Source organism: Amborella trichopoda, chromosome 10 (assembly GCF_054954075.1).
Source record: "Amborella trichopoda isolate Santa Cruz 75 chromosome 10, AtrichopodaSantaCruz75HAP2 v2.0, whole genome shotgun sequence".
NCBI lineage: Eukaryota > Viridiplantae > Streptophyta > Magnoliopsida > Amborellales > Amborellaceae > Amborella > Amborella trichopoda.
In genome coordinates, this window is record NC_142345.1 from 24,042,552 (window position 1) to 24,111,870 (window position 69,319).

The 69,319-nt window shown below is 38.2% G+C and overlaps 2 protein-coding genes across 13 annotated transcripts; both read left to right on the top strand.

Annotated features, from left to right (window-relative positions):
* The first annotated feature begins 17,982 nt into the window (after positions 1–17,982).
* On the top strand, positions 17,983–37,566 carry LOC18423441 (zinc finger protein VAR3, chloroplastic). 12 transcript variants are annotated; one of them, XM_088849625.1, is made up of 6 exons: positions 18,346–18,759; positions 31,347–31,386; positions 35,618–35,735; positions 35,830–36,140; positions 36,223–36,328; positions 37,102–37,566. In XM_088849625.1, exons 3-6 carry the CDS (start codon positions 35,646–35,648, stop codon positions 37,114–37,116), a joined length of 522 nt encoding a protein of 173 aa, XP_088705751.1. In that variant the 5' UTR covers positions 18,346–18,759; positions 31,347–31,386; positions 35,618–35,645; the 3' UTR covers positions 37,117–37,566. The 12 variants fall into 12 exon arrangements, with proteins under 12 accessions (XP_011626914.1, XP_011626910.1, XP_011626920.1 ...); XM_088849623.1 differs by having other exon boundaries at positions 36,223–36,321; XM_088849629.1 differs by having other exon boundaries at positions 35,973–36,140.
* Positions 37,567–56,446: 18,880 nt separating this feature from the next.
* LOC148780085 (uncharacterized) lies at positions 56,447–59,459 on the top strand. Its single transcript, XM_088850544.1, has 6 exons — positions 56,447–56,678; positions 56,796–56,870; positions 57,238–57,358; positions 58,703–58,794; positions 58,945–59,060; positions 59,373–59,459. Exons 1-6 carry the CDS (start codon positions 56,447–56,449, stop codon positions 59,457–59,459), a joined length of 723 nt encoding a protein of 240 aa, XP_088706670.1.
* Positions 59,460–69,319: the final 9,860 nt, after the last annotated feature.

Sequence of the window (69,319 nt, forward strand, 5' to 3'; positions counted from 1 at the left end):
ACTAGATATGCAAGACCTCGGGAATTTGCAAGACCTTGAGATGGTCATGTCAGAAAGAGGTTGGGGATATGAGGTGAGCATCATCTTCCTCGATGTGCAAAACCTCTTGTATCTACAATACCTTGGGCTGATTTGGTGTGTAGCTGACTTGGGGAGTAAGGTAAGTATCATTCTCCTCCCTTAAAGAAACTGGAATGTGCAAAACCTTTTGGTCAGCGATATGTTCAGTCTCAACTTGATGAGTAACCTCAGCTTCTAGAAAGGGAATGGGGATACGTAACACCTTCATGTCACATTGAGAATAAATGATTGTCGACGTTAGAGTAGTCAAGTCGGTGGTTTCTTCTTCATGACTTGTTCTGTTTGAGCCACCACTAGAATGGGTTCTTAAGAATGTGGGGTAGAGGATGAAGCTTGCTCTTTATGACTTTGAGGCATCAGTTTCACTGGAGAACTTGGTAATTTCCATCAAGGGAATCACTTTTCCACACCTCTTATCTTCTTGAAACATATGATTAAGTGATATGTCCATATCCTCAACATCTTCATGAGAGGTCTCAGTAGTTTCTCTCATGTTAGGGCTAGTAATGGCTTTCGTAGGTAACACTAGCTCTTGAGATCGCATAGGATCCACGATATAGTACTTTGCATCAGCATAGTGTGACTCAGCAACAGTCTTTTATTAGCATAAACTGTGTGTTGCCTTCCATAACGGTTATATTTGAAGCATTGATGGAGTGTGGATGGAACCACCCCGTGATCATGTATCTAGGGACGACCTAGAAGGATATTATAAAGGTATTTGTTTCAATCACATGAAAAAGTGTGGAAGCATTCAAATCTCCAATTTTGAGCTCGAGACAGATAACATGATCACGGGGTCGTTCCATCCACACTCCAAGTAAGTATTCTCATGGGCATAAGTTTCTTGATGCCTATCCCTATCCAAGTAAGTATTCTCATGGGCATAAGGTTCACTGTTGATCCCCCATCTAACATGATCCAATTGATTGGGCAAGCATGTAGTTCACCAGTTACGAAGAGACCGATTGTGAAACCTCTCATCAAACTGGAGGTCTTCATTGAAGAAAGTGATAGTTATGCAAATGTTAATAATTGCATGGTCTACCTCAGTTCACTCAATCTCAGCCTCATACACTTCAAGCTGGGAGAGAGCTTGTACTAACGCCATATGAAAGTATTTTGATAACATGAGAGCAGCATAGACACTTAACAGAGCTGGGAGTCTCCTCAAGTGCCCAATCACATCATATTTGACTTTGTCCACTTCAGAAAGATGACTCTTTGATTCACCATTGGTTTCGAAGGGACAGGCGGTAATGGAGTGGTTTTTGGAGGGGAAGGGTTTGCTACAGCTGCCAAGGAAGGGTCGGTTGTAGTTGTGAGAGGAGGCATAGAGGGTTGGCTAGATTGCACAACTAGAGTAGGTGTTGATACGAAAGGGCAATATGAAGGTTGTGATGGTTCGGGATTTTTGAGGAAGGAGGGTGAAGGATTTGGGTAAGGGACTGGTGGCGGTCCCACGTATTTTAGAAGAGGGGGTGGTTCCTGAGTGGGAAAAGGTGAGTTTGAATATAGAACCAGTAGTAGTTCAGGGTATTTTAGGAGTTTAGGTGGAGCTAGTCTTTGAATTGGCTTAAGCCTCTTTTCTGATCTCAATCGCATCTGGTCAACTACAGCCACTGTTCTTCCCTCATGAAAGACCAACATGTGGAATGCTTCATAATTGGAATAACTTTCTCCCTTCGATTTCTTCCATAATTCTCCCAAGTCGGGCTCTACTGGTCATTGAGACTTCTTAGGCTTTGTATTTAGAAGTTGTTTGAACACTTCTTATGGAGAAGGACAAGGCTTGTCCTTTTTTGCAGCAAAAGCCAGGGCATCCCCAACTCTCAAGAATCCATCCTTTTGAGCCGTCATTGTCCTTAGCTGCTTGCAATGTCATTTGCTGATACTACAAAGTTTGAGCTCTTTATCAAGAGCCTCAAAATCAAGGCATTCAAGTGTAAGCTCAAAGGGAGGTTTTGAGATAGAAGGAGGGTTTGAAGAATCAAGGATAGAAGAAGGGATAGAGCTTTTAGGGTCACCACTTAAATTGGACCGAAGCCAGTAGCTTTTGGGGTCATCACTTGAATTGGACTCAAAGAGGCTTTTAACGTATTCATTATCATTAGACGTAATCGAGGATCTTTTAGCGTCATAACCCTTGTTGGACGAGTGCAGCGGATCTTTAAGGTCTTTACCCTGCATGGACTGTTGACGGGTGCTTTTAGAGTCTTCACCTTTGTTAGACTATTCTGGGGTGCTTTTAACGTCCTCACCCATATTTGATGGGTTTTGGATTGCTTTCATAGTTATGTATTGACCACCGTCAGCAAAAAGGACTTACCTTGGGATGAAGTCATACAAGGTGGGAAGGCAGGGAATCGGGGGAAGGAATGTTGTTTCAACCGATAACTGTGGCAATTTTGCTTTTCAGCGTTGAGCCTTTGAAGACCGCTTACTTTTCTTCTTTTTATTAATTGGTGCGATCTTGTGAGTTTGTGGCATAGATACCATATTTTCTTGCCGAATTGCCTCTCTCCTGAGGCTTTTCAATTTACCACACCCATGATGTTCTTGCGATGACCCGAGTATTTTGAGAGATGCTTTACAAACAGAAGATTTTGGAGTTACAGGACCAGGAGCAAGAACCTCTTCAACCAACTTATGGAACAAGGCTTGGGTAACCTTTTGACATGGGTGTGGTGTGTTATCGATGACCACTTCACCATTTCTTATGAACTCATGTAAGGTGGCTCGGAATCCTCAACCGTGAAACAGGTCATGTCCCTTCAGCTAATGATATGGGAACCACAAATCTTTACACTCCTTCTTCAGGTGCTTTGCCTTCTTAGACGAGTAAGGCTGAATCATCACTTATTGTATAAGCATGTCAAAGATGATAGGAAACATGTTGCGGGACACTTCATCCATAGAGATATCCCTAGGCTGTTCCTCTTGAATTGTAATCATGTGCAACTCAATTGTTTCACCTGTCTTCTTAGAGTCATATGCGTGAAATTTATCTTCTTCCATTTAACAGTGAGAAGTAGAAGGTGCCTTGGTAGCATTTTCAGGAGCTACTGAATTAGGTGGTTCACGAATTTGGACTGGTACATTGACAATAATTCATCCTTCAGCAATGGACTCTTGCACGAATGTCCTGAAACTCAAATACTGAGATATCTCATGGCCTCACACTTGGTGGAATGGGCACCAAAGATTTTTAGTTCCCCAAATCAAACGCCTGGGTTGTCTTGATGAGAGCGGGGTAATCAACCCTTGCAAGGCCATCATTGCGAAGAGGTCTGGAAGAAGGTTAGATGGTACTTCTTCTGGTTGTAAAGTCTGCACTCGTTCTTCTCTTACTATGACCACATGTGATGCCTTTACAGTCTCGAAAGCTTTCTTGAGATTGTTTAACTGAATCAATTTCTGAATCAAGGCTTCGAAGCAATCTTGAAGAGGATGACTCATCATTCGATGATAAGCACAATAATTCTTGTTATTGGTGAGCCCCAGCTGATCTGGTCTCTTAGGCTTTGGAAGAACTATCATGCCTTGTTCCAATAGCATTTTCAAAAGGACTGGTACTCAAGCTTTGTTAAACTCTACTATTTATTCACCCTCTGCTCAAAGTAATTGGGCTGGTAAAGATTTGGTGGTGGAGGCACCCTGTTATAAGCATGAGGTTGTTGTTGCCGTTATTGGGGTTCCCCTTGACCCCTGAATTGTGCTATTCCCCATGAAGTATACAATGTCCTAAGAGGTGCATTGGCAGTAGGAGGTTTGGGAAGAATGGGTGTGATGGTAATCGATGCACTGAATGTATCTCTTTGCAGTCCAATGCGAGGGTTAAATCTGTTATTAGTGAAGGTCCGACCTTGACCCACTCCTGAGGTCTGAGCTTGAGTCCCACCATGATGCTTAAGTAGACTTTCGATCTTTACTGCCTTGGAGATTATATCTGAGAAAGTGGTAGGATTAAAAGCTTCGACATGAAGGGATATTTCCTTCTTCATGTTTCTGATACACATTTGCACAACATCGATCTCGAGCATGGGGTTGCTTGGGGATACTGCGAGGTCCCTCCATTTCTAAATGTATTCGCTCACCGGTTCATTCATCCCTTGAGTTATGGTGAGGAGTTCTATAGCTTGAACTTCTCGCTCAACTTCATAAAAGCATTTTTAGAACAGCTACTCCATCTCTTCCCAGGAGTGGTTAGAATTCGGGGGCAGATGCGCATACCATTTAAAGGCAAGTCTAGCTAGTGTTTCCACAAACTATCGAAGAAATAGTCTGGGATCAGATATTGATTCCTGACATGCTGACACAAAGTGTGCCACATGCTGTTGAGGTGAGCTGGTGATATCAAAGATAGGCAACCCTCCCTTTTGGTTACCCAAGGGAAAAGGAACTTGATCAATGAAGGGCGGGTAAGGCTTCTTGTAATGGACGTTTTCATGAGCCTTTGGGATTTGTAAGCCCTGAATGCTTATATTGATCATGTTTTGAATATCTTCTGGGTGACTTCTGGGAAAATAGCTTGGGACACTACATTGGCTTAGATATCAAGAAAAATTGGAGCTGGAGGTTGTGAAGGTTAAGCTATGGGAGGAGGTGGAGGTTTTGGCTCTTCTTCTTCAAACTGAGTTGCAAGAGGGGAATTTGCTCCATGGTGATAAGATGCCCTGATTGGTCTAGAATTTTCTAACTCTTTAAGCATGTCCAAGATATGGTTCAAGGTTTCATTAAAGTGTGCCATCATATCTTCAGGACCATTACTATCTTGACTGATCACCATTACTTCAGCTCGTTCTTCAAGGCCAAGTGGCTCCTAGTTAGGACTAGTCCTAATCCGCTTTGTGCCCCGATCTGGCAATCTGGGCAAAAAAGGCTCAAATTGCCCCTAATGAATCAGAGACTGTCTTGATGATCGAGTGATCACCGGCTCTTGATAGTATTGGGGCCATAACTCAGGCAGATATGGCGTGAGATGGCCTTGGGGCCGTGGCTTGAACCGACTGGGCACATGACAGCCTTAGGGCCATACTTCTATAGGTTGTGGCTCAAGATGACCTTGGGGCCATCATTCAAATGAGTTGGGTTCACTTCCTGCACCTCGACAACTGTGCATTAAACAATACCGCTCATATCTGGTTCTACCGTAGTTCGCAATGAGTAGAATGGATTTTTCTTTAATAAGTCTTCTAAGGTTGAAGACTCTGATTTCTTTCTTATGAGCAGCACCTTCATGTCTTTTTGCTGCTTGATTCTCAAACTCCAATAAATGCGCTCCCAAAATTGGAATTGGGAGTGTGACCCTGCATGGTTGGCCTACCTAAAAGGGATTAAGGCAAAGTCAATCAGTTCAAAAGTAGGGAGCTCGGGGTTGCCTTTGGAAGCTAGGTTTTGTTTGAAGAAGGGAGGAGCTATTCTATCGGCATTGGGGGCATGATTTTGCCCTAAGCCCAGCCTCGAGGGCTAGCAAGTACATGGGATGTAGAAGGGGTTGACAAGAGTGTACTCGAAAGGAATTTCTTCGAGTATCATGTCGTCATATTTTTTGGGGTAGAAGAGGGCATATACTGCTGGCCCTTCCCCTTAAAGCCAGAGACAACATTGTACCTGCATGTGTGTATGCGATCCACAAAAGTGTTGGGGTTAGCTTGGGAGCCAACCCTTAGTGAAGTGAGAGGTCCGACATTTGGAATGCCAACCTTTGCAGTGGGAGTGGTCTTCAGAACACTTTGGTTTGCAAGCATGTGCATATTTGTTTGGGACCTACGACTAAGTCACCGATTGTGTGCTCTTTGAGGTGCAATATTTGTATTGCCCAGAGCTAGATGAGTATTATGCAATGCAATGTGAGTGGCTTGAGAACCACTTTTGTAGTGGGTCCAGGTCCCAAGACCCAAAGCATATGAGGTGGTCGAGGTTAGCTTTTGCTGACCCCGATTTATTACTACAATGGCTGAGCCAGTCATAGTGATGTGAGTGTGTCGAATGACTTTGGAGCCCTTCGAGTTAGATGGTCTAGCAATCGATTCGCCAGCATGAAGTGTGTGGGGGTGTCATACCAAGATGAGCAGTGCCGGTGTGGAGTGGATATGGGGTGACCTTGGGGTTACCCACTGAAGTGGCAGCCTTAGAAGAGCCAACCATAAGAGAAGGGGGAGTGGTCTTAGAACCACTCTTGAGCTTAAGACTAGTGGAGAGTCCACCAATAACAATGTGGGCATGAGGTGCAGTGGTTTGAGAACCGTTCATGCAGTTGACGACAATGGACTTGCCATTGATGCCGGTAGAGAGGGAGCAAAGGATTTGGGGTCCCTTTCCTAAATTTTCCTAGGCATGAGCCCTGGTGTGAAGGTCTAAGTGACCTCGAAAAAGATAAGCGGGGAAAATTGAGTTGAAGAACCTTGCTTCCCATGGGTAAGTTCATGAATGTGGGGATGACAAAATCCCCAATTCGGTTGAGAGAGGAGTAAGCAGACTTCATAGCAGTTTTTAGATGAGAGTGAAGTGAGATGTTGATTTGAGAGCGGACCGAACCAACTCTAGGGTGGCGTGTCCCTAGTGGAATCTCCAGTTGGTCAGGCCTGGATTTACCGTCACTCGAGCTTCCTCGAGGACCCGGGCTCGATGAACCCACTCTCGGACAACCGCTTGATCCACGAGCACATGTGCCCTCGCGTGCCTCATGCGAACAAGTATTCCAACAGTGAGAGGATTTTAAAGCAGTAAAGAGGTGGACTCGAACACCTACCTCACCTGCGATGGCGTTCGTGGGACGCGTCCGGGTCGTAGCCCTCTTAGATTAATTATCAATTCCCTTCAGTTGTCCAGCACCGCAGTTTGAATTTTCCTCCTCAAAAATCAATATCTCACTTGAAGTCTCACTAAAAGGACTACTGGTAGAATCCTCTTATGGTAACTTCCTCTTAATGCACGTATGAGATAGTGGTTCTAATCTTAAAGGCTAGAGTGACAAGAACGATAGATAAGAAAGAGAAGAAGGATAAGAAAAATAAGAGTAAGAGTGGGTTGATGAGGACTTAGTTTAGAGATAAGAATAAGATGAAATAGAAGAAGAAAGGGCGACTCAGGAATTGGGCAGCCTCCAAACATAACGTCTCCTAAGAGGTGTTACCGGAGGCGAGAAAGTACCAGGTTCAAAGCCTTGGTACCCGGAGGGTTCGGGAGGTCCCAAAGAGCCTTCTAAAGTGATGCAGGGAGAGTAAAGAAAAGAGATAAAAGAGAGGGAAAAGAGATAGAAATCTCTTACTACTTGAATACTATGTAACCCGATGGTCAGACTATTTCAAGGGTTAAAATTCTAAGGAAGCTGTCTCAGGAGGACCCCAACCCAAGTGATCGAGAGCAAGAGAATCTAAGTCTCTTACAACCCAAAACACTATCTGAACTAATGGTTGACCCTGGATTGAATGATCAAGGGTGAGAGAAGATTTGAGTGAAGAAGTAATGAAATGAGTATGGGTGATTGAGAGGTGATAAAAAGATAGAATGGATGAGAGAGAGTAGATAAGGATGGATGAGTAAGGGATGGGAGATACAGAGAGAGTAGAGGAGAGAATGAGAGGAGAGAATTAGAGGGATGAAGAGAGAAGGTGCACACGCTTATGGCGCGGGTCCATGTCTAGGGGGTAGGTAGAGGACGAGAGACGGAGAAAAGGATAAAGAGGGAAGACAGACCTGCCTATGGTGCGCGTCTGTAGCTTGGGAGGGAGAGTGAGGACGAGAGAGGGAGAGAAGAATAAAGGGAGAGGACGAACCGGCTTATGGTGCAGTTCAGTGACTTGGTAGGGAGAGAGAGCGTGAAAGAGGGAGAGAAGAATACAGAGGGAGGATGGGCCCGCTTATGGCAAGAACAAATGAAGCTTTAGCAACGACAAATCATCAAGCCTTAGAAATAGATAACTTGGACAGAGCAGGCTCAAGCAACAACATATCAACAGGATTCATAAACAGATGGCCAGAATAGAGTAGACTCGAGCAACAAATAAAAACTTCAGATCTTCGCTTGAGAGAGAAAAACAATCGAGATAGGCGAGAAAAAAAATAGCACTTGGAAGAGCCAACAGAACTCAGTGTGAACCCGAAACTGATTCAGCAGCTCACATATAAACAAACATGATCGACTAACAAAACAACAGACTCGATCATATAAAAAACAACAAACAGTGAAGATGATCTTAGGAACGTGAGATGATTTTTCCTTCCTTTTATTTAACAAAGACTTGGGCGAGAGAGAGAGAGAGAAAGACAAAAAGCGAGAGAGAGAGGACAGACCCACCTATGGTGTAGGTCCGTGACTTAGGTGAGAGAGGGAGAGAGAGTAAGAGAAAGAGAGGGAGAGAGAGTAAGAGAAAGAGAGGGAGAGGGAGACGGTCCCACCCTAGGTACGGATTTGAAACTTAGGTGGGAGAGGGAGAGAGAGTGTGAGCAAAGAGAGAGAGCAAAGAGAGTGTGTGTGTGAGAGCAAAGAGAGAGGGAGCATGAGAGCAAAAAGAGAGAAAAAGAGGGTGGGACTCAAACCCGCTGGGTCCCAATGAAGAGAGAGAGAGTGAGAGACCAAAAAGAGAAAGAGAAGGTGGGAGCTCGGACCCACCCTGTGTTTGAGTGGAGAGAGAAAGAGAAAGAGAAGATAGAGTAGATAGGAGAGAGAGAGTGGACCTAAAGAGGACTCAGGCCTAGGTTCACCTTCTAGGGTCCCTTTGCATCCACCTTAGAGAGAGGTCTTGGCCTTTGTAGGCTAAGACTAGGGTCTAGGCTTTACGTGTATGGACTTAGATAGTTTGGAGTAAGGTAAGATGTAGGCTAGGCGTGTGGCATAGGCTAGGGTATATGGATGCTAGGGTGTATGAAAGTTAGGATGTATAGAGTAGGGTAGGGTATAAGCAAGCTAAGGTGTATGGAGTAGGGTGTATGGAGTAGGATTGGGAGTAGGGAATCCTAAGAAATGGGAAGTTTGGAGTTCTAGGGGAGTGAGTGGTACCAAGGATAGTTTATCTCTCTAACAATTATTTCTCTCTCATCTCTCCTTGAGTTTGGAATTGGGATCAAAGCAAAAGAAGAAGCCTAAGCTCTTTGAATTCTCAAGCTCTTTCAATTGATTTCCAAAACTCATTTACAAATGACTTCACTTTGCTTATATAGAGCATCCGCTAAACATAGGTGGATGCTCAAAAACCACTAGAATTGCTAGAAATTACACATTTAATGAAATAAATGATAATCCCGTTTTTAGAAATAATGATCAAAATACCCTTAAGAACTTTTCATGAAATGATAAAACCATCTCTCCTTGAGGGGCCTTTTTCCATTGCGAGGCCTCGGGAACTTTTTTGGACGTTTTTAGTGGCCATTCGAGCGATTAAATGTCGTAGAATCATTGCTTATTACACACGTTTTGGTACCCATTGATTGTCTTGAAACGAAGTTTTAAGAAAGAACCCAAAATCTGACAAAGTCTATAAAATTTTGATTCTTCGACTACCAATTTGGCATGATCCGTGATATTTTGAAACTTCATTTTGATCACAAATTGAATATGATACTTTCACGATCATTTTAGGAAAAAATTCGTCTGTTTTGGTCTCCGTTTGAGCGAGTTCAAAATTTAGGAGGTTGCCGAAAAATGGGATTCAGGCAACTGGAAAATATGTCTTCTTCAACCTCAAAATTTGATGTCATACATCCTCGGATCAGTCTAAAAAAATATATCAAACTGAAGCTCTTCGAAGCACGGTCACAACAGACTAGTACTTGCGACAATCCGACATCAGGATCTCGAGCTATAGCCTCTCAAAGAATGAGATATTTCTCTTTTTAAAATATGAAATTTTAAGTTTGGAGCCCATATTCTTTCTAAAAATTTTCTTGTTTTGGGCCACGTCATAATGCATGCCATATGTCAAAACGAGCATATCGATGAGATCTAGCTCGTGTCCGAATTTGAGCATAATTGGACACAAAATGAGCGAATTATGAGCATTTGAAATTCATCTCGAAATAAAAAAACATAGTTTCCATAATAGAAACTGATTCACATAGTTTCCATAATAGAAACTGATTCACTGAGGCTACACCACAATAGTGTAAAACCCACCCTTTTTGGTAAGTTAGACCCAAAGTGGTGTCGAAGGGTCTGTTTGAGCCAAATTTTGGTATTTAGGGGCTCTTTGACAATCCAAATCTAATGGTGGTGGTATGATACTCTTTTGAGACTCAAAAAAAGGGATTGTAGTTATATGGTTCATTTTCTGCATGATAGGAACTGAATTTGAAAACCAAGTTTCATCTTGATTGGCTCAAAACTTGTCAAAACGCGATGAACATGACGAAACTTTACAGGTATCCTTAGGGCAACCAAAACTACCCTCTATGCATTTGTGGCCATTCTGACACTTCCTCTGAGGTCACCCAATATCAGGCTTATTTCTACAGTGTTCCAATTGTCTGACGCCGTTTTTGACATCGACGGGACCAGGTTACTACCGGCTCTCCCCCTATGCGTCCTGAGAATACAAGTACGTCAGAAATGATGTATAAAACCTACGTTATTGCCAAGTTCATAAAGGAGAAACACAAATCTGTTATCCCTAGTAATTTCAAGAAAATGCTTGCCCTTCAGCTCAAGAACTATACTGCAATGGGGAGCTCGTTAAGGTAAAAAACCTCTTACAAACTCATCGAAGAGGTTAAGAAAGAAGCTACTGCAAAGAAACCTACAAAGAAGCCTACAACTACTGCTTCAAAGAAGCCCAAGCCCCCTAAGGTTTTTGAGATGGTGCGAAACCAGAGACACAAATTTCTAAGGATTTTCCTTGGGGACACAATATAGAGCAAGATCAACCAGGCCTTTGCATAAAGAAGAGTAAGATTAGTGTTTTACAAAGGGGAGCACAGGATAAGGTTTTCGAATGAAATAGATAATTTTTATTTTTTATTGACAAATTTTTAGAGGAGGGTTAATCTTAGATCTGGTTGTTTTTTAGTGTTCTAGACTTGTTTTTTTGGGGGCAAAGGATGATTTTTTTGCTAATTTTTGGTGCTTGTTTTCAGGTAGATCTCTAGCCAAACTGGTCAAATTTCAGATGGATCTTGATATCAGGGTCCGGATCCATAGGGGCTAAATAGGCAAAGGGGTAGCATGACCATTTTTCAGATGGGGCAAATCGGGACAGGAACAATAATAACATATTGATAGACTCGACCATAGGAATGGACACAACGAAGATGAATCTTCCTGTAATACCATGTGAAGAGTCTCAGGTTTCTCTAAAGAGACTCAATGTCCAGTGATTAATCTGAATATATAAGCTTGTCTTATATAGACAAATACAGATGGTATGAATAGAAATAAATCATATACTATATCCAAACTTACCATAAATACAAGATATTGTATCTACATGTCCTAAATATACAGATTATCATATACACCTTCTATGTTAACTTGATAGACAATACATAATTTCCTTTCACACTTGAAAGCTTTGAAAACAAGAAAACTAATATGTTAAAAGAAAATAAAGAAAATATTGCCTCACTTGAGCCAAGCCACTGGGCCCATAGGCCCATCACCCGTAGTTGAGGCCTGGATCAGATAGAGAATGTGGCAGTCTCCTCCTTTATCTTTGAAATTTGATTGAATCTAGGAAACTAAAACTTCAACTTGGAGGCCTTTTCGAGACCTAGAATGACCTAGGGTTTAGACTGAAGTTTGGAATTGGCTTAGGGATTAGGGCTGGACTCTTCTATGGTTTCAGAGGGTGGTCTGGAGATTATTGCATCTATGGGGAAGAGAAGGAAAGTCCTGGTTTTTCTAGGGTTTAAGGTTGGCCAGTAGAAAAGTGAAAAATATTATTTTGACCATTACCATTCTTGGCCTTTTGACTTCTAAATTTAGTCATTAAGGCCTAAATAGGATTTAATTCAAGGTAATTGAAGTGTTAATCAAGCTCAACCTAGATTTGGCAAGCTGATTTGGGTGGTTTAAGATCTGTTTAGGATAAAGACAGTGAAGTTAAGCTAATTAGGCATCCCAATTACACAGGTTTGGCGAATATAGGGTTTCTCTAATGATGGATTCCTGTGCTAATCCAAAGATATTTCCTAATTTGAAAGGATCATCCTGCATGTGGCAAAAGCATTTCCTACTTGAGCGGGAAGTACTTATATGGCAAGCTTTCTATGTTTCCCTTATAGCATCAAACTTACATGTTCGTCTTTATTCAACTGTTCATTTTGAACGGATGGTAAATATGGCTCCAATCACAATGTCACGTCTCTACACTATTTCATTTTTTATTCTTTTTAATAAATTATTTTGACACCAAATTTTGGGCGTCCAATTCTTTTATAAACTTGCATTTAAATATATATATATATATATATATATATATATATATATATATATATATATATATATATATATTATCAATAAAATATAATGATCAAAATACCTCTTGAAAGTAAATAAAATACCTCTAAAACTTTCAAGAGGTATTTTGATCATTATATTTTATCGAAAAAATAATTTAATATATTTTTAGTTGTGCCCCAATGAAAAGATGGCACGTACCAAATTTTATATTCATTCAATTTGTATAAAAAACACTAAAAATAAAATACTCTGTAGCCTCAGATCTAGATCAAACGGTGATTAGTTCACTTGATCAAAATCAGACGGCTGGATAAGAAGGGAAACATATATCTTCTATATTGTAAGGGAAGTATAGAAACCTTTCCCATACTTATAATGCCTATATCTTCATATAAGTCCTGATGTGGGACAATTCTTTTCCCTTTTCTACCGCTCTTCTTCTCAACCTTACACTCAATGGCTAATAAATGGTCATAAGTTCAACTACTGTAAATAAATTAATTTTTATGACAAAATTAACCTACTTTCTCCTTGCATTTCTCTCTCCTCCTAATAATCTATTTCACTAAAATTCTCTCTAACTCACGTACTTATTCTCTCTCTCTCTACTAACAACTTTTCTACTAAACTTATTTTCATATAGCTTCTTTCAAAAACAAAAACTCCTATAATAATAAAAAAATAAAAAATAAATTCAGTTAAATAATTTACTACACTTCATTTTAACTATAAATCAAATTTACTATACAACAAATGCTCAAACATGAGACATGTTCTTAGAATTTCCATATTTTTTATATAATATGGAAAAATCATATTGCAATTGTCACTTATTTTTTAGGAACCTAAAAGCTTAGATTTTTGAGAAATTAGAGTAACTTTTTAATTTTCTCTTTTAGATTGAGACCAGTCGATTTTCTGATCCAAATCACCGATCAATCAATTTGACAAAGTTTTTGGAGTGGCCGATTCGAGTCATACGGTTTTTTAAACCTTGATCTCAGTAGCTTGTTTCTTAAATTTGCCGTATTTTTGTGGTTGAGAGATTGGGCTGCTTGGAACGTGAAGTTCCAAACACGTCCTCGAAAAAAAATATGGTGAGAGAGCAATTGGGAGCGTCGAGTTCTGAACCACTGGCCCTTAAAAAGAATGTGCATTGTCCTTTTTGCAAGAGCAGATCGTACACTTAGTCTCTCATAAATTTTACGTTGAAAATTTAGATATTGTTTTTGTTAATCTAATGGTTCAAAAGTGGACACCACAATTTCATGTAAAAAATGTAGTCTCTCATGAATTTTACGTTGAAAATTTAGATATTGTTTTTGTTAATCTAATGGTTCAAAAGTGGACACCACAATTTCATGTAAAAAATGTATTTTACCTAAGAGGGGCAACTTCACAGTATGTGCCCATAGGATCACTTGTAACAAAGAAAACACCATGGCGAATAAGTGCATTTCATGCAAACTGCACCATATCTTTTTCAAGATTTTCTTTGTTAAGGTGATCCTCTAGGAGCATGCTATTCACATGCTCTCTCAGGTAAGATAAACTTTTTTAAAAAAAATTATTAGTTTCTAGTTTAAAATCACTCAATAATTATTTTTCTATCATTTTTTAATTTAAAATATCTTTTTTAAGGGCAGAAGGACCGATTCCTCAAGTTTTGAAGCTGTTAAGTGCCGGTTTGGATGTATTCAAAATTAGAATATTTTTTAATTGTAATCCAAAAATCTTGTGAAACTAATTTTGAATCATTTGGATAACCACATGATTTTGCAAGATTTTTAGATTGAAAAAAAAATATTGCCTTGTCAAGACAAAAATTATTCAAAAAAATTCAAGTTAGACTTGAATTTTTTTGGATAAAAGTGCGGCCTTCTCTCACCCCGTGTAAACCCCACACCCAGCTTTCTCGCTATTTACCAATTACATAACTCTCTTTCTCTCTCTCTAAACTTCTCAAGGAGTTGGAGCCAAGGTTACCATATCTGATCCCCAATTACAAGTCCTCTCTCTCTTGTCTCCTGTGAAAGGAAGGAGAGGAAGGTGGTCATGGTGAGGCCTAGTTCCATCTTTGATTTGAGCCCAATACTTTCTCTCTCTAGGATCCACTTTCTCTCAAAGTTGTAGTGAGAGATAATAGGGATTTGGGATGAGATTTGTGGGTCATGGCTGCATAAAAGCAAGGGAAATGCTTCATCAAAGGTGAAGCTCATAAATCCAGTAAAAGATGGTTCTTTTTCTACCAATAAATTAAAGGGAAAGGTTTCCATACTTCCCTAACAACATATAAGTTCTATCTTTCTCCTACCATCCAGCCGTCCAATTTTGATCAAGAGATCTACTCACCATTTGATCTTAGATCCGACGTCTTAAAGTATTTTATTTTATTTTTTTTTATACAAATTGTATGAATATGAAATTTGTATATGTCATCTTCTCATTGGGGCGCACCTATAAAAAATATTAAAAATAATTTTTCAATAAAATATAATGACCAAAATACCCCTTGAAAATTTTAGGGGTATTTTGGTCATTTTATTTTATTGAAACTATATTTTTTTATATTTTTCACTAGTGCAAGTTTAATAGAGGAATGGATGTTCAAAATTTAGTGTCAAAATAGTTCATTAAAAAAAATAAAAAATAAAAAATAAAATGTTGTAGAGACATGACATTGTGATTGGGGCAATCTTAGCCCTTCATTCAGAATATTCGGTTGGATAAGGGGAAGTATATAAGTTTTATATTGTACAGGAAGTATAGAAAGCTTGCCCTAAATTGAATAAGGGAAATTTGACTGTGAATAAGAAGAAAATTGAGAGTTCAAATAATGGGGTTGGAGATTTGAAGCAAAAATCTGTAGTCACCGTAACAAAACAAGAGGTACCCATTTTGGATTTGGATTTATCTCTATTTCTTGCTTGATTTGATGGCTTTTTTTTTGTGGAGAAAGAGAGAGAGTGAGAGAACCCCAATGTTCATAAAAAATAACACAAACCCCAAATTTACAGAGATGGACAAGTTCTCACAGAAGTAGGGTTCATAAGAATCAACGGAAACCTTACATTTGGAGTGAGGGTAAGCTTAATACACCAAACCAAAATGTGCAGAGAGAGAAAAGAGATTAGGAGAGGTAAAAGGGGAGGAGGGAGGAGGGAGAGACCATTCGGTGAGACGAGGGATTTGTGACAGAGTAATACAAATCCATAGTGGGGGCTAAAATAAAATAATTGTGTAACACCCAAAAGACTTGATAAGAATAGAAAAAAAACTTTGTATTGTTTTTAATTGCCATTTAAAAAACTTGCAATTTCTATGAACAACAAATTCTTTTTTTTAGAGCTTCACAATCTTTCAACTAAAACCAAAAATAAATAAATACCCGGGTTCTAAACTTGGAATTTCACACTAGAGGTATTAAGGACATAGTTTTTATGAGTTCTAGGACTCATATGCAGCTAGTCCACTATTCATGACCTATTTTTTAGATAGATTTTGGACCTAACGTTTTATGTATATACAATCTCTAAAATGGACATTATGTATATACAATCTCTAAAATGAACATATTATATATATATATATATATAAAAACAAAAAGTTAAAACTAAAACGATGATTTTTTTAAAAAAAATTTTAACTATTGATTTTTTCCTTTCTCTTAAGATAGACCTCAACTGCAGACTATCTTTAAGATGGATTTACAATGATTGGATATATACCACGTCTCGAATGCTTAAGGTTCTAAAAAAAAAAAAAATACAAAAAAATGTATATGCATAAAAGACATAAAATATGTAGGGCTTAAGATTTATCTCAAAAAATATTTTGAAGGTAAGGTTTTGATATTATAAGAGTCATTATTACTATCCAAATCTTATTCCAATTATTTGTGGTCGGCTACAGCAATCATTGTCCTCTATTTTTCTCTATTAAGTTTGTTTTCTTTTTTTTTTAGTTTATTCAGTGGGGAAGACGTGCCTTACCTAGGGGTTAATAGTGGGAATGGAAACCATAACATGGTGACGAAGGTGTAGGGTACTACCACCACGACTCCAACCCCTCTCCCAAAATAATAAATAGTAAAAAACGTTAGCGTGAAGCACTTCCCACTCCTAGACTTGTTTCAACACTAGTGACAATGAGGCCTGCACATGTATCAAAAAGGTAAGTAAGTGGGAATTTGGGCTCCTTTGGTGGGAATGAAGTCCGAAATTTCATCATAAAGCTCGCCAGTACTACTGTCAAAGCCCATTCTAAAAATAGGCTTGAGAAAATGGTATAAAATTTTGTTTGAGCTTAGGTTCGAATCAGGGCTATACCTTTAGTAAGATCAAAAATTACTATATTTTTTTCTCACTACTCCTATCTTTATCTTCTGATATTATAAGAGATCATCATCATCATAGACTTTCTCAATTATTTGGAGTCAACTACATGAATCCTAATTCATCATTCTACTCTTTTAAGAGATATACTCTCAAATGAGACCATAAGTCTTCAAATCTTTTCTCAATAGTTTCAATCATGTCCTTTTGGGCATACTTCTTATCTTTTTGAGTTATTCTACTTGAACCAACTCACACATCCTAATATGTATTATACTGAGTCTGCACTATACATACCTAGCCCTCTTAAGTCTAATTTCTCTCATCTTATTACCTATTAGAGCCATACTTAAGTTCTCATGGATGTAATCATTTTGATTTTTATCCCTTGTTGTCTTGTCACTCATTAATCTCAACATCGTCATCTCAACTACACTTATCCCATAGAATTCTTATTTCTTGACCACCCAACATTTCGCCCTATAAAATAATGATGATTTCACAACTGTCTTATAGAACTTCCCATTCAACTCCATTAGTATGCAACGATCACATAAAACTCTAGTTGTACTGCTCCACTCCGCCCAACTAGTTGTAATTCTATATGGGACATCTTCTTCGATCTCTCCATTTTCATGGACTATCAACCCAAGAGAAAGTGCTAATTTTTTGGCTCTCAATATTATAAGAGATATTAGAACAAATTTCTCTAAGTTTTTTAAATTTTGGTGTGGTTTCGCTAAGGTTGCAACCTTAGGCAATCCAATTAAGGTGTACCTCCAAATTGTATCATAACATGTAATTTTGGTGAAAAATATTACTAGGATTATCTCAAAATCTATTTTTATATTTAATTATAAAATTTAAAACTCTAAAAATTGTTAAAATCAAGTATATCTATAAATATATAAAAATCTTGAAAATGGATAGTCTAGATAATGTATTGTAAGATGCACTATTTTCGGATTCAAAATCTTTTTTTATATATATTCATTAATGGTGATGTTGAGATGATCAATTAGAGGTTTTTTCAATATTAAAATAACCATTTGTGATGGATTTTTGAAGTGCATCTGTAATTCTATATTTTAAAGATGAAACCTTATATAAACTTTTTCCTTTAAATTTATTCTCTCGATTTTCTATTTTTGTTTTGTTGGTGAAGTGAACTTTGTTTTTTAGTTTTTTTTCCTTCCATTTTTTAACAATCTTGTTGCCCGGAAACTAATAGTTGCCCCTTCAGGAGAGGTATGGAACTATGGATGGCCGCCTTTTAATGAGGCCTCTCTCTATCTCTCTTGTATTCTCACTCTCTGATTCTTACCCCTCTCTGTAACCTAGTTGCCGAGGGACTGGTAGGCTGCCATGACTGCGCCTACGCTGACCAGAAGCTCCACATTCACCTTCTCCCATGTCCTTATTCGGCTCTCTACTCAAAATGCTCTCTCTCTCCCTCTCTCTTCCCGAAAGAAGCAAATCCATATTTTTCAGACTGAAATCCCCTTCCTTTTCTTCTCTCTCATTTCCTACAATTGTTAACGACACCAAAGAAGCAGATAAAACTATCGCACGCTTAGGTGTTCTTGGTAGCAGGCTTGGCAACATAGTGAAAGAGCTTGACGATGCCCTAATCAAGAGAACAAGGAATGCAAACCCACCAAAAACCCTGATTAAAAGAGACCCAAATCACACTTTCACTTCCTCTAAAGAAGAAGAAGAGAATTCGACGAGTGGAGAGGTAATTGAGGTATCGCATCCATGGCCAGAGTGGATTGCTTTCGTAGACTCTCTGGTTCAAGGGAATTACTTTTGCGACAGTGGGTTCGCGAGCGAGATGTGTTTCTCGCCTAATTCGTCCAATGGGGATTCCCCTTGTGATGAGAAGAGTCTCACAGTGTTGGCTAAGGGGTTCTCGAATTTTGGCAGAGATCGGTCTGACTTGATAAGGTTGGTTTCTCTCTCTCTCTAATATCGAAAAGTAGTTTAATCAAATAATTGTGGCTGGTGTTTTATTTACTATGCTTATGTGAATGCATGGAAACTGGTTCTTTTTTATGATTGATTGGATATGAGATATATTATCTTATGCTTATAGTGAAGATCTTTTATATATATAATCAAAGATTTGAAGGTACATATCTATGATTTCTCTGTCTCTAAATGGAGCAAATGAACTTAAAAAGCTAGTGGCATGTCTTATGGGACAAAAAAAATGTGATTCTAGGCCTACTTGTTACACTGTGTGTTGTATGCAATGAATTATGTGGTGACTTTTGCTCCAATGAAAGTGGTCTAATGTTAGATAGACATTAAGACAAGTTCCTTTGAGGTGATCCTCACAGAGCCCTTTACATGCAGCTTCCTCCTAATCTTTTATTAGCTTTCTTCTTTGTATTGTTATATTAAGATGTTAATATACATCATTTGAAGTCTACTCATGTCTAGGCTGAGAAGTTTCATGATGCAGTTATTACAGCCAGATTTGTGTAACACCTTGTTGACCCATCGTCTTCCACTTATTCATTGGCAGTAACACACCTGTCACTTCGATATACATAGGTCATATTCTTGTTCTCCAGATATGATTCAGTTTGTAACTTTGTATTATACATATGGAACCTAAATGTCGCTGTTTTTTCTTTGACTGTTACCTAAACATCATTCTCCAATGAATGAATGTGGGTAGATTTCTTAATCTCTTACAATGGATCTCAGCGATTTGCTTTGGTACAACGCAAGCATGGGTTTTATCTGCTGTTGCTAAAATCAAACTACTGTGCTAGTTTTTTGAGTAAATTGTGAAATATTGTTTCCACAGTAGGTATATATATTTTCTAATCAAAGATCAATAAGCAATACAATACATCAATTCCCTTGAGCATGAATCCTAGACTCTTATGTCTACTCTGCATATTTCAAGTAACCACAATAGGTTCTGCCTGGGTGTGTAAAAATGAGTTTTGATAATTTTCAAGCTAAAAAATTTACGCTCGGCTGGAGATTCAAGTTGAGTCGACCCTTTGAAGTCTAGCAATGCCGTGGGGAGTCTTTGAAAAAAGGAAGTTCATTGAGGAAAAAAAACAAAACTAAACTAAGTTTTAACTTGGTTTAAAGCTCAGCTGATTGATCTGTGATCTGCCTCAAGATCCTACTCAGGTCAACCAGTCAGAAACCTTCACCAATCTGACCTTTGGGACTAAACATGGTTCATCACATACACACCTGCGTATACAAGGGAGAACAAATAGGAGTGCCACTTTTGAATTCCTTTTCGTGACTTTTTTCCCTCTTATATTCCTAAAATCTCTCTCTCTCCTTCTCTAAACTCTCACATAATCAATTTCCCCAAAAAATCTCTTCCTTTGTTATTTAAATCTAACGACACAGTTTACCCAAAAATTCATATCCATTCCTCCTTAAAAGTTTCACTCTTTGTTATCCAATTTTGTTTCGGGAAAATATCAAAATATAATAAATAGGAGTATAAAGAAATCTGTAATAATAAGGGGAGAAATCTTTAATAATAAGGATATAAGAAACATAATTAAATTTTAAAATAAATAAACATAAATAGAAATAAAAATAGATGTAGAAACAATATTGAATGACTTAAAACTTATTAAAAAGAAATGCATTAATTTTAGTTAATCTAATTATCTAAAAACCATTTTTCATTTGATTTCTCAGTTGGAACATCATGCAAGGCATGTGCCATTAGCTAGTTATCATATAAACCTGAACTATGAGATACACACTTAGGGAGTAGCTGTTGCTTGTTGTTTTTCATGCTTCACCCTGAGCCCTATGTTAATGATGAAGAACACATTTTCAAGGAAAGTAGTGCCATGCGAGGCAACTGCCGGTCCAAGGGAACGGTACTGCAGTCTTGCAAGGACTGGTATGAGAATGGAACAAACTCAAGAGTGGATAATCTGGATAAAATTGAATCAAAGATGGCTAAGATATAACTCTAATGATGTTTTTGCACTTTCAATTTCCTATGGTGCTTATAACAACAAAAACAATTCAAGAATAAGTTTGGAAATACAAGAATTGAGATATTTTTGGAAATTCTGTGACTGGGAGCACTTTATTGATCTTTGGCTTTGAGGCATTGGCGATTTCTTTTTCAGTTCATTCAAATCATGACTATATATTTTAGCATGGACGTATTAAATTATAATTGGCTAAATTGCTGGAGCTTGAATGTTTATGTTAATTGCCATATTTGGAAATCTGTTAACCCGGCAGAAAATAAAACCCTGTAGTTGGTGCACTGAAGTTCACCCCACTAAAATGTATCCTTTCACCCTCCTTAGTAAGAATATGTTGGCATATCTCCATATAGTATTTTAAATATAAATATCTTCCTTAGGTATTTATTTGTGATAAGACTTTTTTTATCGTATCTAATGACCTAATACCCTAAGAAAGTCTATATGAAAAATGCCTTGGAATAACTAGGGCCCTACGTGATTGGACATACCTGAGATCAGGGCTTGCACTAGCCGTCTCCATAAAATTGATTTTCCAGCCAATAGTATGCGGTTGAAAACTATTTCCTTAATGAATTTCTTAGGCTGGCTTAAGGACTATCAGTCCTCAGTCCTCATGCCTTTAAACATCAGAAGGCATTCACCTATAGCCAAGGGGAGGATGGTCATAAGACCTTAATTGTTAGGCACGCACGTGAGAGGCCTTGCTAAGCTCCGGAGATCTCTTGGCCGAAACAAGATATGTGCAAGGCAATGGTGAAAGGCTGGGTAACTAAGACTTGAGATCCATAAAAGCACACCGTTTTCCTTATATAAAAAGACAAATTTCATTTGACATGGTTCACGAGTAATTGTGAAGTTGTACGGACCGGCTGCCACCTTAAAAATGTTAGATTTTGTGTGTTATTTAGGTTTGTATCTTACTTTGAAACCTTTAACGGACTTCATAGGTCTTTATTCTACTTTTTTTGTTTTTTGATGAAGTTAACAATAGGTCTCTATTCTACTTTATAGGTTTTTATTCTACTTTATAGGTCCTTAACAAACCTAATTTATATTTAAGAAAGCCAAATTAACTAACTTAATTCATTTTTTAGTTTATCATCATCATCTGAGCCTTATCCCAATTATTGGGGGTTTGCTACTCTCCTTGTCCGCCATTCTACTCTATCAAGGGCCATACCCTCAGTCAGGCCATAAGTCCCCATATTTTTTCTCATGACTTCTATCCACGTTATTTTGTCCCTTACCTTTGCCCTTAAGAGCCTTCTGCTTGAACCAAATCGGTATTGTATTAGGTCATATGCTGCAAACGGCCTTAAGTTTATCTTTCCTCATCTTATCGCCTATTGGAGCCACCCTATTGCAGTGAGAAAAATAGTAAATCAAAAAAATAGTTGAGAGAATATACCCCCTCTCAGGGTCTGCAAGGGAGTTCACCCTAGAAGATCCAGAAACAAACTCTTTTCTCTTCTTTCTTCTTTTCTGATCTAACAATTAGATATTTATAGAAGAAAAAAACCTAAAACCTAACTTGCTCCTCATGAAGTCCTAATTGATATCAAATCTTCCAATTTTTCCCCCCAAATCTCTACAACAAAAAAAAAAGACAATACCCTACAGAAGATTAAAAACCCAATATAACCCAAACTTAAAAATCTAGAAAATAGTAGAATAAAATAATTAAAAAAAGCTATTAAATCATTCTCCTTGGGTTGAGAAAAACTCGACCTCAAGCTTCAAGAATTCCTCATATCCTTCAAAGGCTAGTCAAGTAATTAGTGATGTAGTCCCACCATTCGCCTTGGTTTTTTGTTTTCAATAAACCAATTCATCAAATTCTTTGTGTGCAACTTGAAGTAGAACACTAGGATCTTGACCTTAATCTTCATTTCGTTTTCAAGTTCCTCATAAAACTTGGGGAGATCAACCTTAATACAAAGATCATGTTGAGGTTCCTGAAATTTGGTTCTTGCATCATAATTTGATCATTACATTCAGGATCGACACCTCGAGTCGGTTGTTAGACTCAATTCGTCTTTATAGTGAAATATGGTGTAGGATCTTCATGGTTATGAGCATCCTCTTCTCGAAGAATGTTGTTTTCCAATCGCTGCATTCACTGATTCATTTCGCCGATCTCTACTTGAATTCCTTCCATGGCTCGATTTATGATGTTCATGTTCTCCATGGCTTTATTTATACATTACATAATATGTGGCATATAAAGGGTTGAAAGACTATACCCTGTCTCTGGGTAATAGATTTTTTTAATTATTCTAGTTTACTATTTTCTAGATTTTTGAGTGGGATTATATTGGGCTTTTAACCTTCTTTAGGGGTGTTTATATCTTTTTTTATTAATATTAATTGGGGTTTTATAGGGAAAAGTTTCTTTCTTCTATAAATATGTAATTGTTAGATCAGGAAAAAATGGGGATGAGAAAAGAGTTTGTTTTTGAATCTTGTAAAGGGATCTTTTGGTGTGGACTCCTTTGCTGACCCTAAGAAATGGTGTAATTTGGCAACGCTGTATTTTTACTTTTATTTTTTCTGATTTTTTATTTTTCTCCTTACATCAAGTGGTATCAGAGCAAGAAGATCCAACCATCACAATGCCACCAAAACCTGCTCCTACGATCAATGGTTTAATACCTTACATCATGGAATATGTAAACAAAGCCATAGAGGAGAACATGAGGAGCATAAATTGAGCCATAGAAGGAATTTGAGGAGATATTGGAATCATATAGATCTGGCTCCAACTTTCACCTGAGAGACAAAGTTACCTTTGCAATTGATTCTAGATGTTGATACTAAATGAGCAATTTTTATTACAAGAACCACGATATAAGGAACATCCGCAAATGTTGATATCAAAATTGATCTTCCAGTGTTGCATGAGGAGATTAAAAAATAAATCAAGATTGTGATTGGCATCTTATAGTTCCCTTATAGGCTGCGCATCAAGTATTTGATTTATGGGTTCATTGAAGAAGAAAATGTACCCAGACGAATGGTAGGACTGGATGACCAACTATTAGAAAAACTATTAAAGGATATGATGAAATCAACAAGCTCGAGATCAAGATTTTTCCAACCTTAGGAGAATAATGTAATAGCTTTTCTTTTTAATTATTATTTTCAATTTTTCTAAGTTTGGGGTTATATTAAGTTTTTAATCTTCTTTGGGGGTGTTTTTGTCTTTTTCGTGGTGGTAGAAATTTGTGGGGGAAAAATTGAAAGATTTAGTATCAATTGGATTCTTAGGGAGCAAGTTAGGTTTTAGGTTTCTTTCTTTTATAAATATGTAACTGTTGGATTATGAAAGAAAAAGGGAGCAGAAAAGGTCTTTTTTAGATCTTGTGAAGAGATCTTTTTTGGGTGGACACTCTTTCAGACCCTAAGAGAGGGTATAATCTCTCAACTCTTTATTTTTATTTTTCTTGTTTGTTATTTTCTCCTTGCATCACACCCTAATTTTCCTTGTATATATTCATTACAAATTCTATTATTTCTTATCGTGCCACTCATCTATCTCAGCATCTTCATCTCAGTTATACTCATCTTATGAATATGTTGTTTCTTAACTGCCCACATTCTGTCTCATACAGCGTGGTTTGTCTTACAGCCGTCCTATAAAGCTTCCCCTTCGGTTTTATTGGTATGCAACGATCATATAAAACTCTGAATGCAGGTCTCCATTTTGCCACCCAACTTTAATTCTATGCATGATGTCTTCTTCAATCTCTTCATTCTCTTGGATTATCGACCACATATCTCGAAAGTAATCTCTTTTAGGTATTTCTTGGCCATCAATCTTAACTACTTCCTCTTTTCAACTCCTATTATTACTAAGCTTATATTCCATATATTTTGTCTTAGGCCGGCTAATTTTTTAAAACCTTTAGATTTTAGAGCATTCTTTTAAAGGTTTAACTTTGCCTTGACGCCTCCTATGGTCTCATCAATCGAAGCTATGTGCGAACAACACACGTCACAGTACTTCATCCTGTAGATGCCTAGTTAACTAGTCCATATCCAAAACAAAGAGATATAGGCTCAACACTTACCTCTGATGTGGGCCTATTGTTTCAAAAAACTCACTTGTCTATAGAGACTTTTTTCTTTTGCAACGCCCACTAAATTAATTCTCTAAGTACCCTATTGTATGCCTTCTCTAAATTAACAAAGACTATGTGGAGGTCTCTTGCCTCCTCTGAAACTTCTCAATAAGTTGCTTAAGTAGGAAAATAGCCTCAATTGTTGACCTCCCTGGCATAAAACCGAATTGATTTTTTGATACACTCATTTCATCTCCTAAGCATTGCTCAATTACTCTCCTGCAACTCCAATGTGTGGCTCATAATTTTGATCTCACGATAGTTCATACAGTTATGTACGTCTCCTTTGTTCTTGTAATAGGTATCACAATACTTTTGTTCATTCGTCTGGTATTTTTTTTTATTCTTAGCATCTTGTGGAACAACTTTATCGGCCAGAATATGCCAATCTCTCCTATGAATTTTCAAACCTCTTTTAGGACACCTATTAATTTCATGCATCTGTCATCTTTTTTCTCGCTTTTTAAATACCCCACCAAGTTCTTGGACACCTATTAATTTCATGCATCTTTCATCTTTTTATGCAGACATCCATCACCATGAGCCTATGTCGTATGGTCAAAGTCTTTCTTGGGATAGCCTTATAGGTCAAATTTCAATTCAAACTAAAAGGGAAAGAAAACAAATTTCCCCAAAAAACTAAAAAATTAACTCAACGCCATTACAAGCGAATTCAAAAGTCCGCCTCTCTAAGCCCTCTTTCTTCAACTAAAAACGTCTTTCACCACACCCCGTCCCCCTATCTCTCTCTCTCTCTACAAAAAATATTAATTCCCTATTTCCTTTGCCCTCTCTCTCTCTCTCTCTCTACCATGTACTTTTTTCTTCTTTTTTCACCAAATCACAGGCATGGACACTGACTGATAGTCTTTGAAGTCTTCTTCTTCAATTTTTGTGTATTTTAAATTTGGTTATTTGCCTATTTTCATTTGAAGTTTAAAAAATGCTCAAACGTAATATATCATTTTCTTTTTTCTCTACTATTTGTTGTTTCGTTTTTCTATGGAAGAAAAAACCAAGTTGCTTGAAAAGGAATTTGATTCTGATGTGTTTTTATCTCAAGAAATTGGTAAAGAAACCTCAGTCTCTCGGCTAAATAGCTTTCTAAAAGAAGAAGGTTCTAAGCAAAATGAGCTTCCCAAATATTCATATCATCCCATTTCTCAGATAGAAATGTTAAGGTCCAGACCTTCCTCAACCTCTTCATCAAAAACCTAGACAATGACCTTGAAAAATCCGAAATTCTTAACCAGGTTAACCTCCTCTATTTCCTTGCATTCTTTTGTGTTAGAAAAGGGAGGTGTTTTAGATAGTCAAGGTAATGTTAGCTTCCTTGAAGTCAATAAACAAAATTTGTATAATCTTTCTTTGTTTGAGTCTAGACTTTTCAAGCCAATTCGTCAATCTGAAGTAAATCTTCATGTCAAAGGTACAGGAATCTGTCATGTATTTTTACCTTTCTTTAAAAAATCAGATATTGAAAGGTAAAAATGTAAGAAATATCAATATGTCCATATCGGGCAAATAGGTATTCTTGTTCATCCACACTTCAATTATGATTTAGGAGCAGAATATTTAGTTTCCCTTTTGGATATCAGACATTTAGAATGGGAGAAAGCCTTGGTATGTCAATCTAAAGGATGTTTGGACTAAGATTATATTTGCACAGTTTTTTTAAACTTTTCTTTGAGCCTAAATGATGTGTTTATTACCAAAGCATTTATGGTCTGTATAGAAGTCAAATGAGTAAATCTTTAACCAGGGTCTGTGTATTCTACTATAGCATCTAGGTGTGCTTTTAATTTAACAAGTTCAGCAGTCACCTGTTCCAAATTAGATTAAGCTGTCAAATTCCCCCAAATTTCAATTTTCGTTTCTGAAGTTGGTCCTTGTATAAACTCTGAAAGTTTCATAACCGGTTTCCCTGCTATTTCTAAGTATTTAGAGTCTCATAAATTTCAGAAGAAAAAGCCAGATTTCAAAATGCTGTCCAAAAGTCCATATAGAACACCTGTAAAATATTCCAACATTACTCCCAAACCTACAAATGCTTTACCCCCTATTCTCCCATTGGTAGATACTGACCCCCCTAACGAAGAAGTCACAGATTCAGCCAACAGAGAAGTTGCTCAAATTGCTCAGAGCTATAGGGTGAATACAATAAAAGGAGAATCCAGCCAGCCATTAGTCATTGGAGGAGACTGGACTCCTAAAATAGCTTATGCTATAGCCACTCCAGAGCAATTGAAGATCCTGAAGGTCCTAAATCAAGGGCTGATGCTAGCTACCTCTTGGTACATAACATCATCTAAAAAAGTTCAAAAGGATGAGGTACGCCAATTAAATTATTTTATTCATTGGACCTCATATGCTGACAAGCATATATCAGCTATAGAATCTCAAATTCAAGAAATAAAGAACTATTTAGAAATATTGGCTGATAAGAGAGCAAAAGAAAAGAAAGAAAAGAAGAAGGAAGAAAAAAAATTGTTCAAATCCATGAAAATCATTTGCAAATATTTGAGAATAAAAAAAAAAAAAAAAAGAAAAAAAAAAGACAAATATATATATATATATATATATATTTAAGAATAAAGAAAGCTACTAAAAGAAGAAAGAGAATGAAGCTGCAAAAGCCTTTAAATTCAAGCCTCCTAGTTTTTCTAGCTTTCCTTCTTTTCTTCAAAACTCTGAGAGTATAGAGGAATCATTCTCAGTTTCTCAAATGAATGTGATGAGAATTGCTACTGTAGAGGAATATGGTCTCAGAAATATAAGAGAAAACATTCTAATTTTAAACATTGATGAATTAATTCATTCTCCTTCCAAAACAAAACAAGAGATCATAGCTTGGGTACACAATATGATATCTGTCACCAGCATAAGAAGATGGCTACTAATGCCATTATATATGCAACTTGGTTTTTAATAGGAAGAGCTGGCTACTAATGGAGTCATCTTGATGATGCCAGGCAGAATGCCATTACTGTAGTAGGATTTACAGAATTGGGATCCAAATTAATCTCATAATTTGTCTCGGAATCACCAATGCAGTATGCCATAGTTATTATTTTACTGGGAAAAAGAAAACTCCAAAGTATTGATGATTTTGAAGAATATTAAAAGAGCTACAGTAATGAATGCAACAGGATGGGATTACATAATAATGCACCTTGCAATGCATACTATCTTGCATCCCTTCCAGTTAATATTCCAAAACTTGTTCTTGAAACACTTTCAATGAAGAACATAGCAGTACAAGACTTAGTAAAGGCTGATGTAGTGGAATATGCCAGAGGAGAAATTAAAAAGTTGTGTTACAAAATTGACACTAAAACATACATAGAAGCAGGATCTAAGGTATGCAACACCATTGAAGGAGTTGAAGAGTACAACATCCCTAAATTTAGGAAAATCTATAAAAGAAGAAATTTCAAACCCTACAAGTTTTACACAAAAAACAAAGCGATAAAGCCGAGAGCCAGATGACCTTGCTATGCTTGTCAACAAGAAGGACACCTTGCCGCACAATATCCGCATTATTCACAAAATCTGAGATTCAAGAGAACTGGTTCATGATAGAGACAGCTGAGCAACTTGAAGAAGCATTTAATGAAGAAAATGTTTTTATCCTAGAAAAAATTGTTCAGCTGTAACTCGAGCCCATGGTCTTTGCAAGTTGATTAACTTTTTTCGAGTGGGTTTGCTTTTTATAAGTGGTTTTGCTATGTTTGAGAGAATAAGAGAATGAGTGACCATTTTATGTAATAATGGCTTTGTACTTGGCTTAGTACTTGTTGCTTTTAAGTGGATGTATCAATAAGTGACATGTGGATGTACTTGATGTATTAGGGTACTGTATGATGCACGAAGGTATTGTATGGTTTTGCTTTTCATCCATGGTTTTTAGCCCACTGTTGTAAACCACTGTGGTAATTCGAGCTACTTTTCATTATAAATATGTAATCCCTTTATATGAAATGAATCAGAAGTGAAGTTGAGTTTGTTTTTACAAAAAATTAGGTAACTAAGCCCAGTAGAATCTTTGTGCTCTAATAGTTCTTTGGTGAACTCGTCCAACCCCGTTTCTGAACGAAACTCAGGATAGCGAAGCTCTGTTTTACTATGAGCATAATACCAGTTTGGGATACCGTGAGGTGTTGTTAATTGTTCCGATTGCTAATATGATCGAGAGGGTCAGCAAGTTACAGCCCTTAAAACGATATCTTGACGGACTGTTGGCAGTTGATCACAGTACTCACCCTTCTTCGTTTATCTTCTCATCTATTTTCTTTTTACCTCCCTGTTCGCTATTGTATTCACAAAAAAAAGAGAGAGAGAAAAGCAAGGCTCTGTCTCTCTCTCTCTCTCTCTCTTTGAGGGTTTATCTTTATAATCCTATTTTCCTTATTACCCAAAAATCCCAAAAATAAAGTCAGTAGTTGGTGTCTTTATTTCTTAATATTAAAAATTCCAAAGTGCCTTTAATATCAGAAATTTCTAAAAATAGAGTTAGTATTTTCAGCCTTTTTGAACCCCCTCTTCAAGCCTTTCTCTTTACTTCTCAACCTCTTTGTGGTACTCTTCTTTACTTTCATTAAACCCTTCTTTAACTTCTCAACTCTTTCTAATACACTGTTTTACTTCTCTTAAATCCCTCGTTACTTCCCTCTTTACTTCCCTTTTTAAGTCTTCACTTCCACTCTAAACCCCTTTTTTGAGCTCTACAATCCCTCTTTACTGAGAGGGTTTTTAATAAGAGGGAGAGAAGTGAAGAGGGTTTTAAAGGGGGCCTGAAAGAGGTGAAGATGTAAAGAGGGAAGTAAAGAGGGTTTTAAGAGAAGTAAAGAAGTGTACTAGAAAGAGTTTGAGAAGTAAAAAAATGTTAAATAAAAATAAAGAAAGGTACCACAAAGAGGTTGAGAATTAAAGAGAAGGGCTAGAAGAGAGGATTTGAAAGGTCGGAAACACCAATAATTGGCTTTAGTTTTGGGAATTTTTTATGTTAAAGGCACTTTGGAATTTTTGATAGTAAGAAATAAAGACACACCAACAATTGACTATTTTTTGGGATTTTTGGGTAGTAAGGAAAATAAATAGGGTTACCTGGCACAACAGGCAACAAAGAGGTAGAAAGCAAATAGATGGGAAGCTAGACGAAGGGGGGTGAGTACTGTACTCAGCTGCCAACAGTCCGCTGAGATATTTTTTTAAGGGCTATGACTTGCTGGCCCTCTCCATCAGATCAGCTACTGGAATAGTTAACAACACCTCACGGTGGGTTAAAAACCATGGACAAAAAATGAATACCGCTCTAAAAAAACAAAACCATACAGTACCTTAGTACATCATACAATACTCTAGTACATCCACATGTCACTTATTTGTACTTCCACTTAAAAGCAACAAGTATTAAGCAAATTACAAAGCCATTACTACAAACAGTCGTCACTCATTCTTTCACTCTCTCAAAAAACAAATAGCATAACCTCTTATAAAAAGCAAATCCACTCTTCATAAAGTAATATCACTTCAGGAAAACCATGTGTTTCTCCATTACGAGATATCTTGGGATGATTCTAGAGAGTCATCTTCGAGCATGATGCTACAGTATTCTTTGAAATGTGATATGAAAAAATGTTATGTGATTTGGCGACTATAGTATTTTTAAACATTTAATTAGAGGCAGTCTAATAGCTGCACTGATGTTGGTGGCTTTATGCTGGATGCTTCATGGTTATAAAACATTTCATCTTTATATCTCCGGATAAACCCTTACTTAGTAAAATTGATCCTTTGAAAATATTTGCATAAATCCTTTTCCTAATTTGTATATCTTAATAATTTTTTCATAAAATCTTTGATAGTATGATTAAAATATAGTTGTATTCTAAAGATTATCAAATCATTCAAGACTTCCTTTTTATAATCCAGGCAATTAATTTAGGTTCTAAGGGTGTCCATCTGAAATTATTTATCATTATACTGATTCTTCTGGCAGAGGTGAGAAAACAATCAATATTAAGGTAATTTCCTGTAGCCGAATCAGTATATTTTGGTTCAGGAGAAAAATAACTCCTCATTTTTTGACAAAAAATTTGTCTTTCTCCTAGGGTTTTTAGAGACCATGTTAGCCACTCATTTTTCTAGACTGTTCTTATCATTTTCATTTCTTTGGTGAAGCCATCTAGACGATGATGTTCTGTACCTGGAAATTTTTCAACTGAAAATTTAGATTGGAAAAGGATGAACTTCCACTATGCATACGTCTGTAATTTTGGACTGTTGGTAATTTTCTTTTTCATTATACTTGCCAGATTTGACGAGTCTGTTCGGTGGATAAATGTCTTTTCAATTAAACCGGTGTGAAACTTTTCGACTCCTCTGACTGCAACCAATATTTATTTTTCTGCAGGATAATAATTCGGTTCATGCGTCTTGAACTGATCGCTAGTGTAAGCACATATTTTTTCTTTTTTGTTATCCTTTTTTAACAATACTGCCGCCCAAGTGTCAGATGAGGCATCTATAGAGAGAATAAATGGACCGCCATATACAGGTGTAAGAGGAGGCAGAGATTGTGCTTTTGTTTTGAGTTGTCTCACTTTTTGAGCAGCTGCTTCAGTCCATCGGACTGGTTCTTCTTTCATAGCTTTTCTAATTTTCTTGGTTTTCTCAGAAAGCTTGGGAATAAGGTCTTGAACAAAATTGGGACAACCAAGAAATTTTTGGCATTGTAACATATCTTATAGCTTGTCTGGAAATTTTTCAATTTTCTGAATAATATGGGGCTGTATTTATATTTGGTCTTTGGAGATATGTACACCAAGAAAATCAATTGATTCTTTGGCAATTTGAAATTTGTCTTTTGAAGAAGAGGGGCCTATTCCGTGTTTTTGCACAATTTCTACAAATGTTTTGAGATGCTCCAGATGTTCCTGCATGTTGTCTGAAAAGACAACAAAATCGTTTATATAGTTAGCATTAAAATCAGAGAATGGTTTGACGATTAAATCCATCCTCCCCTGAAACTGTGATGGATCATTTTTTAGTTTGAAGGGCATCACTAGCCATTCGTATAAACCTTCAGCTGTGAAAAAGGCAGCTTTGTGAATGTATTCTTTTTCGATTTTCACTCGATGGTACTCTGACTTGCAATCAAATTTTGAGAAAATCCTTCTCTCTGCAGATCTTTGTATCAAATCTTCCTTATTGGGTAATGGCCATTTAAGATCTATTGTTACCTGATTTAGAGGAATATAATTAATTATCATTTTGGTTTTTCCTCCTCTTTTGATTGATTCCTCACAATAAAAGCTGCACAAGAATAATTTGACTGGGATGGCCTAATTAACCCTTTCTCTGTCAATTCCATTATCTAAGTTTTTAGCTCTTCTTCATCGTCTTTATTGCATCTTATGGGCTTACTTTGAACTTGAATATTATGGAGAGTTGGTATATGGGCTTTAGGTGAATCTTTATCCCAATTTCTAGTGGATGGTCAACACAACATTTTCAGATGATTTCTATGATTTCTCTTATTATCAAGTAATTTTGAACTGGCTTTCTAGGCTCATCCTTTTATTTGTCTGATGATTTCATATTTTTCATGTTCCTTTTCTAGCTTTTAAACATCTTTCATAATTTTTATTATAGAATGATTTGTTTGTCCTCATTTTGAAAGCTGGAGGAATTCAAGGTACAATTTCTTTTTTTCCTTCCATAGTAAAAATTATCAAATCTCTCGACACTGTGTAAGGGCTTATTTCATCTAGAGTTACAATGCCTATTCCTGCTTGATATCCTCCATCATCAATATTAACAAAATTTGGTAAATTATGTTAATTTTTTTCTACCATTCATGGTATCAACTTCTTGCCCTTGTGAATATTTCACCTAATTTTCCCATAATTCTTTGGTGCAAAAATTTATATTAGCGCCAAAATCGAGAAAGAAATCTATCTTTTTCCAATTTTCACCTCCATCTATTGCAATTTTTGCTGGCACTAGTAATAGATTTTGAGAATGCACCATTTTCCGAATTTGATGCATATTTTCTTTTGAAATTTTTTTCTCTTTAAATGGTTTTTCAAACAGTTTCCTGTAATCACCTTATAATCACTTTGAAAGCTTTGTTTCAATTGTTGAATATGAGCATCTACATCAAAAAAACTAATGAATCATTAGATTCGTCATCACTGGATAGAGAACTTATAGAGTCTTCTTCGATTATTTGGTAGGGACAAGATTTTGAGCAATCTTCCTGTTGTTTGTTCTTTTCTCTTGAGACTGCATCTTTCCAAGTCGTCATCTTACTTTCTCCCACAATTTCTTCTTTTTCATCATCTATGCTTGCATCATTTGGAGCAAGAGCAGATGAAGAGGCAGAGTCTAAAACCTTTTGAGATCTCCATTGCACAACAAACTTGTTTTTGATGACTCTGAAATCAACTCCTAAAAGTTCTTTTCTTGAAATTTCAAAAGACACATGGCAGACAACCATTTTTTGGGGCTAAATATAAGTGTGAGAGAGAATAACATTTTTTTTTAAAAAGGAATTTCTGCTTCCAACCAGTGCTACATTGTCTTGTAGAGGCTCCAACTTTCTACTTCTAAGAAAGATTATTAACTTACTTTTTTGATGCACAGATAAGTGCAGTTTTGCACATATGTTTACTCCCATCTCTAAAGAATCGTATTCTTGAAACCTAAAGGAAGTTTCAGACACCCAATACACAAGTACTTGAGTTCCTTCACCCTTTGGTCATCATCATCATCATCGTCAAAGCCTTTTACCAACTATATGGGTCAGCTAACCTTTTGGTCCTCAAAAGAAGAAAATATCTCTATTAAAGTGGCTGGTCCAAAACCGGTTAAGTTTGGCCCAATGTCACTTGTATGAAGCAAGGTGGGCCCACATGTCTCTTAGAGGAAGCAAGGAGAACCAAGTGTCTGTGGCATTCATGACTAACAAGGAAGGAAAGGAACCTCCTGGCAGTTAATATTGTGGTTTGGTGTGGTGAACCCACTTTATGAGCCTAAGGACTCAGGCCAAGGAGGGTTGTATCTTGGGATCTTCTCTAGGAACTCTCGTTCGCCATGCTCTGTTAACTACTGGATAGATAAGAGAGTATTGACCTCAAGTTCAGATAGACTCTTCCTTGAACCTCCCTCTGTGTGGGCTTCCTCAGAAGGAATCCGAGCTGTCCAATGTCACACAATACCAGTTTCTCTAAACTTGTGCTATTGTCGGTGTTTCTGTTTTGCAGGCAGCAGAAAATAGGAAACCCAGGAAGCTAGTTCTTGACGATAGTACATCTCAATTTGGTGAAATTTTGAACACTGAAAAGTGCTTTGAGTCTAGTCTATGTGCACAAAATTTCAGCTGAAAACAATTTGTATTTTGTAAGATATTAATGAATAAGTGAGTGCTGCCACTGTGTAATTTAATTTTCAACATCGCCCATTCTCTCTAAATCCCACTGACCCAAGAAAAAAGTGTACAGTTAAAGAAAATTCCAAAAAACACTTCTCTTGTAGTCTACCCTCTCCTGTATTTTCGAAGTTTGATGCCGATTCAACATACAATAGCTATTCTTAAGAATAATAACTCTTTCAAGATTGTCCTGCCTCAAAATTTTCATGGCCAAGGGATGCAAGACCATTGATGCCTACAAAAGTAGTATGCTAGAACATACGTAAAAGATTATCCAAATAAAACCCACTTATGAGATGGTTGTTCAGTCTCATTCAAGCAAAAGTGATGCGATGAATAAATGGAAAAGATGGCAGATTAAAGAGATGGTGAAGGCCCCAATACTAAAATTAGGAGGAAGATTGGTATACACATGTTCTTCTTCAGTGTCAGTGCTTCTCAGTGTACAAAACCCCCTGAAAGGGGATAAATCTTTGAATTATAGTGTGGGGACCAGAGAGATACGAGAAATCTCGTATCTCAGACAAAATCTTTTGAAATAAAGGAGATCATGTTATTTCCTTCTTTCTGCAAATAAGTGCCAGTCCTTATTAGCTAGTAGCCCATTTGAAAATCATAATTATGCTCCCAATAAAAACTTGTGATTTTCCCCGTGCTACTTTTGAAGGGATGAATCTTGAACCACTGAAGACATGGCCATTAAAGAGGCTATATTTCCAAATCTTATTTGTCCATGATTCGTTAAACATTGAAGCAGCAGCTGTCATTGAGAACCACTGGGAGAAAAATTAACTGAGTCTGATGCCGTTGAAGAAGTACAGTTAAAAGGAAAAACAAAAGGTACCTTGTACGGTATTCACTTGAATATTGTTAGCCTATGGGTTGGCACTCCTTGTGGGGATAGACTTCCTGGGTTCCTCATAAAGCTACATCTTCAGCTCCCTAAACTTCTTTAAATATCAAAACTTTTTTATCACCCATGGGAAGGCATTAGTCTAAATTAATTTTGCCTCCTTGCTGGCAAACTGGTTAAATGTATGTTTATCGAAATTCACTATGTCCCATCCAAAAGTGCTACTTATTGATTCAGAAACATGAAAATACATTCTCCTACTACTATAAGCAATGCTAGGTATCTGGACATTGTATGTGCCAGACCTGCTTTAGGTTGTTGGAAGCCTGTTCATCATTCGGTTATCACTTCATAAATGTATTTTCATTTGTTAACCTCTGTAGCACTTAATTTTCAGATATTTATCTAAAAGAGATATTCAGATTATGGTGGAACCCGGCTGCCTCAGTCTGAATCCTAAGGTTATCACTTCAAGCAAGCGTCTGAGGGCTTATGTCCATCTTAATGAAGGAGACGTAAGACCATCTTAACCATCCTCCTAACGTGTACAAAAATGCATTATTTTTCATCTATGTATTTCTTTCACACTTTATACTTCATTGCTGCTAGGTTTGTTGCAAATGCCATTTAAGGGGCTCGTGCACCAAGTCCTTTGTTATTCCTAAACAAAAGGAATCAGCTCGAACCATCGATGTGCTAAGACTTTTGTTTCTGTATGGTTCTGATCTTCATAGTCTATTAACTAATGGCAGTCTTGAAACGAGGAAGAATATCAAGGAATCTATCCGTAAACTGCTGCATCAAATAGTCGATTTGAGTAAGCTTCCCCTTGAGAAGGATGAAAAAGGTTATCAGCATCCAACTGGAAAGGTTGGCCGTGATGAAATTGAAATGAGGAAGGGAGATTGGCTTTGTGAGAAGTTAGTTAGCTGCCCAGCTCATATTCATAGTTTTTCGCTTTTTTTTTAAACTTTTTTCAATGACATGGATTGGTTGTTGCAGGTGTGAGTTCATGAACTTTGCAAAGAACAAGAAATGTTTGCAGTGTGGTGAGCACCATCCAAAGAGAAAGCTGAAACCAGGAGAGTGGGAGTGCGTGGGGTATGAAGTAATGACAACTATATCCATTTTCTGAGATTCCTTTTGAAGATTGTTAATATTTCCCCCTTTCTTTCATTTTTTGTATTATGTTTTGCAAAAAAATCATATTTAAAAAATCGATAAGTTGCAAGGAAATTTGTCCAGCCGCAGATTTATAATATTTTCATGTACAAAACATGTAATCATCATACAGATATAAAATCGTGAAAATGTTTGAATATTTTTCATTTTGTTTCTCACTTTTTTGTAATATTCAGTATTGAATTTTAATGTTTTCGGCTTTTCCTATATTTGCTTGAGAAACCCAAAGCGTACATTTCTGTGGTGAAACGTTGCTCTTGTGGAATGGTCTCCTAGTTAACCCATGTTTATTTATTGGGTGCGGTTTGTATAGAGCCTAGGCTCTAAACAATCAAATTAGAGCTTACTCTCAAACAGTGTTGAGAAATGTGGTTTCAGCACTGGAAATCTTTGTGATAGCCGTAAAATATATTTTCATATTTATTCATAAAGTTTAAAGCTTGGTGTAGTTCGACATATCTATGAAAACTTCAAAATCTTGAAAATTGATGGTTCAAAAGTGCATTACAAAATACACTATTTCCAAAACTTGAAATCCATTTCTTTTCATGTCCATGCATCTTGATGTCGAGATGATCAATTTGAGGATATTTAGGCATCAAAACGATCTCTTCTAGTGAAATTTTTGAGGTAAGTTCTAATTTGATTGTTTAGAGTCTCGGCTCTATATAAACTTTTTCCTTATTTTATTACATGCAGATGTGGCTACATTAATTACAGAAGAAACTTGTTTTGCCACAAGTGTGAATGCAACAGGCCAAAGGAATCGGATCGTTATGTCAATGCAGATTCGATCGACGATAGCATACAGTATAGGGAGTGGAAGTGGAAGTGGAAGAAAGTGAGTGAAGAAGATGAGGCCTTAGCAGTCCAATCAGAAGGGCAGAGAGCTCCACTGTCTGAGTCCTTACCATATTGAAGCGGTGAAGGATCGGGTATATCTAGATGCTGATGATGATGAAATCAATACAAAAATTAGGACGAGGTTGGCATCATATAATGAAGAGGACATGGATTTTAATGAGTTCGCAGTTGCCAATCTCTCCCGTTTTGCACCAAGCTGCATACTTGTAATATTGATGTGGTTGGATTACTAGTGAGATTATGAGCTCATGCCATCTTCCATTCTTTAATGTTTGAATGTGGAAAGCGTGTTTTAGAAAATGCCAATTTAGATGGGAATCACCCGATTTGCGTCCAGGCGAGTCGGTCCAGCTGGCAACCCCAGTTCCCATATCTTTTATTATTATTATTATTATTATTTTATTTGTTTTTAATTTCTGTATGAAAATTTTTTATTTGGAAGAGTGGTTGCAGAGTGGCTCACCCCTCTCCATGTGGGCAGCCACAAGCCTTTTATTTTAATTTTTAATTTTTTGAATTCTTTACTTGAGATATTTTTAATTGGAAGAGGGACGACAGAGTGGTCCACCCCATAGCTAGCAAGCCTCTGTTTAAAACATGATTTTTCAAAAAATCTTTGGTTTTTTTAAATTTGTTGAGTCAAAAGATCTTTAAAAAATTGCTTGTTTTGAATGGAATTGACATAAATTTGTATTTTATCTTTTTTCATTAAAACTTTTCAAAAAAAATTCTTCCCTATAATTTTATTTTTTTTATGAAGTTAATGTTATTGAATTTTGGTTTAAATATAAGGAAAATTTAACCGTACCTTTAATTTTGGAACTCATTTGACCATATATTAGTGACCCAAACAAATCATAAAATGGCATTTTTTTTTGTCATCTTAAAATCTCTCTATAACCCCTCTCTCTTTAGAATCGTAGCCCCCTCTCTCTTTAGGATCATAAGCTTCGACCTCCACCACCACTAACCACTACCCAAATGAGGAGTAGAAGCGCTGGTCCCCTTCGGTCAAGTGCTTTGTGCCTGCTGTTACATACTGTAGGACCTCCGTCCCCGAAGCGAAGACAGAGGACCAGGAACAACTGGTTCTCCTCTCCTGGCCCAGTAGTTTCGCAACTACTACCATGGTTGTTGCCAATGGGGATCCCCCATTTTGAAAGGTCGTGGTAGGGCCAATAATCTTGAGCCCCTCCTTCCAACATTGTTTCCGGAAGAGAGGAGTGGCGGCATTGGAGGAGGAATGGAAAGATCAGCCAGGCCAACCATGCCCGAAAAAACTGAACCATAAGCCATGAATCAAAGAAGGTATTCTCGACTGATAGTAACCTCCAAGCTCTGTCACCACCAACAAACTCCACACTTGTATTCAATTTTCCAGCCACCCCACTCCTGAAATCAGTCCAATTACCTTGTTTTGGCCACTGGTTCTCTATCGTAAACCAGTTTTTTTTGCTATTTTGCGGCCATGCAATATGAGTCTCTCTCTATCTCTTTGGTTCTCTATATTTCCCTCTCCAACCATAAATTGTTGCTCTTGTCTGCTTGCCCCATTCTTTATATTTCACTATAAACCACCAGTTTTTGCTATTTTCGGGTCACCTCACTGCTCTTTTTCTCTCTCTAGAACTCTCATCCCCCACCCAACTGGATTTTAATGGAAATTTCAGGCTTCTCTGGTTTATAATCCATTGTGTTTCCACTATGACCAACTCCTCTATTATTGGAATCTAGCTCCAAAATCTTTTGATTCAAAATTCCGGCCAATTTCTAGCAATGGAGACCTCTCCCTTTGTTTTTATTGTCTTGCTCGGTGCGCAGTCTTCTGAAGTGCATACACGGCGACACTAAATAATTACCCGGACAGAGTACGAGAGGAAAATTCTCTGAACCAAATGGAAATGGACTTAAGCGGAAGAAGAGACTTTCAAACCATCAGCTTAATCACATAAAAACAAACCATCAGTTTAGAACCAGGAACAAAAATTTCCAGAAGAGAGAGAGAGAGAGAGAGAGAGAGAGAGAGACGAATTTCGTGAAACAAGATACCAGGGGTTTCATATATGACCAACAAGAGATGTGCCTCAGAGTGCTCAAATTATCATTGAACTTCCAATTTTGTTCCTCCACTACGATTCTTTTGAAGTTCAAATAGTCGAGCCTCTTCAAGTTTTACTTGTATTGATGCCTTCTTTTGCTTTCTGACAACATTCAGACTTGAAAAGAGAATAATTTCTTGAGATTTTTTAGAAGAGACGAAAAGATAAAGAAGTTCTACTTTTCTATCACCCCGGGGTCCTTTTCCGGTGTTCAGCCCAGTAGCTTTTTTTCTAACGCTAGGGGTTCCTTTCTGATTTTCAGCTTGACGGATTTTTTTTTTTTCCTTTTTTTCTCTTTTATTCTTTTTTATTATTATTTTTTTCTTTTTTTCTTTTTTCCTCTACTGTTGGGGTCCCTTATGGGTGTTCAGCCCAGTGGCCTTTTTTCCAACGCTCGAGATTCTTTTCGATTTCATCTCAGCGGATTTTTTCTTTTCTTTTTTTTTGAAGAAGATGGAAACAGAAGAGGAGGAGGAGAGTTGGTGGCGTTTTTTTTTATTATTGTGGTACTTCGTTCTAAAAAAAGCAGATGAAAACTCGATCATCCTTCCTTCTTCCAAGTAGCAGGGAGGTCCCAGTCTTGGTTATCTTAAGATTTTCCTTGTCCCTAGTTGGTATCTGATACTTCCTTGACAAAGGTTGTCGAAGTCTTATAGAATTTTTCCGCCTTGGATTGCTTCACTCGAGCTTTGATCTTCAGACTCGGAGTCACTTTCAGCATCCTAGTCCTGCAATCTCTTGTTGGGTAAGCTAAGCTCATTTTCTCCATTTTTTTTTTTTTTTTTTTTTCAGGAGTAGTATTTCTTGAGGTACATAGCATTGATAGGATCATTCAATTCTTGTCCTTCAAGGTTTCTGAGTTTGTAGGAATTGCCTGAATGGGTTTGGGTTATGACATATGGTCCTTCCCAATTAGGCTTGAATTTTCCTAATGGGTTAGGATTCACCATCGAATGGAAAATTTTCTTTAGAACAAGATCCCCAACTCTGAATTCTCGGATTATCACCTTCTTTCGATATGCTCGCTCAATTCTGTAATGATAGAATATCATTTTGTCAGCCGCTCGTAGTTGTCTCTCATCCAGGGTTTCGAGAGTGGCTAGTCGGGCTTCAGCCTGATGCTTATAGTCTGATTCTTTATGAGCAAATACCCTAAGAGAGGGTATTTCCACTTCGATTAGAAGTACTGCCTCCACACCATAGACAAATTAGTAGGAAGTCATCCCTGAGGCTGTGTTCTTAGTGGTCCTATAAGCCCACAGTGTAGCTTGTAATTTCTCATGCCAATCATTGACACCTTCTATGGTTCGATTGATGATCTTCAGGAGGGCTTTGTTGGTCGCTTGTGCTTGACCATTGCCTTGAGGGTAATAGGGCGAAGAGAACTTATGCTCGATTCCAAATATTTTATACATCTTTTCTACCTTTTCATTTTTGAAGTTAATCTCATTATCAGTGATGATCATTTCAGGGACTCCAAATCTATGGATGATGTTGTTTGTAATAAATCTAGTTACATGTTGTCCTTCTATTTTGGTGAATGAAGCATCCTCGGCCCACTTTGTGAAATATTCAGTAGCAGTGAGGATAAACCTATGTCCATTAGAAGCTCTTTGTGTTATCATTCCGATTATGTCCAAAGCCCACATGGAAAATGGCCAGACAGGAGGTGTTGAATTGAGTGGCATTGAAGAAGCATGTATGAGATCCCCATAAACTTGACACGTAGGACATCTCATCACATATTTCCAACAGTCTTCAGCCATAGTAGTCCAGTAGTATCCTTGTCTTCTGACTTTCTGAGCTAGGAGTGTTGCCTTGTGTGTCCTCCTTCGTTGTGCAGTTCTTTGAGCACCGTGTTGACTTCTGGTTGGTCAATACACCTTAGGAGGATTCCTTCAAAGGATTTCTTGTTGAAGATGTCATCTTTGATCAAGAAGTTGATTGAGAATCTTCTTAAGGCATCCATATCTCTCTTTGAGGTTCCTTCGGGATACGTTCCATCATTGAGTAAGACTGATACATCATGATACCAAGGTTTAGCTTTGACTATCTGGTTGGCCCCGAGGGTGAACACTTCTTCTGCCCTCTTTGATTCTTAGTCTTGCTCTTTCAACTCCATCTTGGGAGGAGAATGATCACTCTTGTGTCTAATGTAGAATGGTTGGACACTCATTTGGGGAGGAATGTCCACCATTGATGCGAGAGTGGCCAAGGTATCGGTGAACCGGTTGTTTTCCCGAGTCACATGTTGAAAGGTTACTTTTTTTAAGCATTTTGACAACTTTACAACTGAGTCCTAGTAGAGCTGGAGTCTCCATTCTTGGTTAATTTGATTTATTACAAGCAAAGAATCATTCATGACCCGTAATTGTTCAATTTGGAGTTCACGGGCATTCTCGAGGCCAGCTATTTTACGCTTTATATTCTACAACGTTGCTTGTGCAAGGAAAATTGAGCCTTATAGTGGTTGGAAACATTATTTTCTCTAGAGAGCATAGGATGACTCCGACACCTATGCCGTATTCATTCCTAGCCCCGTCAAAGTATAACTCCCAATGGGATCCTCAATGACAAAGAGGTCCTCATCAGGGAGATTTGTTTTGATGGGGATACAGTCAGGTAAGACATGTCCGGCTAAATGACCGGGAAGCGCTTGCCCCTTGACTGATTTCTGAGTAACATATTCGATGTCAAATTCACTTAGGAACATTCTCCATTTTGCTAATCGTCCATTTAAAACATGTCTTTCTAACAGGTACTTGAGTGGATCCATCTTGGATATTTGCTTGATGGTATGAGAAAGCACATAATGCCTCAACTTTTGAGTTGCCCACACTAAAGTTAGACAATGTTTTTCCACATCTGAGTATTGTATTTCATAGTCAACCATTGTCTTACTGATGTAGTAGATGATCTTCTCTTTTCTTTGGTCATTATATTGCCCCAACATTGCCCCCATTGTCTTACCTGTCATAACAAGGTAAGGAATAGAAGTTTGTTGGGTTCAGGTGGACTCAAGATCGGTGGGTTAGAAATGTACTTCCTGATACAGTCAAAGGCTTTTTGACATGTCTCATCCCAGATAAACGGGGTGTCCTTCTTTAATAGATGATTGAATGACCCATATTTCTCAGCTAATTGAGATATAAATCTTCGAATAGCCTGTATTCTACCTTGCAAACCTACGAATTTCGCGAATATTCTTTGGACGTGGCATTTCTGAGATAACCTTAATTTTCATTGGGTCCATTTATATTCCTCTTTGGCTCACAATGAAGCCAAGTAGCTTGCCAGACTCAACACCGAAGGCGCACTGCTGAGGATTTAGCTTTAATTGATAGTCTCAAAGTCGGTCAAATACTCTTTTCAAATTGAGAAGATAGGCATCTCGAGTTTTGGATTTGATGAGGATGTCATCCACATAGTCTTCCATAATGTCATGCATCAAGTCATGAAATATAGCAGTCATGGCCCTTTGGTAGGTTGCCCCAATATTTTTAAGACCGAAAGGAATGACTCTATAGCAGTATGTCCCCATTACGTGATGAATGAAGTCTTTTTTTTGTCTTCTTTCGCCATGAGGATCTGATTGTAGCCAGAGAAACTATCCATGAAGGATAGCATTTGGTGTTCAGCAGTGTTGTCAACTAGGGCATGTATATTTGGAAGAGGAAAGTCATCCTTAAGACATGCTTTGTTCAGGTCCCTATAATCGATACAAACTCTGATTCTTCCTTCTTTCTTAGGTACTACTATGATATTGGCTAACCAATCCGGATAGTCCACAGGTAAGATGAACTTTGCCTTTAAAAGTTTGTTAACCTCTTCTTTTATCTTCAACTCCAAGTGAGGATTTTGTCGATGTAGTTTCTGTTGGATGACTCTTGTCCTTCATGGAGTGTAAGATGGTGTCGTACCAATTCGGGAGTTAAGCCAGGCATATCTTCATAGGACCGGACAAATATGTCAATGTATTCTTTTAAGAGGGAGATCTTCTTGTCTTGCTCTTCTGGTGACAGAGAGCTTCCAATTCTTGTGATCTTTCAATCTTTCTCAGTTCCTAGATTAATGTCTAAGGTCTCCTCGACAATAGCAGTAGGACTACCATCGAATCTTTGTCTTAAACTGCTCAGCTTGGAACATGAGTTCCTCAGTGGGAGGTGGCATCTCTTAAATTGCCTTAATCTTGACAGGTTCGATCTCCAAACCTCGACACCTAACAATGAATCCCAAGAATTTCCCCGGTCGCACGCCAAAGGTACACTTTAGGGGGTTCATCTTGAATTGGTGAAGATGGAGTCATTCAAAGACTTGTTCAAGATTCTGGATGTGGGCGTTCCACTCACCCGACTTTATTACGAGATCATCCAAGTAGCACTCCACTTCTTCGTGCAACATGCCTTTGAAGACAATGGTCAAAACCCTTTGATAAGTAGCACCTGCATTTTTTAGGCCAAATGGCATCACAGTATAACAGAAGACTCCCTTGAGCATATAGAAGGTTGTAGCTTCTTCATCTTCAGGGGCAATCCCTATCTGGTTATACCCCAAATAATCATCCATAAAGGAGAAGGTCTGGCAATTGGTTGTTGAATCAATGAGCATCTCTTTAATGGGGAGCGGGAAGTCATCTTTCGGACATTCTGCATTCAAGTCATGGAAGTCGATGCATACCCGAATTTGCCTATTCTTCTTTTTTACTAATAGAACATTAGCCGACCATTTCGGGTATTTGAATTCTCTGATGAAACTTGCTGCCATGAGCTTGTTCACCTCAGCATCAATCTAGATCTCTAGGTCAGCTCAGAATCTTCTCGACTTTTGTTTCACTGATTTGAAAGACGGGTCAATTATAACTCGATGGACTACAACCTGGGGGTCAAATCTAGGCATCTCATGATAATGCCAAGCGAAGACATCTCCATTGGCTCGAACAAATGTGGTGTCCTCCTTTTTCTCTTCAGGGGGCATGATGGCTGAGATGAAGATTGGTCTCAGGTCAGTTTCATCACCCAAATTTATCTCCTCCAATTCATAGTTGTGGCTTGTCCACCATCTTTCAATACTTCAAGTGCTTCTTCCATCTCCTCCTCATTAGAGGATTGGGCATTAGAAGATTCTTCTTCGACTTCAAATACTTCCATCTTTTGATCAGTGGACAGTAGCTCTTTTACTTCCAAAGTTTCAGGCTCTAGAGGGCTATGATAGAATTATTCTTCCTTCTCCATTTCATCAGGGGATAAAGGATCATAAATCTCTTCCTTAGCTACGAGCACTTCCATCTCCTGCTCAACGATCAATAGCTCTTCCACTTTTGAGGTTTCAGGTTCTCGAGGTTCATGGGGGACTTCTACTTCATCCTCTTGAGAACCTGAAGGGACAACTTCTTCAGGGTTGACGAGTTCAGGGGAGTGCTATGGCCGTTCTTGGGAGGTGAATAGGCATGCCCCATATATTTACGGCCTTGTTTGCTCATATGTTGAGATGTTGTGGCCTCGATGACTGCAAAGGGTGGCAACATCCCTTTACCGTCTTTCAATTCCTAGTTAGTAGACGGCTCATAGTCCATCTTCTTTACGATTTGATGGGCTTGGGTCTATAAAGATCTCATTTTTTCGAGGCCATGGTGCTCGCAGAGGTAGGGCCTTGGGAGGGTCCCATTGTACTGACATTTTGGGATTCCGAAACAAAACCATGCAATAGGGAAAAAAGTGGGGGTGGAGGTGGCATTTCTTTCACCTTTTCTTTCCCTTTTCTCATAGCCTATATTTGACTTAACAAGTCTTTTGCATGGATTCTCAGTTCAGCAATAATGGCTTTCTTGTCAACCGTAGTCAAGGAGGAGGGAATGTCAGTGAAGACGTTGGTGAGAGGCAACACATTAACTGCTGCAACTTGACGAGCTAAGTCCACTCTAGACAAAGAGGTCTGAATTTGCAAGACTTTCTTATGGTCATACGCATCTACTCTGAGTAAAGAGGCAGGGATTTGCAAGACCTTTTGGTAGTCATGCGTATCTATGTTTGGCAAAGAGGCAGGGATTTGCAAGACCTTTTGATAGTCCTATGTATCTATCTTTGGCAAAGAGGCATGGATTTGCAAGACCTTTTGATAGTCTATGTGTGGACTCATCAACACGGCTAGCGGTTTCTGCTTGCAACATGGGAATAAGAATATGAAGCACCTTCTCATTATCAGGGGTATAAGTGACCATTGGGTCCAAGGAGGCGAGATCAATGGTCTCCTCTTCTCTCATGACTTGCTCTGTTTGAGCTACAACAAGAGATGGCTCTTGGAGATTGGGGTGAGAGGACGAGGTTTGTCTGTCATTATAATGGGGCATTATCTCCAAAAGGGGAGTAAGGCAGGTTTACATCAATTGGGGTCAACGGAATTATCTTTTCATATCACCTTTCTTCTCCAAACATATACTCCACTGTTCTAGCCACATATTCAACATCCTCATGAGAGGTATCAGCAGTTTCTCTCATGGAACGGCTCGTATTGGCATCCATAGGCAACTCTTACTCTTGAATTCTCACTGGCTTCATATAGTAGTACTTTGCATCAGCATAGCACACCTCAGCAACTGGAAAAGGTCTTTTATAAGCATAGACCATGTCATTCCTTCCATCTCGATTGTACTTGAAGCATTGGTAGAGTTTGGATGGAACCACCCCATGGTCATGGACCCAAGGATGATCAAGACGTATGTTGTAATAGGTGTCAGTTTCTATCACATGGAACTGTGCATAGGCATTGAAGTTATCAATTTTAAGGCGGAGACAAATGGTATCAGCTGGCTTTTCCCATGATTGATTAAACCCTTGAACTGTGAGGTTTCTAGGCTCTAATCACTCGACCCCCACCCCTATACGAGTGAGGATTCTCTTTGGAATAAGATTTACCGCAGATCCCCCATCAAGCATGATCTGGTTTATCAGATGAGCATGTAACTCGCCGGTTACAAACAAAGGCCGATTATGAAACCTTTCCCTTGATTAGATATTATCATCTGAAAAGGTAACGACCAAGAAATTGTTAAGAATTGCGGGGTCTACCTCTGTTCAACCTCAGTTTGATACACTTTGGTTTGGGAAAGTGCTTGTACTAAGGCCATACGAATGTCTTTCGACAACATGAGAGCATCATAGATGCTCAACAGGGCTGGGAGTTTTCTCAAATGCCCAATCACATTGTACTTGACCTTGCCATCTTCCGGGAAGTTAGGTCCTTGGGGTACCACTGGTCTTGGAGGCACAAGGGGTAATGGAGCGGGTTTTGATGGTGAAGAGTTTGTTGCAGCTATGAGAGGAGGAGGAGAGGATGCATTTATGGGAGGAGATGGAGAGAGTTGGCTAGAATGCACAGCCGAGGTAAGTATAGGAAAAATAGGGGGGGATGCAGGTTGAAGAGTTGCATCAATAGGAGGAGGAGGAGAGCGCTAGCTAGATTGCGCAGTCGAGTTAGGCGTAGGTAAAATAGGGGAAGATGTTGACTAAGAGGATTCATAGTTTTGAAGAAAGAAGGTGATGGGCTTGTAAAAGGGACCAATGGTGGCCCGAGATATTTTAGAAGAGGTTGGTGTTTTGAAGGTACGGTTGGGGGATTTGGGTAGGGACCAGTGATGGACCCAGATATTTTAGGAGCTTTGGTCATTTTGGTGTTAGGAGTGGTTGGAGCTTCTTTCCTGACCTCAATTGAAGTTGGCCACCTTCTGCTATCATGCTACTCATAGTGACAGACACCATGTGGCATGTTTCGTGAGAAGAGGACGGGGTTTGTCGCTCGCCTTTCCATTGCTGCTCGAAGTCTGGTTCTGGAGGTCGGAGAGACTTTTTGGGCTTCGGGTTTTGGAAGTGCTCAATTAGTTCCTCTAGAGTGGGGGGAGGTTTTTCTTTCTTAGTGACGAAGGCCATAGCATCACCAACGCTTAAGAAACCAGCCCCTTGAGCCACCATCTATTTCAATTTCTTACGATGTCTTTTATTGGTATTGCAAAGTTTGAGCTCTTCATCAAGAGCCTCAAAGTCTGTGCATTCGAGTCTGACCTCTGACATAAAGGTACTGAGAAGAGAGTGTGAGCTTTTAGGGTCATTGCTCAAATTGGACCGAACCATGCAGCTTTTGGGGTCCTCACCTGTATTGGACTCAAAGAAGCTTTTAATGTCTTCTTTCTCATTGGACATAATCGAGGATCTTTAACATTAGAACCCTTGTTGGACGGAGTGGGGGATGTTTAAGGTATTTACCCTGAATGAACCTCTGACTGGTGCTTTTAGAGTCATCTCCTTCATTTGACTGGTTTGGGGTGCTTTTAAAGTCCTCACCCATGTCAGATGTGCTTGGGGTGCTTTAGAGTCGTCTCTTAGATGGGACTTGCTTGGGGTACGTTTAGAGTCGTCACCCAGATCAGACATGCTTGGAGTGCTTTTAGACTCGTCACCCAGATCAGACTTGGTTGGGGTGCTTTTAGAGTCGTCACCCAGATCAGACATTTGGTGAATGGCATGGCTGGACTTTCCACCAAAAGAAATTTCTTGGGTCACTCCCTCATTTTCGGGTTGATCACCCTCATATAAGAGAACTTGTTAGGGAATGAAGTCATAGAGTATCGGGAGTGGGGCAACTGGTGGTAAGATTATCGCCTCAATGGGGGGAGGAAATATCCTTCTCTTTCGGTTCTGTGCTTTTGAAGGGCGTTTACCTTTTCCCTTTTCTTAGTGGGTGTGGGCATGCACCGATAGTATGGCTCAGGTGTCATATTTGCCTGTCGAATTGCCTCTCTCCTGAGGCTTTTCATCTTGCCACGCTCATGATGGACTTGCCTTGGATCGGGTGGCTTAGGGGGCTCCTCAAAGGCAATGGATTCCAATGGCATGCACTCAAGAAAGTGGTTTTCTTCAATTAGTTGATGGGGCCCTGGTTCAACTTATTGAATGGGGACCTCATACAAGGGCTTTGGGTTAGTGATGATTACGTGGCCGCTTGCCATTAACTTCCTTAAGATGAACTTGAATTCCCAACACTGAGATATGTCGTGTCCCCTCATCTGATGGTGACCACACCACAACTCTTTACATGCTCCAATCCGATGTCTCGCCCTTTTGGGTGGGCGTGGACGGATCATTTCTTGCTAGATGAGCATGGTGAATAATGCCGGGTAGAAGTCGAGTGATAATCCGTTCCAGGGGATGCCTTGGGAGTGCCCTTCTTCGTACAAAACCATATAAGAGGCCCCAATTGCCCCGAGTGCTTTCTTAGAGTCATGTAGATGAACATGCCCCTTTTGAATCGGGGTTTCAGTGCAGGAAGTAGAAGGTTCTTCTGGGTCAGGGGATTCGAGGGGCACACTCTTGTCTGGTGCTATAGTGGAGGCTTCAGGGATTGCCGGGTTGGAAGTTTGATCCGTCTCTCCCTGAGTATGAACTGGGATGTTCACAATTATTCGTCCTTCAGCTATAGATTCCATTATAAATGCACAAAAAATCGAACATTGAGATATCTCATGGCCCCATACCAGGTGGAATGGACACTAGAGATTTTTGGTTCCCTAAGCCAGATGCCTAGCTTGTCTTGATGAGAGAGGAGTAATTAGCCCTTGTAGGGCCATCATTGCAAAAAGTGACGGGGGAAGGTTTGATGACACTCCTTCCGGTTGTAAGGCCTGTACCTGCTCTTCCTCACCTTTAACCACATGGGAGGCTTTAGCTGCCTCAAATGCTTTCTTGAGATCACCCAACTGGATTTGCCCCTTTTGAATTAGGGCTTCAATGTGGGTCTTTAAGGTGAAAACAATCTTGGACTGGGTGGCTCACCATCCAATGGTAAACACAATACCTCTTATGGTTAGTGAAGCCTACCTCTTCTAGCCTTTTGGGTTTCGAAAGGGCTATCATCCCCTGCTCCAATAGCATTTGCAAGATGGTCGGAACCCACTCTTTATCAAAACTATATTTCTTGTTCGTTTTCTCTTCCACATAGCTCGATCAAGAAAGACCTGGGGTGGAGGTACCTGATTGTATGCCAGAGACTGTTGTTTTCTATGTTGAGATTCACCTTGTGTTTTCATGGGCAGAATTCCCTTAAAGGTATCTAGGGTCTTGAGTGGCACGGACCAACTAGGTGGCTTGGTAAGAATAGGAGTGGAATTGATTGTCACACTGACCACGTTTCTTCATTGGTTATTATGGGCATTGTCCCGATTAGGGGCTTGGTTTTGTCCCCTACCCGGGGTTTGTGCTAGATTGCACCCATGATGTTCGAAGATGCTCTCAATCTTTACAGCCTTGGAGATCATGTCAGTAAAAGTAGGAGGATTAGATGCTAGTGAGATCTCTGACTTCATGTTTTAGATACAAGTCTGGACTGCATCAATCTCAGGCATGCAGATGCTTTGATAAGTAGCCATATCCTTCCACCTATTTATGAACTCATCGACCAATTCTATAGTCAGATCTTCTCTTTTGACTGCATAGAAGTGCTTATAGGACTATTGCTCCATTTCATCCCAAGATTGGATGGAGTTTAGCAAGAGACGAGAATACCATCAGAAAGATGGCCCATCGAGAGTCTCGACAAACTGGCGAAGGAGGAAACTGTCATTAAATGCCGATTCTTGACGTGCTGACACGAACTATGCCACATGTTGTTGAGGTGAACCAATGCCATTGAAGATCGGCAATCTCCCCTTTTGGTAACCCCGGGGAAATGGGAGTTGATCGATGAAGGTTGGGTACGACTTTTTCTATGAAGCCATTTGGTGGGACTCAGAGGCTTGTATGCCTTGGATGCTTCTATCGATCATGGTTTGGACATCCTCTTGAGTAACCACAGGGGAAGCAGCTTAAGGAGCTGGGGTCGCTTGGGGGCTTAGATGAGAAGGGGTTTAGGAACCATGAGGAGGTGGTTGCATATGTAACTCGTCCACATATGGTGGTATGAGGGGTGAATTACCCCCTTGGTGTGAAGATGATGCAGGTGGCCTAACATTCTCCACCTCCTTTAACCGTTCTTGAATCTGGTTAAGGGTTTCAGTGAAACGGCCATCGAGTCCTGACTGAGCATCATGATATTGGTCATCTCTCCAAAGATTAGGTACCCCAAGTTCAATATCAGTCTTGTGGCTCTTTGGACCCTGATTCGGGAGTCCAGGCAAGAGTGGTTCTGGTTGTCCCGGCTGAACTTGGGTTTGCCTGAATGATCGGGTTACCACCAGCTCTCGACAGCCTTGGGGTTGTAACTCGGACTGAGTCGGTATTCGATGGTCTTGGGATTGTGGTTTAGTGGCTAGGCCCATCTTCTCGAACCTCAATAGCTAAGCACTATGCATTGCCTTTTTCCTACGGTTCTCTTGCAGCTCGCAAGAGATAGAACGGATTCTTCTTCAACAGACACTTTGATTCAGGCCATGTCGACACTCTTTTTTATGAGAGGGACCTCCATACCCTTTTGGTGCTTGATGTGCAGGTTTCAGTACACGCATTCCAAAAATTGAAACTGGGAACATGCCTCAGCACAACTGGCTCGTCTGAGAGAGATCAAGGCAAAGCTCTAGATAGCTTGCATTTGGATGGAGGGGGAGATTGACTTGATGGTTTTGAAAGGGGAGCTTTTCCCAAGCCCGTCCTTGGGAGCCAACATGTGTTTGGGGTGTTGAAGGGAACGACAATATGGTAATCTGAGGGAAGCCCTTTGAATACCAAGTCGTAAGAGGCTTAGGTGAGGGGTTATCGAAAGCAAGGAGTGGGTGTTGTTGGCTCTTCCCCATGTGTTTCAAGGGAATGGTAGACTCGCTCGTGTGCACATAGTCTGAAGACGGTTTTAAGGTGGCTTTAGAGTCTACCTGAGTTTGAGTAAAGGGTCCAACCTTGGAAATGGCAACCATGCTATGTTGTGTGTATGAGGAGGCAACCTTATGATCGCCATTCACATGGTGAGCATGCATGTGCAATTCCGCCCCACGGCTAAGCCGTTGACTGTGTGGTTGTTTTGGAAGAACTTTATGGTTGCCCCGAATAGAATGTGCACTATGCAACATGAACAGAGTGGCGCCACTCTTGGTTGTGGGTTCGGATCCCCGAAGATCCGGAGTGCATGAGTGAGTCGAGGTGACCTCTTAAGTGCCCCGAAGGGTTGGGCCAGTCGCAAGGCTGCCATCCCTTGTGGTAGTGGGTGAAAGGGTGGCCTTTGGATGTCCTTTATGCGACAAGCCAGCAGCTAGGTCGCTGAGACAATGAGTGGTTGTGCGTTGAGTGGTCTTGTTTCTCAACCGAGGTGTGTCAATGGGTAAGCCACCAGTTTGTGGTGTGTGTGCTTTTGGTGGTATCGGTTTTATGAGGGCTGGCACACGTGTGGAGTAAAGTTGGGGTAACCTTTTGGTTTGCCTCTGAAGCAACGGCTGCAGAGAAGCTAGTTGCAGTTGGAAGAAGGGTGGCCTTTGGGCCATCTCGAGCTTGAGACTGACGGTTGGAATGCCAGTGATAGGGTGTACATGGTGCGAGGTGGTGGCTTTAGAGCCATGCATGTAGGTGACATCAATGGCATGGCCATTGATGCTGGACGACGGAGAGTGAGGGACAGAGATAGAGTATAGAAAGAGAAGAGAGAGAAGATCACGCAAGAATTGGGTTGATTCCCTCCTTTCTCATGTGAAGTGATCAAGTCACTCGCACCATGCATGTCATTGGTCATGCCATTAATCCCACGGAAGAACGGTCCTCACTCTTCGTCTTTCGGCATCAATGGCCATGCCAATGATGTCACCTGCATGCATGGCCCTAAAGCCCCTAATCCTCCATGCATGTCACCTCCATGTCACCTGCATGCATGGCCCTAAAGCCCCTAATCCTCCATGCATGTCACCTCCATGTCACCTGCATGCATGGCTTGAAACATGAAGCCAGAAATCTCACTACATGTTGAGGCATCTAATCCTCCCATATTTGCTAACATGATTTCCAAGGCAGTAAAGATTGAGAGCCTCTTCAAACATCATGAGTTCAATCTAGCACAAACCCTCTTCAAACATCATGAGTTCAATCTAGCACAAACCCCAGTAGGGGACAAAACCAAGCCTCTAATCGGGGCAATGCCTGTAATAACTAACGAACAAATGTGGTCAGTATGACAGTCATTGCCACGCCTATTCTTCTCAAGCCATTGATGGCATGCATGTAGGTGACACCAATGGCATGGTCATTGATGCCAAAATAGATTAGCTTGAAAGCCTCCTAGGCCCTGTCTGGCTTCGACTTAAGAGATAAATAGAGAGAGAGAGAGATAGGAGAGAGAATGGGAGTCGATACCCCAGGGAATTCACAAGAAACTATACTGGAAGGATAGATCCAACTAGAAAGAATCTCAAAAGAGCCTCCTAGAGATCAATAAAGAGAGAGGGATAAGAGAGAGAATAGGAGTGAAAAGAGATAAGATGAATAGAAGAGAGAGGGAGACATGAGAGTGCTAGGAGTAGAGAGAAGAGAGGTTGAGAGGAGAGGAGGGAGAGACGTGAGAAAGAGAGGCTAGGACCCTTGGATAAGAGGTTAGGGACATAAGGTTAGGGTGTAGGTCTAGGTTGAGAGGCTTTGGTTCAAGTGGGCATGGACTATGGGAACCTAAGCTAAGTGTATGGCTAGGCTAAGTTAGATTTAATAGGCTAGGGAGTATGGGTGGTTTGGGTTAGGTACGTTAAGTATGATGTATGGTCTATGATTTGGTAAAAGGGATAGATAGTAGGATGCATGGTGAATAGGCTAAGTGTGGTATATGGGCTAGGAATAGGTATGGTGTAGGGACTAGGGGTAAGTATGGACTATGGGTGGTATAGACTATGGTCTAGGTATGGACTAGGTCTAGATGTGGACTAGGGACTAGGATTAGGATGGTATGGACTATGGTCAAGGTTTAGGTAGGGTAGTCCAAGGCATTCTCTTTCAGGTAAAATATTAATCTCTCCTCTCTCGTGGGGTGGGAATGAAGGGGCAAGCACAAGAAAAAAGCTAGCACGAAGCCTTTTTTTAATAAATTTTCCACCTTAGGTTACAAATGAGAGATAAAGAACTTATATAGTACTTGCCCCATGGGTGGATGAAGAAAACTAAAGAAAATTGCTCAAAATACATATTTTTTAATTAAAAGTAAGTTTCGTTTTGAGATAAATGACCATTTTGCTCTTCATAAATTTCTTCGAAATGACCAAATCATCCCCAAAAAGGGGCCTCTTGGCTTGCTTGTCATTCAGGGTTCTTTCGAGCACTATACGGCGAGCTTTCAAATGAACAATCATCAAAAAAACGATTGCCAAGCTGAGTGGATCATTTTGATGTCCATTATTAAGGTTGAGTTGGAGTTTTGAGGTCGTTCTCAAAATCCAGCAAAACCCATAAACTTGCGATCTTGAATCTTCGATCTAGCTCGTTCCTTGTTGTTTCTGATCATTTTATTTATCGCAAATCAAAGGAAAATTTATTGTGATCATTTTGTAATAAAAACCCCTTCATTTGGATGCTAAACAATCACTTCTAAATTGGGGAGGTTATCGGAATATGAGATTTTGGTCACCAAAAACTATGCCTTCTTTTGGACTTAAATCGAGTACTTTCCAGTCCTCGATCATATGTAATCTTTAGCTCAAATCAAAGATCTTTGTACCACTGTCGCAACAGACCTATTCTTGAAGCATCTGATGTCGGATTTTCGAGATATACCCTTCGAAGGGGTGGATTTTCTTCTTTAAAATATTGTAAAGCATGAGTTTCGAGATGCAACTTCTCTCTACAATTTCTCTCAATCCGAGTATTGACTCGAGTCATATTTTATATCAAAATGTTCAACTCGGTGAGATCTACCTCGTATCTGAATTTGGGCTCAATTGGCTTCATATGAGTAAGTTATGAACTTTGGAAGTCAATCCCAACATTGAAAAGATAGTTTTCATAAATGGAAACTGGTTCTTTGAAGCATCATGTGAATAGTATTAAACCCATATGTTTTGAGTAAGTTGGCCCTAGAATGCTCCATAAGTGTCCAAACGAGCCGAAAATTGGTATCTGGAGGTTTTTTAGCCTTTCAGATTCAATGGCAATAGTCTGGTATTCATCTGAGGTCTTAACAATATAGCTCCAGTTATGGGGTATTTTTCAGCATGATAGAAAGTCATTATGTGAAATGTAAATTTCGTTCTGATCCGTTTTAACTTGATCGGATTGGGACGAAACTTGGTAGCTCTCTTAGAACATCAAATACCATCATTTCATGCTTTTTGAGGACAATCGGGCACCTTTCCAAAATTAGGTTTATTCTGTTTAGGGCTTTCGTAGTCCACAGACATTTTGGTACATGTGGGTCTAGGTCACCACTGACCTCTTCATTACTTGCGTCGCGGTTACAAGCATGTTAAAAATACCCTACAACAATGTCATATAATCGATATTATGAAAACATGAGTTAAAAACGGTGCATCTCAAAGAAGGTATGGATTTCCACATTGAAGAAAAAGGCAGATGTATTTAACACATTCAAGCATTGAAAAGCTATGGTCTAAATACAGACTGGGAAGAAAGTCAAGTGCTTGAGGACTGATAATAGTGGAGAGTACACTTCAACGGAGTTTGTGAATTTTGTAAAAGCGAAGGAGTTGTTCATTACTTACCACTCCAAAGACGCCACAATATAATGAAGTTGCTAAGCACATGACCAGGACACTTCTAGAGAAGGACAGCAACATATTGAGTAATGCTGGTTTGTCAAAGGACATTTGGGTAGAGGCAGTCAATATGGCATGTTACCTCACCAATAGGCCACCATCTACAACAATAAACTATAAAAACAACACAAGAGGTATGGTCTGGTAAACTTGTTGCTTATTCTCAGTTACGAAGTTTTTATTGTAATGCTTATGTTAACGTGAAGGATGATAAGTTGAGTCTAAGATCAAAGAAGTATATTTTCCTTGATTATGTAGATGGGGTTAAGGGCTACAAAATGTATTCCCAGATATTAAGTCGCCTTAAGTTTGTATCTGCAATGTTAAAAAACAGTTAGAAATGTGTTGAAAAAGAAAATCACAGTAGTAGTGATGCAATTGAGATGGACTTGACAACTCCAGAAAATACTCTAAAATAGGTGCCAGAAAATCTCTGTGAAGGAGTGGATGAATATGCTAACAATGACGAGGTCTTTGAGCCTACTCCACATGAGGAAGAACCTCAGCTTGAAAAATGAAAGGGAATTAAAAAGCTAGTGGTGTGGTACGGTTTTGAGGACATGGTGGCTTATGCATTGGCTGCCACCAACCAAGAGCCACCCACTTTTAAGGAAGCTACGTAGGATAATGACAATAGCAGGTGGAGTGATGACATTGATGAAGAAATTGTATCATTTCAAAAGAATCGTACTTGGGATCTCATAAAGTTGCCAATAGCAGGTGGAGTGATGCCATTGATGAAGAAATTGTATCGTTTTAAAAGAATCGTACTTGGGATCTCATAAAGTTGCCTAAAGGCAAGATAGCTATTGGATGTAAATGAATTTATGAGAAGAAAGATAGATCACCTGAGATTTATGGTGATCGATTTAAAGCACGTTTGGTTACAAAAGGTTATGCACATAAAGAATGAGTTGACTATAATTTTCTCTCCATTTGTGAAACATACTTCTATTCGGGTATTGCTAACCATGGTTGCATTGTTTGATTTGGAGTTAGAGTAGCTTGATGTCAAGACTGCATTCCTTCATAGAGAGTAAGAAGAACAGATTTATATGACTCAGCCAAAAGGATTTGTTGTTAAAGGTAAGGAGGACCACGTCTGCAAGCTAAAGAAGCTATTGTACGGCCTAAAGCACTCGCCTAGATAGTGGTACAAGTGCTTTGATACATTCATGATTGTGTCAGAAGTAAGTATGACAATTGTGTCTATTTTAAGAGATTTACTGATGGTTCGTTCATCTATTTATTGCTCTATGTGGATGATATGTTTATTACTGTGAAGAATTCTTCAAAAATCAGTAAATTGAATAATCAGTTTGCTAGAGAATTTAAAATGAAATATTTACGTTCAACAAAGAAAATTTTGTGCATGGAGATTCACAGAGATCAAAAGTTGGGTAAATTGTGGCTATCTCAAAAGGAGTACATTGAGAAGGTCATCGCTAGACTTGGGATCGAAAATTCAAAGTCCATGGGTACTCCTCTTACTGTATATTCCAAATTGTCGGCAGCATTATCTCCAAGTTCATATACTAAAAAGGAACAAATGTCATGTGTTCCCTATGAGAGTGCAGTTGGAAATCTCGTGTATGCAATGCTCTGTACTCGTCAAAATATTTTCCATGCCATTAGTGTTGTTAGGAAGTATATGGTTAATCCCGAAAATAAGCATTGGCATGCTGTAAAATAGATTCTACATTAACTAAGATGTACATCAGATGTGGATCTGGTGTTTGACATAAATAACGAGTTGGGTTACAAGGTTCTTGGTTTTGTTGATGCTAACTTAGCAGGTGATTTGAACTGTAGAAGATCTACTATAGGTTATGTGTTTACACTTGCAGGCGCTCCAATCAGTTAGAAGTCGATACTATAAACCATGGTTGCCTTGTCTACAACTAAAGAAAAGTACATGGCAGTTATTGAGGAAGTGAAATAAGTCATTTGGCTTAGAGGGCTTGTAACTGATTTAGACTTACAACAGGATGAAGCTATTACTTTATGAATCCTGATTCATGTAGCTGACCCAATTAATTGGGAAAAGTCTGTAACGATGATGATGATGAAGTTAGAGTATAATACATTTAACAAAGAACCAGGTATATCTTGCAAGGACAAAGCATATTGATGTAAGTTACAATTTTATCTGTGGGATAATAGTTGAAGGTGATATCTTATTACTGAAGATTAACACTAAGAAAAATATTGCAGATATATTAACAAAGCTGGTTCCATTACAGAAGTTCAAGCTATACTTGGACTTGACTAATATGTTGCCAAGGTGAGCGCTTGTGGGGACACGTGTGGTGAAGGAGGTCGATGGGAATCTCTTATAAAATTCAAGCCAAGGTGGAGATTTAATGATAATGGTTTACCTTGAATATCTATTTTATAGAATTAGTTTCCTTATCTTTTAGGTTTCCTATTTATTTGGTAGTGTCTATCATTTAGGATCTAATTTTATGAGTAAATCGATGTAGATTACGATAGACATATGAGTTTACAGATAAAGACAAAGTTTTCATAAAGTTAGTGTTTTGATATTAGCTCCTCACACTTCCAATATGGGGTTTGTTTTTTCTTTATATGGGTTATTTTAAAGAGAGAAAAAAGATTCAGAAAATTAGAGGAAAACCTATGGGGGTTTTCTAGAGAGAGAAAATTATAGAGAGAAGAATACTTGGTGGGAGAATGAGTCTTATGTCTCTGGTTCTTTCAAATAAGTGCCCCGTAATTTTTTTTTATTTGATTTAGTGAAAAGCATCGATCATCTTCACTTGTGGATGTTGTCATATCTGTGACCAACTATGTAAATCCTGGTGTTCTATTTTTTGTTATTTCTTTCCTGCTTTTTTTTTTTTTTTTTTACATATTTTGTCGGTTCTTTTTTTTTTGTACTTTATGTGAGAAAAATCATCAGGTTTAGAGCTTCTGCGCAAAAAAACTCGTTCAACTATTAATCCGATTTTTAAAACACAAATAGTGGTGAGAGGGAGCTGAAACACCTTCTTTTGTTTTGAGAAAGTAAAGAAAAGTTTTAGCAGTCTGAAGATGAATTTTTGATTGAGGAAAATATTAGTGTAGAAGATTCTTGAAATAAAAGATTTAAGAGAATACCAAACAAAGAAAGTTGAGAAATGATATGGATTTTAAAATGGTAAATTGTTTCATGCGAGCAGGCCCACATAACCGCATGAAACCTACGCCATCCAACTTTGGGTGGTATAGATTGCGTTGTGGCTCAACAATCTCCATAATCCAACTAAGTTAGTCGGTATAAGTTTTATGCGACCATGCGGGATTGCCTACGTAAAAACCATACCCTTTTAAAATTCGATGTTAAGATTCATCCAGTGCAGAGCAATTTGGGAAAGCAAGCTCTACAAATTGTTGTTGTAGTTTTGCAGAACCTAAGGGCCTGTTTGGTTCCCTGGATTTTCCAATCCTGTGGAAAAGTGTGCCTTGGAATTGGTATTCACTAGAATTGGCATTTCCTGGAATATAATATATGCTGATTGGATTGCATGTGGTAAAAACCAAGAAAATGCAAATTCATTGTTGGATTGCCTGGAATATCTTTTTCCTATTTTGATGCATATGAATCTGTTTTTGTTTTTGAACGAAGATGCCAAGATCTTCCCCATGTGTGCATAACTGACTCGTGCTGTTATTGCACTCCACCACTTGCCTCGATTGAAAAGACTGAAAAACAAACAGGTAAAATAGATTATGCGTTATCTAATATGTACATCAGATGTGGGTCTGGTGTTTGACAAAATAAGGAGTTGGGTGGTTTTGTTGATGCTAACTTTACAGGTGATTTGAACTGTAGGATATCTACTATAAGTTATGTGTTTACATTTGCAGAAGTTCCGATCAGTTGGACGTCGATACTACAAACTGTGGCTACCTTATCTACAACTGAAGTAACATATATGGCAGTTATTGATGGAGTGAAAGAAGTCATTTGGCTTAGAGGACTTGTAAGTGATTTGGACTTACAACAGGATGAAACTATTACTTTATGAATCCTTATTCATGTAGCTGACTTCAATTAATTAGAAAAAGACTGTAATGATGATGATGATGAAAATGAAATTAGAGTACAATACATTTGGCAAACAACCAGGTATATCTTGCATGGACGAAGCATATTGATGTAAATTACAATTTTATCTGTGAGATAATAGTTGAAGTTGATATCTTGTTACTGAAGATGTTGTAGATATGTTAACAAAGTCGGTTCAATTATAGAAGTTCAAGCTATATTTGGATTTGACGAATATGTTGTCTAGGTGAGGGCCTGTGGAGAAGGCAGTCGATGGGAATCTCTTATAGAATTCAAGCCAAGGTGGAGATTTATTGATAATGATTTGCTTTGAATCTCTATTTTATAGGATTACTTTCCTTATCTTTTAGGTTTCCTATTTATTTGGTAGTATCTATCATTTAGAATCTAATTTTATGGGTAAATCTATATAAATTAGGAAAGACATATGAGTCTATAGATAAAGGCAAAGTTAAGTTTTCATAAAGTCAGTGTTTTGCTATTAGCACCACGTACTTCCGATATGGGGTTTGGTTTTTCTTTATATGGGTTATTTTAGAGAGAGAAAAAAGATTCAGAAAATTAGAGGAAAACCTTTGGGGGTTTTCTAGAGAAAGAAAATTATAGAGAGAAAAATGCTTGGTGGGAGATTGAGCTCTGTATCTCTGGTTCTTTCAAGTGAGTGCCTTGTAATTTTATTCATTTGATTTAATAAAAAACATCAATCATCTTTGCTTGTGGATGTAGTCAATTCTGTGATGAACCATATAAATCATAGTGTTTTTTATTATTATTTCTTTTCTACTTTATTTTTTTTTGTTTTTTGCTTGTTTTGTCGGTTCTTTTTTTCGTACAATAATTGCCAAAAATCATTAGGTTGAGAGCTTTTGCGCACAACAACTAGTTCAACCACCAATCCGATTTTTAAAACACAAATAGTGGTGAGAGAGAGCTAAAAAACCTTCTTTTGTTTTGAGAAAGTAAGAAAAGTTTTAGCAGTCTGAAGATGAATTTTGGACTGAGGAAAATATTAGTGTAGAAGATTCTTGAAATAAAAGATTTAAGAGAATACCAAACAAAGAAAGTTAAGGAATAATATTGATTTTAAAATGGTAAATTGTTTCATGCGAGTAGACCCGTATAACTACATGAAAGCTACGCCATCCAACTTATTTAGGCCGTGTAGATTACATTGTGGCCCAACAATCTCCACAACCCAAGTAAGTTAGTCGGTATAAGTTTTATGCGACCATGCGAGACTGCCTGTATAAAAACCATACCCTTTCAAAATTCGATGTTAAGATTCCTCCTATGCATAGCAGTTTGGCAAAGCTAGTCATGTTAAAGGGGTTCTACAAATTGCTATTGTAGTTTTGCAAAAAACTCTATGTTTTTCAATGACATCATACTAATAAAAACCTCAGAGTCTATTTGGCTCCCTGGATTTTTCAATCATGTGGAAAAGTGTATCTTGGAATTGGTATTTATTAGAATTGGCATTTTCTGCTATATAGTGTACGCTGATTGGATTGCATGTGGTAAAAACCAAGAAAATACAAATTCACTATTGGATTGCCTGGAATATCTTTTTCCTAGAAATAAAAATTTTAGATACTTTCTTTCTCAAAATTTTAGATATTTTTTCTTTCTAAAAATTTTAGATACTCTCGCTCTCTAAAATTTGATATAGTTTATCTCTCTAAAATTTTAAGATACTTTCTCTTTCTAAAACTTTAAATTTGAGATAGTTTCTCTTTAAAAAAATTTGAGATCTCTTTCTAAAACTTTCAGGTAGTTTCTCTCTAAAATATGATATAGTCTTTGTTTAAAATTTTGAGGTACTTCCTCTATCTAAAACTTAAAATTTGAGATAGTTTTCTTTTTAAAATTTTTGAGATAGTTTCTATCTCTAAGAAATTTTAGGTCCTTTTTCACTCTAAAATTTGACATAGTTACTCTCTCTAAAATTTTAAGATGCTTTCTATCTACAACTTAAATTTCGATATGGTTTCTCTCGCTAAAATTTTCAAGTGGTTTCTTTCTAAAATTTTAATACTTTCTCTCTCTCAAACCTAAAATTTGAGATAGTTTCTTTATCAAATAATTTTGAAATAGTTTCTCTGTCAAAAAATTTCAAGTACTTTCTCTATCCTAAATTTGATATAGTTTCTCTCTCTATAAATTTCAAGTACTTTCTCTCTAAAACTTAAAATTTGATATAGTTTTTCTCTCTTTAAAAATTTTGAGTTAGTTTCTCTGTTTAAAATTTGATATAGTTTTTATCTCTAAAATTCTAATAAACACTCTGTAAAACTTAAAATTTAAGATAGTTTCTCTCTCCAAAAGTTTTGAAATAATTCACTCTAAATACATTTATGTAGTTTCTCTCTCTAAAATTTTAAGTTATTTTCTGTCTCTAAAATTTTAAGATACTTTCTCTTTCTAAAACTTGAAATTTGATATAGTTTCTCTCTCTAAAAGTTTTGAAATATTTTTCTCTAACAAAATTTAAGTAGTTCCTCTCTAAAATTTAATGTAGTTTCTCTCTCTAAAATTTTAAGATACTTTCTCTCTCTAAAACATAAGATTGGAGATAGTTTCTCTCTCAAAAATTTTAAGATGCTCTCTCTAAAACTTCTAATTTGAGATAATTTCTCTCTCAAAAGATTTGAGATAGTTTTTCTCTCTAAAAAAACTCATTTATTTTCTGTCTCTACAAAATTTTATGCACTTTCTCTTTTTAAAATTTGATATTGTTTCCCTCTCTAAAAATTTAATATGGGTCCGTGAAAAATGGGTCATTTTCATGAAATGTCAATTCCACCTATTTTGATGGAATTAAGATTTCCAAAATTTAGGCTTAAAATGAGGATTTAGGAATCCCACGGAAATCTCAATTCCAACAAACATGTCAATTCTAAGCATACCAAACACGATTGACCTGGTCTTTTCCAGGAAAAATGACTCCTAGATATCTGAATTCAAAGGACCAAACTGGCCCTAAAGGGTTAAAGTTTCCACGAGATCAAAAGTATAAAAAACCGAAGGGAAAATATCACAAAAATGGGTTAAAATATTATTAAAGAGATCAAACGATTACAAATTATACTTGAGGACATGATTTTAAATTTTTTTATCCATCATATACGTCCTCAAAAGTATATTGAAAAATTCTCAAATTACCAGTATCCGGTATTGGAAAGCCAAAATAATTAGGGGTACTTTCTAATTTTACCCCAAAGAGACCTTAACATAATGATAATTGGGAGTAAAATTACTAAAATATCCTTACTATTGTGACTTCTCAATATCAAATAGGAGCAATTTGGGAAATTTTAATGTTTTTTTAGAGGAGATACTTAATTGATATAAAAATTCAAAAGCATATTCCGAAATGTAATTTCTAATATCTTAACCTCTTTAATGATATCACAAGGGGTGGAGGGGTTTCAACCATGGTTTGGATATTTCCCCAAAACCTTAAAAGACTTGAAACTTGTTAGCTAGTTTGGGCAAGGTACTAAGCCCCTACTATTAAGTTTTAAAAAGGGATCTCTTTGGATATCCTAAAGTTGCTTGGCATTTTTTTTAAGAGGGATAATGTTTGAATATTCCCAAGTCAAGTATCATTGCTCGTGGTTTGCTTACTCATGCAGAATCCGGTTTTGTTTTGAACGAAGATTGCAAGATCTACCCCATATGTGCATGACTCACTGGTGCTGTTATTGCACTCCACCACTTGTCTCGATTGAAAGGACAAAAAAACAAACCGATAAAAGAAATTGCAAACGAGCTTCAAATCAAATAACTAGTATCCCATACCGTAACAGGACTTGGATGGCCCCGCCTGTGGGCGGCTCAAAAGAGGCCTCACCTAGGCTTATCCCTAGCTCTAAAACAAAAACAAACAAAAAAAAAAAAAATAAATAAAGATAAAAAAGAGGGTTGGCCCTGTTGTCGCCCCAGCCCGGCTTGGCCCTGTTGTAGCCACAGCCCGGCCTACCCTACATTAAAATATTATTATTATTATTTTTTCTGTATGGTGCAATAATAGGAAATTATTGCCATTAACAATCAAAGTCAAGCACACATTCCAATAGTGTCGAAAAATGTGGTTTCAATACCGTAAATCTCTTAGATAGCCTTAAAATATCTTTTCATCTTTAATTATAAAATTTAAAACATAAAAAATAGTGTAGATTGAGCAGATCTATGAAAACTTGAAAATCTTGAAAATTAATAGTCCAAAAATGCGTTACAAGATGCATTATGTTTAAAACTTGAAATCTATTTTTTTTTCTCATGTCCATGCATCTTGATGTCAATATCATTAATTTGAGAATATTTGGGCATCAAAACAATCTCTTTTAGTAAAAAATTTTAAGCGGACTCTAATTTGATTGTTTAGAGCCTTGGCTCTATATGAACTTTTTCCTTAATGAAAAGGGGATTAAGGTTTTTGAATTCAATAGCTTTTTTTTTTGGCTTAGGTACTTTGGTGATTGTAGAATGAAAAACTAATCTCAAGCAGCGATCAATTTTTCTCTCACAAGAATAACCGCTACTTGGGATTTAATAAACAAATCTCATTTTTAATTTTTTCTTTTCCTTGTCCCAATTTTATGCTTTCAAAATCTTTTCATACTTCAGCTAAAAGATATTCCAATCCCTCGGGAGTGTGTTGTTCATTTATTCTAAAGGGTAAAATCCTACCTAGGATTAGTTTTTGGACTCTAAATTTTTGGTATATAATCTTCAATTTTTAGAGAGAGAGAGAGAGAGTGAGATCTAAGTGTTAGAAAACTCAATTATTATTATTATTTGACAATAATCATCTAGATGGTTGTCAAAATTTCGTATTAAAAAGATTCTCCCAAGTCGGTCATTTAACTAAGGGAGTAGAAGGAAACTATCTCCTTCGGGAGCATAGTATGTTTGCTCTACGGAAATATTATGTTCACGAACTTGTTTCCAATTTACATTTCACACAAATACCCAAAGAACAGGGATGCCATGTATAATGTTGTTGTAAATTCCTTATTCAGGTAAATTTAGGGATTATAACAATGGGACTATTTACCTTTGATACAAGGCGGTCACACTTACTTACAACTATCCGATGTCAAGTTTGATAGCTTGGATGTGTCATAAAGTTCGAAAAATTTTCTTTTGAAGTTTGACCTTGGTCAATGCAACTATCCGATGTCAAGTTTGATAGCTTGGATGTGTCATAAAGTTCGAAAAATTTTCTTTTGAAGTTTGACCTTGGTCAATGGAATAATTGCAGCCACCCAATTCACATCCAATGGTTAAGATTAATGTCTTACCTTTTAGCAAAGTAAATGGTCTCATTCTATGCTTTCCTTAAACTTAATGACATTTTTAACAATATTAAGATATATATAGTAACATAAAACAAAGATGAATAAAATAACAATAACAATAATAATATAGGCCACATAAAGATTAAAAATGGATTAAAAATATCATTAGAAAGGTAAGCCACCTAAAAATTTAAAACAGAGGTTAAATATAAAAAAAATTGGAAATTTTCTTTTTTCAATTATGTATCACTTCAAGAATTTTGTTAAAAGATACCCACATTGCCTTTGTTTCAATTTGTGACCTTGAACATTGTTTGGGTGTGTTTTGTAACAGTAAGAAAGTGCAATGAGGAGTCAAGGACAAGCGAAGGCAATTAAACAAAAGAGCGGCAAAGGTACTAGCAAGGAGAATCGTCGCAAGCAAGATTTTTCCTTGTGCGAGAGACCAGAAGTAATTTTCAAAATTTGAACCAAATACGAGAAAAAAAGATAAAGCTTGGAAGAAACAAACTCGAAACAATATGATCTTAGAAGATAAAGGCGGATAGGCAAGAATAAGAAGAGATAAGGAGCAAGTGGAGTTTAAATTCATTTTGCAAACAAGGAATGAAGTGACTAGGATGGTGTTGACTGAATTTAAAGGAAAATACCAACAACTCAAAGCTAGAAAGGATCAGGTTGTAACAAATCTTCCCCCCCGAAAATGTTTAAAAAAAATAACTCCTCAAGGGGGGAGAGAGCACTCTTGAGTCTTACCATACTTCAACAAGAGTGTCGTTGCAGTAAGAAGATAAGAATGAACATCTCATTGTGGATTGGATGTATTGATGATCCTCTTTAGTATCCTTTCAGCAGGGTCTCCATAGATTGAATGGCACCGTCCCCATACATCCTTTTTTTTTTTTTTTTTTCGAGCTAGAGAATCAATGGTGCTTATTGTTCGCATAACCAAACTTTGATGTAAAACAATTAGACAACCTCATAGGCATCTCGAACTCTTCCCGAACCCAATTCATATATCAATAAAATTTAGACTTGTTTTCCCTATCTGTGTCTCGTGTTGTGGTTTTGATTGGAGTTGTTTTATTTCATTTATCATTTTATCACACTATCATGGAGACACATTTTGGATGAAACAAATGCGCCAGTGCATTTTAGTTTTTTTTTTTTTTTGCTAAATATATTTTTTATTTAATTTAAAAAATTCCATCAAAATACATATGATCATGCGTTGCAATAGTTGAAAAATAGTAAAATGTTAAATAATAATAAATAACTTGTATTAAATAATTACTAAATAACATGTATTTTGATAACAAATTTTATCCTAAATAACCGTATTTTTTTTGGTTTCCAAATCCAAAATATGTTTTTATAGATCATATTTCATGTTTTAAGTCCAGAACAAGTGGAGCCATTGGATAATTTGATATTACTTAGATCACCTTGGTCAAAGAATGTCCATACATATGATTGTTACGGGGTTCTAAATGTGAAACCAAATGTTTAACTGCTAGATATGTTCTAGCTTTGGAACCCGGAATAAGGAGAAATGACTGTCATTTGGCTGGAATAACTTAGGTCATCAAACTACTAAAATATCCTCACTTGTTCATCATCCTAAACTTACAAGGGGAAATTTATGTAAATATTCCCTATAAATTTCAAATTTTAAAAAAATGACCCCCATATTTTATATTTTGCTTGTCCCATTTTTATAGCCCATATTTTATTTTATCTTATTTTATTAACAAGAGGGATGCAATCTTTGGGAGTCAGGTAGCCAGGGTTCTAGTCCATAACCTGGAGGTAGACCGAGCAAGTCGGGTCCAAGTCCACCAAGCCTAAACCCATTCTCGTTGGTATCTAGGTTGGGGTCGACCAACCTTAACTGATGACCCCACAAAGGCAAACACTGGCCCTTTGTTTTTTGTAATATAGAAAGGATGTCAAGCTTGGGTGGAGAAGCAGGAGAGGGAGGTAGTGAAAAGGATGACTTTGTGCCTCCGGTAGTATTAGTTCAGTTCGATCTTTCATATGGTTTACTATCTGATGCACAGTTTCCAGTGGTGGGATCTTTCTCCCTACCATCTAATGACATTTTTGGTTTAAGCGACTGGGCCAAAAGATGCTGGCGATTGCCTTATGCATCAAAGGTCAAAATTTTGGGGGAGAATAAGATAGTTTCCCTCTTGCATTTGAAAAAGGATTCAATGGTGGCTTTAACGAATCAGTTTGTCAGGATTCGCGAGAAATTGCTTTCATTAGATCTATGGAAACCTTCTTCTCACTCTTCTTATTTAAGGAAGGAGAGTTTGTGGATCAAATGTTTAGGAATCCCACTCCATTCTTGGTCGCTGGATACTTGTCGGAAAGTGGCAAATTGTTGTGGTGAATTCTGTGATGTTGATAGGGAGGTGATGCAAGGGGTTGACCTTTGCCAGATGAGAATCCGTATTTGGAAGTGCAGGGGGGTTCCTATCCCTAAAATGGTTAGACTTTTGGTGGGCCAGGAGTCCTTTTCTGTTTAAAATTTCTACATAGTTTAAGGAAGTTGTGCAAGCCAAGCCAGTTTTTGCTACTGGCACTGCAAGCGAAGCCTTTGACGATTGGCGAAAAGCTTCACATCGACAACCGGAAGTTCCTTATTTAGGGAGCAGTTTCAATGTTAATCCTCAGCGGGGCAAATGGCGAAATTATAAGAGACGTTATAGGAAGTTTCAAATTTCAAAAAGCCCGAAAATTTGGATTCCGATTGGATGTTTCGCGGAAGTCCCGGCGATTATGGCGTCGAAGGTTATGAATGAAGGTGTTCTTGCGGCCTCACTAGCTCCTTGTGGTTTGCAGGGTGAAGGAGTCCGTGCAGGATCACCAGCTAAGCATGATTTGATGAAATTGATGGCTGGCGGCGAGGACTTGATGCTTTCCGAGGCGCCTCCCAAAGTGGTGGACTACGTGGAGGCCTGCCCGCTCCTCACGTTGTGCTTCCCATTGGGAAAGCATTCCAAGCTTTCCCCTTTCCAACACCATGTCAAAGAGGCAGTAGCCTTGGATAGCTATACAAGACTCTGGGTCTTGTAGTTTCTTCTTTCCACTGAAAATCAGAAGAGGTGCTTTGCGATAGCTCTCAAGTTGTTGTTGCTTGTGGTTTCTAAGATGTATCCATTATTTCGCCGTAGTTTTACGAGGAAGGGATGTTCTTCCCAGAGGCCTGCGTTTGAACCATTGATGGTGGACCTGCTGGCCTTGGTGGTCTTGGACAAGGAGGTGGAGGGTTTGAATGTGGAGGATGGAGACTTGCTCCCTGTGCATGACGAGTTGGACGACCTCTTATGGAGGAGGTTGAAGTGCTCCCTGAGCAGATGGTGCACGATGACAATGAGGAAGCTGGATCTGATGAGGGGGGTGTTGATGAGTCTGGTCAGGCTTTGGTCGAAGTGGATGTCTCCACACCCCTCAATGTAATCCGAGAAGAAGAACAACCATTACTTCTTCACTTGACTGCTGCACCGGTGGTTGCCAACGAGCGAGGCTCTGGCTCGACAGCAGTGCCTTTTGAAGTTCCTCCAATGGATGCGGTGAATGAGTGGCAGACTTCCTCCATTGTTTATGATAGTGGTATGGATTTCGATATTCCTACAGGAATTATGTTTAAGGACTTACTTGCAAAGAAAAAAGCTGAGGGTATTGAAAAGGTGAAGAAAACTGAGGTATGCGAGAAGTTGAAGAAGGATATGGCTACTGAGGGTCAGGCTAAGGTGTCACTGGCTGAGCAGACCCCTAAGGGTGGAGGGGGTAAATCTAAGGCAAAAGGGAACGCTCCGATCGAAGGAACTAGGTCCTCGGCTAGGCTTCAAGCTTGTGGCCCCTTGTGTCCGAACCAAGCTGATAGAGGAACGGTGATTGCTGATGAGCCTGTAATTGACATTACCTCGGGTCAGTCTACGAACATGGATGATACTTTGGAAAATGCGATGAAGGAGGCATTGGTCCTAAAAGAGGTGTTGTCCGATGCGAGCAAAGGTGATCTAGGTTCATCCTCTTCTAAACCTTTTTTATAAATATTTTATCTTGGAATGTACGAGGTTTGGGTGACCTCAATCGTAAGAAAGACATCATATTTTTGGTTTCCCGTTTTAAACCTACTATTTTAATTCTTCAGGAAACTAAACTTCCTAGCCCTACCATCTGTGGTGTTAGGGAAGTTTGGGGACCTGGATCTGTGGACTTGGGAGTGGATTCAGTGGGTGCTTCTGGGGGCTTGTGGATCTTTTGGGATCCCACTGTGGTATAGTCTTTTTGCTCTGATAAAAAAGATAACTTTTTGGCGCTTGGTTTTGAGGGTCCAGTCTCTGATTTTCTTTGGGGGTTGGTGAATGTCTATGGTCCTCATACTATGGGACAAAAAAATGTTTTTATTAATGATTTGTTTACCTTTGTTTCTAGTTTTTCTCTTCCGGTTTGCTTGGGTGGGGATTTTGATTTCTCAGATGGCCTGATGAGAGTAATTATGGTAGTTATATTACATCTGCTATGCACATGTTCAATAGTTTCATTGAATCCCATGCGTTGCTTGACTTGCCTATCTTAGGTACTACTTTTACTTGGACAAATGGTAGCTCGTCAAATTTGTCCATGTCCAAGCTGGGCCGTTTTTCGGTTAACGAGGATTGGTCTGAGTTCTTTCCTCTTGTAGCAGTTAGAGCTCTTTTTAGACTCTCTTCTGACCATACTCCTATTTTTTTGTATACCAAAGTCCCTTAAAGGGGTTCTAAACCTTTAAGATTTGAAGTTGGATGGTTAGCTGAGAAAGAGGTGTGTGACATTATCAGAAGTTCCTAAGAGAACACGCATTCTTCATTGACTTTAT

Excerpts from the sequence above, each read along its gene's own strand:
- LOC18423441 (XM_011628608.3), top strand. The coding sequence starts at position 18,224 with ATGTCCTTATTCGGCTCTCTACTCAAAATGCTCTCTCTCTCCCTCTCT. Across the intron at positions 18,760-35,617 it reads GATCGGTCTGACTTGATAAG|ATATTTATCTAAAAGAGATA; the intron begins GTTGGTTTCTCT and ends CTTAATTTTCAG. Across the intron at positions 36,322-37,101 it reads GGAGAGTGGGAGTGCGTGGG|ATGTGGCTACATTAATTACA; the intron begins GTATGAAGTAAT and ends TATTACATGCAG.
- LOC148780085 (XM_088850544.1), top strand. The coding sequence starts at position 56,447 with ATGGAGATTCACAGAGATCAAAAGTTGGGTAAATTGTGGCTATCTCAA. Across the intron at positions 57,359-58,702 it reads TTGACTAATATGTTGCCAAG|ATGCCAAGATCTTCCCCATG; the intron begins GTGAGCGCTTGT and ends TTTTGAACGAAG. Across the intron at positions 59,061-59,372 it reads TCATTTGGCTTAGAGGACTT|GTGAGGGCCTGTGGAGAAGG; the intron begins GTAAGTGATTTG and ends TATGTTGTCTAG.